The sequence below is a fragment of the Helianthus annuus genome, chromosome 10, assembly GCF_002127325.2.
Source record: "Helianthus annuus cultivar XRQ/B chromosome 10, HanXRQr2.0-SUNRISE, whole genome shotgun sequence".
Lineage (NCBI taxonomy): Eukaryota > Viridiplantae > Streptophyta > Magnoliopsida > Asterales > Asteraceae > Helianthus > Helianthus annuus.
Genome location: NC_035442.2, coordinates 80,123,868 through 80,195,956, shown reverse-complemented (window position 1 = coordinate 80,195,956; position 72,089 = coordinate 80,123,868). Strand labels below are relative to the sequence as shown.

The following is a 72,089-nucleotide window of genomic DNA, read 5'->3' as shown; positions in this document are numbered from 1 at the left end:
GGCCCAAACACGTAAAAGCAGTTAACACAGAAGCCCATCAGTCTGGCCCATTAACTAAGGCCCAAAAGTGTGGTCTCGAGTCGCAACCGGACTCGCAAGCATGGTCTCGAGTCATGCTGTGTGTTGATCATGGATGGTTGCGAGTCGCAACCGGTGTCGCAACCGTAGTCTCGGTTCATCATGCTAAGGTCTCGAGTCGCAACCGGACTCGTAACCTGTGGTTTCGGCTTGTCCTGATATGGTTGCGAGTCGCAACCGCGTGGTCTCGAGTCATCACGCTGTGGTTGCGAGTCGCAACGGGTGATTGCGAGTCGGTAAGCTGTCATTTTCACGTTCACGTGTTGATGCAGGTGTAATCAGCCAAATAGTACAATATAATCAGGCCCAAATCCGGAAATGACCAATAGAATTCCACTAACAGTTTTCCTAATCAGGTTACTAGTCAAAGATGGATCAAAATCACAAGGGTTTTCATATTCTTAACTATCATTCAAGGTGTTCTTCACATATTCAAACACATATTCATCAAGATCATAACATTTTCATTCAACCATACTATGCATTTTCGGACAATAGTTATAACACCACACTAGATATCAATATTCATCTTGCTAGCAACACATTTTTAACTAAGTTTTGCCATTATCATAAACTAGTCCGATTTCATGAATATCAACATAAATGGTTCAAACTTCTTTTAAACACAAAATATCACAACTCTACATGAAGATGTGTTAACCGATTATCATCATTGTACATACAATATCATCACTTGTTAACAAGTAGCAAATCATTTCTCATGTATAAACAATCTAACCTTCAAACCCTAGACATAACATGAACATACTAACATTCAACAAAGCATCAAGAACACTAACCGGTTATGGGTTTCGAGGGTGTGTGAAAAGCTTCCAACCGGGTGTATGTGTGAGCCGATCCAAGTCCAAATCCGAGAATGATGAAGTGTTTGTGTTCTAGAGTTTTTAGTGAGAGAGAGAAGTAGGAGAGTGTGTGGGTGTAATGTTCAACAAATGGCAAAAACTAACTAAGGTTGGTTTATATATAGGCTAGTTCCAAGTGTGCACCCTTCATGGGTTTCGAGTGGGTGTTTTCGGCCCAAAGGCCCAACCGGCCAAAGGCCCAAACCGGCCTAATGGTTACGGTTCACTCGAGACCACATGGTCTCGAGTCGGGTCCTTGTTGTTTCGTGTCGGGTTCTCGGTTCACATATAACACGTACACACATATATATATATATACAATACACGCGTAACAAAGCACTTATCACATAAAAAGATTCACGTTTATCATTAAGTTCAATCGGCCAACTAATCACATAACATACAAGCAAGTTACAACGAAGGGTTCTAGATTTCGAGTTGTCACATTATTTTTACATATGTTTCAGGTGGTATTGCTTGATGTTGATTGCTAGGAAGCAAGTTCACTTAGGATCTGGACAAGGCCTTAGTGACTTAAAAACAGTTATAAACAATATGTAGTTTAATTGTTTGGTTTAATGACAATGAACACTGCATAATATTTCAATAAAACAAAACTTTTAACTACCATGGTTGTGGAACAATAATTCTGTCGCCTCACTCCCCGGCGTTTCCGCCGCGGTTTGTTGTTTTAACGCGGCCGGGGTGTGACATTAGGTACCCACATTCCCTTTTTATGGAATCTCCAAATTCCATTTGTTCCTTGTTCTAATTCCTTAATCATTCCTTTTAATTTTTCAGTATCTTCCTTGATTACTGATTCTTGTGCTTTTCTAATCTGATCGTTTAAATCTACTTGTAGTTTTAATTTAACAGAACGTACCCTTTTTGGCTTTTCATGATACTTTCGACTTAAAGCATCAGCCACTACATTAGCTTTCCCTGCATGATACTGGATATCACAATCATAATCACTAAGCATTTCCATCCAGCGTCTTTGTCTCATATTTAACTCTTTTTGCCCAAAAACATACCTTAAACTCTTATGGTCGGTGAATATGGTAAATTTACTACCACAAAAATAATGTCTCCAAATCTTAAGGGCAAAAATTATGGCTCCTAATTCCAAATCATGGGTTGAATAATTTTTTTCATGAGTCTTAAGCTGTCTAGAGGCATAAGCTATAACCTTTGGACGTTGCATCAACACACATCCGTAACCTAACTTAGAAGCGTCACAATAGACTACAAAGTCTTCAGCTCCTTCTGGTAACGCTAATATGGGTGTGTGGGTCAATCTTTGCTTAAGGATTCTAAATGCTTCTTCTTGTTTTGGTCCCCATTTAAACTTAACAGATTTATAGGTTAACTTGGTTAAGGGAATGGCAATTCTAGAAAAATCTCGAATAAATCTTCTATAATAACTGGCTAATCCTAGGAAACTTCTAACCTCGGTTGGTGACTCAGGGATTTTCCATTTAGTAATTTCCTCGATCTTTGTCGGGTCTACATGAATTCCTTCATGATTAACTAAATGTCCAAGAAATTGTACCTGTTCTAACCAAAACTCGCACTTTGAAAACTTAGCGTACAACTTTTCCTTTCTTAATAAACTTAAAAGTAAGTGCAAGTGCTTTGCATGTTCTTCCTTACTCTTAGAGTAAATTAGAATATCATCTATGAAGACAATTATGAATTTATCCAAATATGGTTTACATATTCGGTTCATCATGTCCATAAATGCAGTTGGGGCATTGGTTAAACCAAATGACATGACAGTAAATTCATAATGACCATACCTTGTTCTGAAGGCGGTTTTAGAAATATCCTCTTCCTGTACCTTTAATTGATGATATCCTGATCTTAAATCGATTTTAGAGAAAAATCGAGCTCCTTGAAGTTGATCAAACAGATCATCGATCCTCGGTAATGGATACCGATTCTTAATCGTGACCTTGTTCAATTCACGGTAATCAATGCACATACGCATTGATCCGTCCTTCTTTTTGACGAACAATATCGGTGCTCCCCATGGTGATGAGCTTGGCTGTATGAATCCTTTCTCCAATAATTCGTCTAATTGTTTCTTCAATTCCTGCATTTCGGCAGGTGCCAAACGATAAGGTGCTTTGGCAATTGTTGTTGTCCCTGGTAGTAGGTGGATTCTGAATTTAACTTCCCTATCTGGCGGTAGCCCGGGCAATTCTTCTGGAAAGACATCTGAAAACTGGGACACTACGGGAATGTCTTTTAATTCTTTTTCTTTAGTGTTAGTGATTATAGAAATCAAATACACTATAGATCATTTTCTTATATAACTTGCAGTTTTCATCACAGAAATGAATTTAGTGGATCTAGATGACTTATCTCCTTTAATTGTGATCTTTTCACCCTTTGGTGATTTTATTTGAATTGACTTTTGATCACATAAAATATTGGCTTTATTGGCTATTAACCAATCCATTCCTAACACAACATCGAATCCTGCCAGATTCATTGGGTAAAGGTTTGCAGTAAACTTTTGATTAAAAATTTCTATTCTTGCTCCTTGCAAGATTTCAGAAATCCTAACGGTTTCTCCATTTGCTGTCTCTACTAGACATTCTTCTGGTAGTTTAGTTAATGATTGATTTAGGAGTTTGCAAAACGAAGTATTAATAAAACTTTGGTTTACACCAGAGTCAAATAATACTTTAGCAAAAATATCATTAACTAAAAACGTACCAGACGTCTGGAATTATTTTGGCTTCGTCTGCAGTTAGAACAAATGCTCTAGCATTTTTAGTGTTCTTGTTATTTTCAGCTGGAGCCAATTTCGGACAATTTGGCTTGATGTGACCTTCTTCTCCACAGTTGAAGCACAATCCATTTGTTGGTTTTCTTCTGCAGGTTTCCTCCTTATGTCCTGGTGTTTTGCAGAAATTGTAGTAAGTAGAGCATCTTCCTGAATGCTTCTTTCTGCAGGCTTTACAATATGGCGCAGAGGTAGAACCTACATTCCTACGGTTGGAATTCCCGGAACGGAATTCTTGAGTAAGCCTTTGGGATAGGTTTCTCCTCTGGTCTTCTTCTCTTGTTCGTACTAGTTCATCAGTCAAGGTATTGGCTAGTTCTACAGCTTCTTCTCTGGTCTGGGGTATAGCTGCCTTGACTACATGTCTAATCTCTCCAATTAATCCCCAGATATAACGGGAGATTAACACTGGTTCGAGTGATGCAAGGGTTGGTACTATTCTAGCATATTCAAAGAATGTGGTAGTGTAACCCTTACTATCTACCCCGGTCATTCTAAGATTCAGAAACTTATTTGCTATCTTCTCTTTTTCATTGGGAGGGCAGAATTTCCTTTCTACCATGTTTTTAAATTCCTCCCATTCCATGTTATAAACCCTATCACTTCCTCTTGACTGGAGGATAGTGTTCCACCATTCTAGGGCTGAGTTTTTAAACAAATTAGAAGCAAACATTATCTTATCTTCCTCAACACATTTGCTTATTTTCAGAACAGCCTCAGTCTTCTCTATCCAGCGTAGAGCTGCAATGGGTCCTTCATTGCCCGAGAATTCTATTTGTTTGCAGGACCAGAATTCTTTATAAGAACAACCATATGGCATGGTTCTTCTTCTTTTGGGAATGGGCGCTTGAAGTACGGGTCCATTGTTCACGCTGTTTTCAGGTTCAGTTGGTCGCTTACTGCTATGCTTACTTTTATTATTCGCTTCTTGAACCATTTGAATAATAAATGGCATTGCATCTATGATTCCTTGTGCCACTATTTGTTGAACGACACTATTATCCATTTGATTTCCATTGTTGTTCGGATTCTCATTATTCAGATTATTATTATTCGAGTGGTTGTCGTTCTGGATATTATCATTCTAGTTTTCTTGATTCACTTCGTTGTCCATCTGAATTTTAAACATTTACCAAATATTAATATCACAAATAATATTTGAATATAGCAAATCACATGACACGCACTTTTGGTCAAAAGCGTCGAGCATTGCGACTTTTACTCTATTCATATATTATGCATCTATTACATACCAGTACTGAAATAAAAATTACAATACCGACTAAAATGTAAAGCTACAATACTAGTAGTATGCATCCGTAGTGTTTTTTTTCTAACACATACACACATATATGATTATATTATATTATTATTATTATTACTACTGTTTTCACCATCACATTCATGGATATGGATTCATCCAAAAATCCATATTGCGTTCGTCGTATTTCCATACGAGTCGCTCTCCCACCTGTCGCATTCTCTCACTGCTTTCTAAAATTTCCTCACCTGTTGGTGCACTTCATCTGTTGACTTCGTTTTGGATCGAGTCATAGTATTAGAATGTTAGATCAGGGCACGTTGTACGAGAAAATAGGAGATTATATAGGATTTTAGGAGGAGGTTCGCTTTTAAGGACATTAGTGGTTCGCTTATGTGTCAAGTGGAGAGGTTCGCTTATGTGTCAAGAGACGGTCCGCTTGTACGGACATGGTCTCTTGGAGCGGACCTGTTACACTATATATAGTCCTTGGAGCGGTTCATTTGTAACGATTTGTCGAAACTCGTAGCGAGGTGCTGCCGGATCGAGATTGTATCAGAATCTGTTATATATCAATAGAAAAGATGTTTAAAGTGATATTAAAGTTGTTCCTGAGTCAAATACTTGTTTTCCGCACCTGTATTTGATAGAATTACCTCTGAACGACTCGTTCGGGTTGCAGAACGGTCCTACAAGTGGTATCAGAGCTCAGGAAGAAGAGTTCTTACCGTTTAGCTCGTTTTCGATCGAAAATTCTGATTTCTACACCTTCTTTTATTAGTTCAGGGAGTTTTAATGGTTGAAATTGGGTAAAAATTTCACATATTGTACATTATAGGACATAGACAAACCCTTGAAAGTTTCAGACTGAATACGGACTAAAAATGGGTCTAATCATGTTCGAAAAGAGATCCGCTCGTATGTACATTTGATAGGTCCGCTTTTCTGGTCATATTCTAGTTCGCTCATTTGCACAGAATTGAATTTGGTTCGCTTCAAATTGTTGTGTGGTTCGCTCATAAGTACATTTTGGTTCGCTCCAGAGTACACTCTAGGTCCGCTTATTTGATCATCTCAGTCCGCTCCAAATAATACTTTGTGGTTCGCTTGTGTGTTCATTTCTTGTTCGCTTATTTGAACACCAGTTGGTTCGCTTTTGTGAACCTGATTTGATTCACTTGTTTGATCATCACTGTTTCGCTTTTGTGGTCACTAAAGATTTGTCGGGATTATCGGTAAAATGACAATGAGGTTTGATGAGCAGGAAAACAATGATCTGAAAAGGTTGAATGATTGGTATCGAGGATATTTCGATAGTTCTTATCAGAAAATACCAAAAGAAATTTGGTATGAACGTTTCAAATGTTTTCTGAGTAAGAAAGATGAAAAATTGGATGATTTGGAGAAACGGTTTGATCGGTTGATTGATTATTTGAAGGAAAATCAAATAGTAGTAACAGAAGCTGATAAGACATCAAAGTTTGCTAATGGATTGTCAGCTGAATGGGATGCTTGCTTGAAAATTTTGAAAGAAAAATATAATTTTTCACAACTATCTCTGAATAAATTCATTAGAAAACTTAAAGATCATGATTATGAAAATTATGAAAAGAAAAGAGAGGTGTTGGAAAAGATAAAAATGAATTTGGAAGGTTTGAATTTAGATGTGTTAAAAGAAATAAACAAAAGAATCAATGTTTGTTTGACAGCAAAAAGAAAATTGATACATGATATGAAAAGAGGTTGTTATATTGATGATAATAGAAATCCTCTTGATCTTGTTACAATCTTTGGTGCAGGTACATATCAGATAGAGAAAGAACAAGTGCCGAAGGTTGAAGAATCTGTGAAGAATGAAACTTCAAGTTCTGAATCAGTGTGCTTCAAATGTGTCAACTTTAAGACTGAAAATGACAAACTCTTGGAGGATGCGGAAAGTTTGACATCGGAAGTCAAGAAGTTAGAAGATGGGAAGCAGGCTGATGATAAACAGATTCTTATGTTACAAGACAATTGTGAGAAATTGAAAATTGAAAATGACAAACTGTTGGGTAGACTGAACAGTTTGACATCAGAAAACAAAATTTTGAAAGAAAATGTAAAGGTTTTTGAAAGCAAACAGAAATCATCAGAAAATGAAGATTTCTGGATGAAGCTTGAGAACAAAGATCTGAAAGCTAACGAGACGAAATTTCAAGAACAGATAAAAGTTTTGGAAAATGAAAAGTCTGTTCTTGAAAACATGAAAATCGAGAATGAAAAAACAATCAAGTCTCATCTGGTTAGAATTTCTCAGCTTGAAAATGAAGCTAAGAGTTCCAGAAGCAAGATTGATGAACTTGAAAAGAAATTGATAGGTTTTGTGACTATATCAGACAGTTTAAAATTTCCCTATCCAAAACCAATCAATTCAGTTCCAATAAGTGACTGTGTCACAAACTTTGACAATGTCAAAGTTGAAGATTGCGATGTGAAATCTGATGTTGAAAATAAAAAATCTGAAAAACAAAAATTATTTTTAAAAACAAAAGAAAAGTTTCAGAAAACTGTTCTGCAATCAACTGAAAAGGGAGAATGCTCTAAGCAAAAACCTTTGAAGAAGAAAGTGGAATAGAAACAAAAAGATAATAAAAGTTCATCAGATCGATCATCCAATCAAAAGAAAAAATTACAAAAAGTAAAAAATGAAAATTCAAAAATTGTTGGTAATAAGTGGTGCAGGTCGGACCACAGTGCTTCAAAGCCAAATTCAGCAAATTTGAGAAAAGAATATCACCAAGCCAAACAATGCTTTGATCTGAGCGTTTGGACTCAAAATGGTGATTGGTACGATAACAGAGTGTGTTACAGCTGCGGATATCACGGACACATTGCTGTTAACTGCCAGTATTGAAGTTATGAGACCAGGAGGTGCTTTAACTGCAACATCAAAGGTCACGTTGCCCGAGATTGCCCAAGGAGATCGAATGAAAGATTGAGGGCTAATTCTCAGAAATCGGCAAAGATTCCAGTCAAAGTCAAGCCCCAGGAACAGAAGGTTCTGAAACCTAAAGTTCAAGAACGGTCAATTGAGGGAAAGAAAGTTAAACTTTCACAGGGGCAGAAAGACAGACTGAGGAAGAAGAGGAAGAAGGCAAGAGAGTATCTCGAAAGGATTTTGTCTTCGGGTTCATCCGTTGGGAAAAATAAGAGTTCTGATGAATCGACTCCTTTGATTGAAAAGTCTAGCAAGACGAATTCATCAGATACAAATCTGAGGACAGAACAGAAAGAGGAAAAGGGAAAGAAGAAAATGGTCGGCGATGAATCTGATGTGTCAAAGTCAGACAAGCCATTGGTTGAGGTAAAAAAGGAGAGTTCTAGTTTAACAAAGGATGATGCAAATTTTCCACCATTGTTGAATAAGAATTCGAAATCACCCAAGGCTGGTCAGGCTTGGGTGAATCTTTTCAAATGAAAAACCCTGACTTGCCGGAGCTCCCAGGTTTGTAAGCGTGGAGCATGAATCGGCATCTTTCTAAATCAGTGTTTGAGATTTTGCAGGAATTGCCGGAGATCTCAAGATGGTATCGTGGATCATGAATCGGCATCTTTCTCTAATTCTATTCGGTAATGTCAATCATACAAACGGTAAAAAGGTTTGTATGTGTTTCTCCTACAAGAGGTATTAGAAAAATCTATGTTTTTACAAGTGGTACAGAGGTTTCTGAATTGCAAATGGTAAATCAAAGACATTAACTTGTACTTGGATTTTCCTACTTATGGTTGAAAGACAAGATGATGAACCGTAACCCCGTATTAAAACAAACTTAAGTGTTTTGAAATCTAAATGGGAAAATAGTTTGTTGATAGGGGGAGTTCTGATTGTTTATGCCTAGTGAATGGCGATTTGAGGTGTTTTGATATCGGTTGTCATGTTTCTGTACAGTTTGTTTTCATATTTTCGTTAATGTGTTTGCATTTTAGGGGGAGTAAGAAAATTTCAGAAAATCCAAAAACATTAGAAAATTTGAAAAAACCAAAAACATGATAAAATCAAAAATGAGTTTTGTTGCGAACAAGAGGAAATGATAGTACATCAGTGGACTATCACAACATGCTAAAGAATTGGAAAGTTTAAATGTGATAAACGATCTTACTGCGGATGTGTCAGTAGATTTTCGCATATTTAGTAAATTGAAACGAGATATAAACCTAAATCAAACTTGCTTGATTCGTGGGTATCTATTCTTGAATATATGGGTAACCCCCGAAATCTTATTTGAAAGGTCCCATATTCTGAGATACTAGGTCTTTATACTCAGTGATATCTGGGGTATTATCCCGGGACTTCTGCTGTATGGAAGTACTGACCTAGTCCCCGGATAATGCTTTTCGCAAAATGCTTGAAATATAGCATCGCCCTCAGCAAGCTGATGAAACAATAAAATTGATAGTTGCTGCTGTTGTAATCAAAAGATCCTCTAAAGGGGACCCACCAAAAGTCGAGCCGTCATCTCTCTGCTGAACGGAAGTTCTGACCTGAGCTCTCACGGTTTCGCATCTACCCCTTTACAGATATCATCTGTGGTATACTCTCCTGTAAGACTGAATATTTGGGATCTGGATACAGGAGTATATTCAAGTGGAGTGATACACAATTAAGTTTAAGTCTCTAAAACATTAATATCGTATCTCGAATCAATTGAAGTCTGTGTGAAAATTTAAGTGGACAAACATACTGACAATCTAGGTAAATTGTTTAGAACTGAGAATGTTTAAAGCTTAACGGTGTTAGTGATATGTCTCAAAACTGATATGATCCTCTTGCACGAGCTCACAAAATTATTGTTTGTAAATAGTTTATTTCTGCATTTTCATTTTCTTTCAGAAAAATCCAAAAAGGCTTTTGATGTGCTTTAGCATAATTTTTGAAAACACAAATAGATTTTTGACAACTGATGTTGAAAAGCTGATTTTCAAAATTCAAAGTGCTAAACATGATGAGCAATATTTGAGGGGGAGTGTGTGTGTGAAATTAAAAATGTTTCCATAATCTAACCTTTTCAAGTGGTTCATCATACAGATAGAGAATTGAGATGGAGTTAAATGTTGGTGCAGATGAGAGATTCTGAGTTGGTGCATGTTTATATGCTTAAATGTTGTCATAAATTTTATGTTTGTGGTAGAGTTTATGCAGGAAAGTCAAAATCTGAGGGAGAATATGTAATACTTCAGGAGGAGTACAAGTTGGACTGAACAAACTCAAAAAATGTCAAAGTTTTGTGATGAGGAGTCTGTTGATGATAGAAGAGAAAGAGATGAAGATAGAGAAAAGCCCAGTGGCTGATCAAGACAGAAGATTGAAGACAGTGTGGTGACTCGATGGCACTCCGTCAACATCTGAGGGGGAGTCTGTTGGTGCACTTCATCTGTTGACTTCGTTTTGGATCGAGTCATAGTATTAGAATGTTAGCTCAGGGCACGTTGTACGAGAAAATAGGAGATTATATAGGATTTTAGGAGGAGGTTCGCTTTTAAGGACATTAGTGGTTCGCTTATGTGTCAAGTGGAGAGGTTCGCTTATGTGTCAAGAGATGGTCCGCTTATACGGACATGGTCTCTTGGAGCGGACCTGTTATACTATATATAGTCCTTGGAGCGGTTCATTTGTAACGATTTGTCGAAACTCGTACCGAGGTGCTGCCGGATCGAGATTGTATCAGAATCTGTTATATATCAATAGAAAAGGTGTTTAAAGTGATATTAAAGCTGTTCCTGAGTCAAATACTTGTTTTCCGCACCTGTATTTGATAGAATTACCTCTGAACGACTCGTTCGGGTCGCAGAACGATCTTACATCACCAAAAGTCCTAAGTTCTTGTACGTTTTCTGCACTCATTGGGGGTGCAGGTTCTAGGACTGGGTTTGGAATCTGGGGTGCTGGTTCCTGGTACGGGGCCTGGTATCGGTAGGGATTCTCTAAGATCTCCCTAATGTATTGTCACACCCCGTGTCACACCCCGACCGCGTGTAACATGCAACCGCGGCGGAAAACGTCGGGGAGTGTTGTGGACAGAATTAATTGTTATACAACCATGAATTAAAGTTACATTTTTATTTATCAAACACGGGTGTTGCATTGTCTTAAAAGGAAGTACAGAATTCAAAACATAGTTATACTAGTTCTATCTTCATTTTTAGTCTCTAAGGCACAGGTCCGCCCTAGTATCGTGATCAACATCTTATGGAACAGCTCCTGAAAACACATGTGAAAGTAGGTACGTCAGCATAAAAATGCCTGTGAGATACATAGGTTTTATGAAAATGGGATTCATGACTTGAGTTTAAAGAAATGTTTTAAAAACAGTCAGTCATGAACCTTGTAAATTGTCTTGCTTTGTAAACCCTTTGAAAAACGATAACATAAGATGATGTGTATAGATAAGTGTAAGGTTAAACGAGTAACCAAGTAAAGTGAGTTGAATAAGATAAGTTGTTTGTGAAAATAATGTCTTGTGAAGAATATGTTATTCGTGTAAAATGTAATGTGTCTAAACTGAAATGACTTAGATAACGCCACGATATGTAATATTATACAAACATTTATATATAGGAAGTACCAGCGGCGTATCCACCATGTTTGTATCATATTACATACGCCACGTTACTTAAATCATTTACCCAAACCAACCACCATGTAAATTGTTCATGTATAAACCAAATGTCAAGTGTTATTGTGTAAATCATGTCGAAATGTCTATGTTCAATGTAAACCACCAAATGCGTATGTCAATGTCAACGTGTTGAGTAAACATATGCAACAGAAATGTTCATGTAAATCAATATGTCCATATGCTGAGTAAACATATGCAACAAAAATGTAATGTAAATCAATGTGTCCATATGCTGAGTAAACATATGCAACAGAAATGTTCATGTAAATCAATGTGTCCATATGCTGAGTAAACATATGCAACAAAAATGTAATGTAAATCAATGTGTCCATATGCTGAGTAAACATATGCAACAGAAATGTAATGTAAATCAATGTACTAAGTACGCACACAATGGGCATACATAGCATGAAATGTAATGAAATCATGTACTATAATGTACTAACAACATAGCAGGCATATGATGTGAAAACATGGAAAGCATGAATGTAACAGATAGGCACATGTGTTTCACCCCAAAACAGTTTGGAAAACAGTAAAAGATGGGGTTCTATGTACTCACCTGAGATTTGCTTTGGAGTTCTTGTATAATAACCAGATAATGCTAGAGATCACGGAATATCAAACGGCACCTAATAGGTAGCTATATTAATATACCGGACCAAAATCGGAACGATCGGATAGTATGCGGGTTCGTAAACCAAACGAGTATGGAGACCCGTGTAATATGGTTTAACAAAGCCTACATACTAAAATGAAACCTAACCTAAGTGCTTGCGACCCATCACGACCCGTTTAGGTAGCTTATGCTACCTTAACGCGTCGTTCGCGTAGAACGCGTTTGGAACGCCTAACATCGTGACCACAAGGCATAACCTCGGAAGGTTATAGTTATGGTCACCTAATGTGTTTGGTCGGATCCTAATGATCGACCAAATGGGTCGGGTTCGAAAGTATAAGCGATGGTTTAGATCGCTTACCTTACGACCCTATATAAGCACTATACTAAAAGTGACGAGCTAAGCATGTTAGGACATGCTTATCTAAGTTTAGAAAACAGATTTGGCATCAAAACAAACGGCTTTGATGCTCACGAGTAGTTTGGTTACAAAATACGCAAGAATGCGCATTTTGGCCGAAACTACGACTCGTCACTGAGCCTAGATAACGTGGTAATCAGTAGGTATAGTCACTACGGACTATAACCATCGTGATCACGCTCACATTATGAAGTTCCAACGAACTTCGTGTTGACCATAAGCTGTTCAACGTAGAAAGTCAACAAAACGTTGACTTTCGGACTCGAAAAGCAAATAAAAGAACGAAAGAACACTTACGGAGGGTCCCCGAATGCTAATCTAGATCAAGGAGCTCAGGTATGAAGCAATGGCATCAACTTAGAGCATTTTGATCAGATTGTGTGAGTTTTTAGCAACAAGGGGGGGGGGGCTATTTATAGGAAAAGTAGAGCCGTTAGGATCGTTTCTTGATTTTCGTGCCACGATCCTAAGCGTCCACTTGTCAAAATGTTGTGGTTACTGAAAATGGCCCTTGGCTCTTGATTGGGTGAAAGGGCATTGCCCCTTGAACGAACGAAAGGCCAACTGCAAGTAGATTCAATGAATCTGCAGTACTGGGGACTACTTACGGACCGTATGGGTTTTGGCTTACGGTCGGTAAGCCCTTATTTTGGCAGATTTACAGTTTTGGTCCCTGCAGCTCCAAAACTTGGTATTTGTTGCATTTTTGACACGTTTAAGCCTCGTTAACCCCATTTCAAAGCTCTAAAATGATGTTAACGTATAGGGAACTTAAAATGTGCTTAAAAATATCCCGGATGTCGGTTCGTTTGGCCGTACGGTCGCGATGTTCGGTTAATTACGACGGAATGCGCATAAGCGCGAAAGACGATCCAAATTGTGCGACGAATGGATTTTTCTCATGCCAAACACTAAGGCATAATATAAGGATGCTTACATAAATTTTTGGATGTCCGGATGTATTCAGAACGTACGTTATGCGCGAAAGTGCAAACTTGTGCACTTTTTGATCCGTCTTAGGGCCGAGTGGCAGCCTCGACCCGAGTTTGTCAATTTTAGTCCCTGTAAGCGAATTAACTTGTTTTTGCCATACCAAAGCCTTCAAAACTTATTTCTAAGTTATGTAAAGGTTATTTAAGGTATGTTGAGTATATGTTGATGTTCCGGAGTATTTGTCGCATTAAACTGAGCACGTTTAAGCACCAGTTAGCGTATAACTATCCAGAAAGCGATGTAGAGTTTGAAATTGAACAAAAGTCAAAACATGAAAAATGTAAAACACAACCAAACAAACATTGGGATAAAATAACATTGTTTTATTGATAACTGAACTGTTCACAATGATTACAAGCACAAATGTTACAGTCTCCCCTACTTGTGGAAATTTCTTCCTGAAATTTATTTAGAGGAAACTCGTGAAAAAAGATGCGGATATTTTGCCTTCATTTGATCTTCACGTTCCCAAGTAAACTCGGGTCCACGTTTAGATTCCCATCGAACCTTGACCAAAGGAATGTGCTTGCGTTTAAGCCACTTGACTTCACGTTCCATGATTTCTACCGGTTTCTCAACAAATTTCAGTGTTGTATCAACACGAATTTCGTCAAGCGGTATGTGGAGGTTTTCATCAGCTAAACACCTCTTGAGATTGGACACGTGGAAGGTTGGATGAACATTTCCAAGTTCAGGAGGTAACTCAAGTCTGTAGGCTACCTTACCGATTCTTTCGACGATCTTGAATGGTCCAACATATCTAGGTGCAAGTTTTCCTTTCTTTCCAAATCTGATCACACCTTTCCAAGGTGAGACCTTAAGTAATACACGATCACCGACTTGGAAATCCAAGGGCTTGCGTTTTAGGTCCGCGTAACTCTTTGGACGGCTTCTAGCTGTCTGAAGGTTATCACGAACTTTCTTTACCTTATCTGTTGTCTCTAAAATGAGGGCAGGTCCAGTAAGTTGAGCCTCGCCAATCTCATTCCAGCAGACTGGTGAACGACATTTTCGACCATAGAGAGCCTCGAAAGGAGCCATGTTGATGCTGGAGTGATAACTGTTGTTGTAGGAGAATTCAATCAATGGAAGGTGTGAATCCCAACTACCACCAAAATCGATCACACAAGCTCTAAGAATATCCTCCAGTGTCTGGATTGTTCTCTCAGATTGACCTTCCGTTTGGGGATGATAAGCTGTGCTCAAATTAAGTTGGGACCCCATAGCAGATTGCATGGTTCTCCAAAAATGAGAAGTGAAACGAGCATCTCTGTCAGAAATGATGTTCAAAGGAACACCATGTCGAGCTACAATTTCATCTACGTAGATTTGAGCAAGTTTGTCAGCCGATAAATCCTCACGGATTGGCAAGAAATGTGCTGACTTGGTAAGACGATCAACGGCTACCCAGATGGCATCGTGACCTTTCTTTGTGCGCGGGAGTTTGGTAATGAGATCCATAGTAATGTTTTCCCATTTCCAAACTGGGATCTCTGGTTGCTCCAATAATCCGGAAGGACGCTGATGTTCAGCCTTAACCTTAAGACAAGTAAGGCATTTGGATACGTATAAGGCAATATCTTTCTTCATACCAGGCCACCAATACTGAATACGAAGATCCTTATACATCTTATCTGAGCCAGGATGAATAGAATAACGAGACTTATAGGCTTCATCCATAAGCAAGGTACGACGATTATCTTGGCTTGAGACCCACAAGCGGTCCATGAAATAATATGATCCATTGTCCTTCAGTTCTAGAGCAGGAGTTATGTGATAAGGAAATTCCTTATCCATCAAACCTTGTGAAACACAAGCTTGTTGAGCCTGAGAAATACGAGCTTGGATATCGGATTGAGCTTGAATAACAGATTGGACACAAACACAATGAAGCTTAGTTCGTTCCTTGCGACTCAAAGCATTGGCTACGACATTCGCCTTACCAGGATGGTAGCGAATCTCGCAGTCGTAGTCGTTTAGAAGTTCAACCCAACGTCGTTGTCTCATGTTGAGCTCTTTTTGATTGAAGATATGCTGAAGACTTTTGTGGTCAGTGAAAACCACACATTTTGTACCGTACAAGTAGTGTCTCCAAATCTTAAGAGCGAAGACAACTGCACCCAACTCAAGATCATGAGTGGTGTGGTTCTTCTCATGTATCTTCAACTGTCTCGATGTGTATGCTATGACTTTGTTTCTTTGCATCAGAACGCAGCCAAGACCTAATTTAGATGCGTCGCAATAAACGACGAAATCATCATTGCCCTCAGGCAATGTTAAGACAGGCGTGTCGCAAAGCTTTTTTTTCAAAGTCAGAAACGCTTCTTCTTGTTTGACTCCCCAATCAAAGGGCTTGTTCTTCTGAGTTAGAGCAGTTAGAGGAACTGCAATCTTTGAGAAATTCTCTATGAAGCGGCGGTAATAACCCGCCAGACCAAGAAAAGAACGAACTTCAGTAGGAGTAGTAGGCGTATCCCAATCCTTGATCGCACTGATCTTGGAGGGATCTACATGAATACCTTGTTCATTGACAATATGTCCCAAGAATTGAACCTCTTTAAGCCAGAATTCACACTTGGAGAATTTGACGAAAAGTTGCTCTTTCTTTAGGAGTTCTAACGTAAGACGTAGATGTTGCTCATGATCAGCTTGCGTCTTAGAATAAATCAAGATGTCATCAATGAAAACGATGATGAACTTATCCAAATAAGGCTTGCAGACCCTATTCATCAAGTCCATGAAAATAGCAGGAGCATTAGTCAAACCAAATGGCATGACTGTGAACTCATAATGTCCATAGCGAGTACGGAACGTTGTCTTGGGAATATCTTCTTCATGCACACGGAGTTGATGATATCCAGATCGCAGATCAATCTTTGAAAAATAAGAAGCGCCTTGCAATTGATCAAAGAGATCATCAATGCGAGGTAGGGGATATCGATTCTTGATGGTGAGCTTGTTAAGCTCACGATAATAGATACACATCCTGAAAGATCCATCCTTCTTCTTTACAAAAAGAACGGGAGCACCCCAAGGTGAAAAGCTAGGACGGATAAAACCTTTGTCGGAGAGCTCCTGAAGCTGTTTAGATAATTCTTGCATCTCAGACGGTGCAAGACGGTATGGAGCTCTGGCAATGGGATTTGCACCAAGTACGAGATCAATACGGAACTCGACTTGGCGTGCTAGAGGTAGACCAGGTAACTCTTCAGGGAAAACTTCAGAATAATCCCGAACGACAGGAATATCTGAAAGAGACTTACCTTTGCCTTTATCTGCTGTAACATGCGCTAAGAAAGCCACATATTTCTTCCGTAGATACTTCTGTGCTTTAAAACAAGACATCAGTTTGAGACCACCGGCAGGCTTCTCACCACGAACCTGTAGGATCTAGCCTGTCGACAGTGGCACACGAACAATCTTCTCAGAACAAACTATCTCTGCGCGATGCTTAGATAACCAATCCATTCCCACAATAACGTCGAAGCTTCCAAGTTGCATTGGCGTGAGGTCAATAGGAAAAATATGGTCGTTAAGGTTCAACTGGTAGTTGCGGAGAACAGAATCAAGAACAATGGGTTCACCACTGGCAACCTCTACTGTTAAAGGTTTACCTAGCTTCGTTCTAGACACGTGAAGCATTGTTGTCACACCCCCAAATCCCACACGCAGAGTACCACCGCTTGGAGGCGTGACGTGACCAGGATCAAGCCACCAATCATATCGAACATAGCATTTAATAATAAAAGTAGTTAATGCAATTCATCACGACATGATTGATGTTCAAAAACCAAACATTTGTTTAAGTAGCGGAAGCATAATAATGTAAACCCAAAATAGTTATAAGTTCAAATATCGTTCACAATCCGTATCCCACAACGACCTGCTCCTCCCTGTGCAAGCTCCATAATGTACCTAAGGTCCTGCAAGGCATGCAGCAGATAATCAACAACTAGTTGAGCGAGTTCACAGAAAATAAGTTCGTAACAGTAATGCGTAAGTTCATCTAATGGGGCTTCCCAAGCCTTGTATATATATATATTACTAGTGGGGGATTCCCACGTTTATCTTTACTAATGGGGACTTCCCATTATGGTACTTACTAGACTATTTGCAACCATGTGTTCTTCTTAAACCGAGAACAGGAATACGTACAAGGTCACACAGGATTTACGTGAGTGCCCTTCCCCGAGGACAGTGGTACGTGTGGGGTTTACGCAGGATTTACGTAAGTGTCCTTCCGACCCGGAAGACAGTAGTGGGTATTGGGTTACGCAGGATTTACGTAAGTGTCCTTCCGACCCGGAAGACAGTAGTGGGTATTGGGTTACGCAGGATTTACGTAAGTGTCCTCCCGACCCGGGAGACAATGGTAGATACTAGTTTACGCAGGTTTTACGTAAGTGTCCTGACTATCCTGAGGACGATGGTCTATAGTCTAGTGATTGCGTAAGTACGAGTAATTCATTCCATGTCAAACATTCCAACCCAATTCCCAACCCGGGAATCCCATGCCTTAGCTGTGTGAACTCACCTTGGTTTGCTCGGCAGATACACAAAGAGGTTCCTTGAACTAAAGTGGTTAATCTCGTCCTAACAGGGTTACCATACAAGTCAGGTTTTGACTTCAAATAATACACGCATTAAATCATGGCAACACGTATTGCACGTTAACAGTCAAGAGCATAACGTAATCATACTTGAGCGTTCTAAAATCTAAGCCCAATTGTACCCGGCCCAACATGTTGTGCGATCTAACACCCCGACCCATTCAACATACACAATCCAATATTCTTCTCGGCCCAAGAAGATTAAACAGTCCAATTAGCAGTCACACAAATTAGTCCATGTATCCGGCCCAAATCAATTGGGCTCGTAACAGTGAAAGGTCCAACAGCGTGCAAGTGTAGCTGGTCTCGAGTCATACTGATTACGGGGTCTCGAGTCGCAACAAGGGCGGTCTCGAGTTTCATGGTCCGGTCTCGAGTCGCAACGGGACTCGCAAACTCGGTCTCGGTTGGTGCTGCTGTGTGTGGGTGTGAGGTCTCGAGTCGCAACGGGACTCGCAACGCCGGTCTCGGGTTATCATGCTCAGGTCGAGATCACACGGTCTCGACTCGCAACCGTGTTGAGACTATCAAATTGTAACAGATTTCCTGATTTTATGCACATGATTTCCGTGATATCAGCTAACAAGTTTGGCAGTTTCATAATCCGATTAAACAACAATCAATTCAGAATCAAACATATTCAATCAGCCCTAATCATCATCTAATCAAGAACAATAACAGTTCAATAGCCTATGTAACAAATATTCGGATCATGTGATTAACGAATTCAGGAACTAGCATGCAATCCTAGTACCATGCCTATGAACAATGTCTATCAATTCATATGAACATGTAGCCGCGATTACCAACATACTCCGATTTACTTAGCACATAAACAAGTTACAATCTGAAGCATATAACATAACAACGGGTTACATCTAGCATGAACACAACCATAAACACACTAACCGATTTACATGAACATGAGCAATAATACATATAAATCATAACATCAATCGAGCATGAACACAACCATAAACACACTAACCGATTAATGGTAGTAAGAGGGTGATCCGAATAAGAGAATGATCCTCGGTTGCCTTGCCTTGTGCCGTCGAGTTTTAGCGAGAGAGAGAGAAAGGAAGCTAGGGTTTCTTGTGTGTGTGTTGATGGTTTGCCAAAAGTGTGGGAAAAATTACTAACACCCTAGTGTAATACATATAAGTTTAGTGGGCCGAAACCCCCTTAATGGGTTGTCCATGTTCCGGATACAAGAGGTGCGGCCCGAGTGGGCTTGTGCGACCGGGTGATCCTTGTGCGATCGGTTATGGTGTGCGGTTTGGGCTCGTTTACTATGCTAACATTTAATACACACATATCACATAAACATAACATTCAATCATTAGAGTTCACGTAATCACAACTAGTTCAATAGTTACACATAATGTAAGAGACGGTAAAGTACGAGTTGTCACAATTGTCTCAAAAGACAATGACACAAAACTCTTGTCGGCACCCGAATCAAAAAGAACAGATGCAGGCTGATTATTAATAAAGAACGTACCGTTCACCACTTCGTTGTCTGCTTGTGCCTCCTGTGCATTCATGTTGAAGACTCGACCTCGAGCCTGAGCCTGATTCTGGTTTGCAATCTGGTTCTGGTTGGCTAGCCTTGGACACCAATTTCTGTAGTGGGTCAGATCCCCACAGTTATAACAAGCACCTTGTGGGTATTGTGGTCATGCAGCTTGACCCTGTTGCTGCGCAAGAGGCTGAGCAAATTGTTGAGCAGGGTTCTGAACTGCGCGGTTTTGAGCAAACCGACAAACATCGGCAAGACGACCCGACTTCCCACAGTTAGTACAGAAACGGCACTGATATTGCGGCTGATGGTGACTGTTGCATTGATTGCACAAAGGTGCACTTCTTGAATAGGGCTTCTTTGCTGGAGGCTGGTTGGGAGCTGCCTGGTTCGCTTGGGCAGTGACAGCATAGTTTTGGGAAGCCTTACTCTTCCTTGACCTTTTCGATGAACCAGAATCCTTTCCATTCTTGTTTTGACCTTTCTTGCTATCTTCCTTGTCAGCCGACTGCTTCTTGCCCTTGTCACCCTTCCTGTGTAATTTACTCTTTCGAATTTGCGACTCAGTCAACGTCGCTGATAACTCGATCGCCTGACGGGGTGTGGTAGGGTTGCTACCAGTAAGGATGTCTTGTACCGAGTCAGGCAGGCCGTCGATGTACCTTTCGATAGCCTTATCGAGTGGGGTAACCATAGTCGGGCAAAGCAGACTCAACTCCTCAAACCTATCAGTATAAGCCCTGTGCTCGCCAATATCTTGCTTCAAAACATCAAATTCTTTCTCCAACGCTCGTTGTTCATGACGAGGACAAAACTCCCTCATCATAAGTGCTCTCAGTTCAGCCCATGTCTGAGCTAGAGCAACTTCCGCACCTTGATCTCTCATAACCCCGTTCCACCACGTAAGAGCCCTCTTCTGAAATACACTCGAAGAAAACTCGACCTTGCGATTGTCAGGACACTGCACATGATGGAAAATGTTCTCGATGCTCTCGAACCACTGAAGAAGCCTAGTTGCTCCCTCAGAACCACTAAACTTGAGTGGCTTAGCCGAGTTAAAATCCTTGTATTTGCATGTACCATTGTTGTTGTTGTTGGCCTGGTTCCATTGAGCAAAGAGATTTGGGAATTGAGCAGCCATCTGCTGCGCAATAATTTCTGCCAGCTCGGTAGTAGCTATCTGGTTGTCGCGTCGAGGAGGCATTCCAGAAGAGAAAAACATGAAATGAAACGAGTGAGATGATTGGATGAAGAGAATGAGATGAAGTAAAATCAACAAAAGCAAAGATGGCGGTTATGCATCGCAAAGCAAACAAGCGACATGAAATGTCTAGTCAAAGTAAATGGGTCAGAATTAGTGTATCGCGAAGACATGCTCGCCTATAAGTGAACACTCACCCCAAGAGTTCCCAGGTAAGAGTGACTGGTCCGATTATGTGGATTTGTACGAACACTCTAGCCTTAGACAGAAAACCCAGGGTACAGGCATTCACTCTTCCAGTTCGCACGTGTTCACACTATTAACCCAAAACTTTGACGGGATTTTTGAAATCCAAAGAGGTTCAAAACCATATAACAGAGGGTTCAAAACCTAGTAATCAATCATCCTCGAACAGATGATTTATTTTCAAAGCGGATTTAGAACCGAAGTTCTCGTTGTGGTTATCACCTAAGGATAGGTGATGTGCATGTTTTAAACTTTAAACACAAGATAACTTGTGTTAGGTTCCTAGAAAGTTATAGTCTACGTCAAAGCATTACTAATAACCTAATTCCCTATAACCATTGGCTCTGATACCAACTCTTCTGTCACACCCCGACCGCGTGTAACATGCAACCGCGGCGGAAAACGTCGGGGAGTGTTGTGGACAGAATTAATTGTTATACAACCATGAATTAAAGTTACATTTTTATTTATCAAACACGGGTGTTGCATTGTCTTAAAAGGAAGTACATAATTCAAAACATAGTTATACTAGTTCTATCTTCATTTTTAGTCTCTAAGGCACAGGTCCGCCCTAGTATCGTGATCAACATCTTATGGAACAGCTCCTGAAAACACATGTGAAAGTAGGTACGTCAGCATAAAAATGCCTGTGAGATACATAGGTTTTATGAAAATGGGATTCATGACTTGAGTTTAAAGAAATGTTTTAAAAACAGTCAGTCACGAACCTTGTAAATTGTCTTGCTTTGTAAACCATTTGAAAAACGATAACATAAGATGATGTGTATAGATAAGTGTAAGGTTAAACGAGTAACCAAGTAAAGTGAGTTGAATAAGATAAGTTGTTTGTGAAAATAATGTCTTGTGAAGAATATGTTATTCGTGTAAAATGTAATGTGTCTAAACTGAAATGACTTAGATAACGCCACGATATGTAATATTATACAAACATTTATATATAGGAAGTACCAGCGGCGTATCCACCATGTTTGTATCATATTACATACGCCACGTTACTCAAATCATTTACCCAAACCAACCACCATGTAAATTGTTCATGTATAAACCAAATGTCAAGTGTTATTGTGTAAATCATGTCGAAATGTCTATGTTCAATGTAAACCACCAAATGCGTATGTCAATGTCAACGTGTTTATTGCTCAATGAAAATCATGTAATGTGTATCCCAAAATGTATCATGTACGGTAAGCGAAATGTATGAACTTAAACCATATGTAAAATGCACAAAACAAGTCGTTGAAGTAAAACGTGGTTTAAATCAACGTTATGTTCTGTGGAAAAATGCATGCTCTATTGATATTAACATTTATGCGGTATTGTGAAATATGCATACATCCAAGCCTTGAGACTGTGGCGATAAACCCTTAAACAAATTAAAGGTTTATGTAAGTTATGTATATCGAATTCGGTCATTCCTTACAATCCTATCAAACCCAGGACTTCAGGAATGGGAGTTGTCAATTCCTATGGTACCACTACCTACTAACGAACGGCGTAGCTAATGTTAATGAATGTATTGTCCCATGTTTAAACAAACCAAATGTCATAACAAAATGAAGGCATGTGATGTAAACAATTGTACTAAGTATGCTAAGTAAACATACAAAGCAGAAATGTTCATGTAAATCAATGTGTCCATATGCTGAGTAAACATATGCAACAGAAATGTTCATGTAAATCAATTTGTCCATATGCTGAGTAAACATATGCAACAAAAATGTAATGTAAATCAATGTGTCCATATGCTGAGTAAACATATGCAACAGAAATGTTCATGTAAATCAATGTGTCCATATGCTGAGTAAACATATGCAACAAAAATGTAATGTAAATCAATGTGTCCATATGCTGAGTAAACATATGCAACAGAAATGTAATGTAAATCAATGTACTAAGTACGCACACAATGGGCATACATAGCATGAAATGTAATGAAATCATGTACTATAATGTACTAACAACATAGCAGGCATATGATGTGAAAACATGGAAAGCATTAATGTAACAGATAGGCACATGTGTTTCACCCCAAAACAGTTTGGAAAACAGTAAAAGATGGGGTTCTATGTACTCACCTGGGATTTGCTTTGGAGTTCTTGTATAATAACCAGATAATGCTAGAGATCACGGAATATCAAACGGCACCTAATAGGTAGCTATATTAATATACCGGACCGAAATCGGAAGGATCGGATAGTATGCGGGTTCGTAAACCAAACGAGTATGGAGACCCGTGTAATATTGTTTAACAAAGCCTACATACTAAAATGAAACCTAACCTAAGTGCTTGCGACCCATCACGACCCGTTTAGGTAGCTTATGCTACCTTAACGTGTCGTTCGCGTAGAACGCGTTTGGAACACCTAACATCGTGACCACAAGGCATAACCTCGGAAGGTTATAGTTATGGTCACCTAATGTGTTTGGTCGGATCCTAATGATCGACCAAATGGGTCGGGTTCGAAAGTATAAGCGATGGTTTAGATCGCTTACCTTACGACCCTATATAAGCACTATACTAAAAGTGACGAGCTAAGCATGTTAGAACATGCTTAACTAAGTTTAGAAAACAGATTTGGCATCAAAACAAACGGCTTTGATGCTCACGAGTAGTTTGGTTACAAAATACGCAAGAATGCGCATTTTGGCCGAAACTACGACTCGTCACTGAGCCTAGATAACGTGGTAATCAGTAGGTATAGTCACTACGGACTATAACCATCGTGATCACGCTCACGTTATGAAGTTCCAACGAACATCGTGTTGACCATAAGATGGTCAACGCAGAAAGTCAACAAAACGTTGACTTTCGGACTCGAAAAGCGAATAAAAGAACGAAAGAACACTTACGGAGGGTCCCCGAATGCTAATCTAGATCAAAGAGCTCAGGTATGAAGCAATGGCATCAACTTAGAGCATTTTGATCAGATTGTGTGAGTTTTTAGCAACACGGGGGGGTATTTATAGGAAAAGTAGAGCCGTTAGGATCGTTTCTTGATTTTCGTGCCACGATCCTAAGCGTCCACTTGTCAAAATGTTGTGGTTACTGAAAATGGCCCTTGGCTCTTGATTTGGTGAAAGGGCATTGCCCCTTGAATGAACGAAAGGCCAACTGCAAGTGGATTCAATGAATCTGCTATACTGGGGACTACTTACGGACCGTATGGGTTTTGGCTTACGGTCCGTAAGCCCTTAGTTTGGCAGATTTACAGTTTTGGTCCCTGCAGCTCCAAAACTTGGTATTTGTTGCATTTTTGACACGTTTAAGCCTCGTTAACCCCATTTCAAAGCTCTAAAATGATGTTAAAGTATAGGGAACTTAAAATGTGCTCAAAAATATCCCGGATGTCGGTTCGTTTGGCCGTACGGTCGCGATGTTCGGTTAATTACGACGGAATGCGCATAAGCGCGAAAGACGATCCAAATTGTGCGACGAATGGATTTTTCTCATGCCAAACACTAAGGCATGATATAAGAATGCTTACATAAATTTTTGGATGTCCGGATGTATTGAGAACGTAAGTTATGCGCGAAAGTGCAAACTTGTGCACTTTTTGACACTTTTAGCCCCTGAATGATCCAAAAGTTTGTTTTAGCATACCAAACCCCTCAAAGCCTACTTCTAAGCTATGTAAAGGATATTTATGGTATGTTTAACTTATGGACATGTTCCGGAATGTTCGTTATAGTTCGAATTGGCATACTTTCGCAGTTTGTCAATTTTAGTCCCTGTAAGCGAATTAACTTGTTTTTGCCATACCAAAGCCTTCAAAACTTATTTCTAAGTTATGTAAAGGTTATTTAAGGTATGTTGAGTATATGTTGATGTTCCGGAGTATTTGTCGCATTAAACTGAGCACGTTTAAGTACCAGTTAGCGTATAACTCTCCAGAAAGCGATGTAGAGTTTGAAATTGAACAAAAGTCAAAACATGAAAAATGTAAAACACAACCAAACAAACATTGGGATAAAATAACATTGTTTTATTGATAACTGAACTGTTCACAATGATTACAAGCACAAATGTTACACCCCGACCACGTAAAACAACAAAACGTGGCGGAATCGTCGGGGAGTGTTGTAACAAAATCATTGTTTCATAACACATGGAAAAATTGAAATGTTGTTTTATTGATTAAAAGAGTTACAATATCTTAACAAATAAAGAAGTATAACAAAATTAACTAGTCTTGCATCTTTTATTGTCACTAAGGCCCAAGTCCGCCTATGTGGATCTTGATCAATCCTATGCATCATCTCCTGAAACACATGTGAAAATAGGTACGTCAGCATAAAAATGTCGGCGAGTACATAGGTTTTATTGATTTAAGATTCATGACTTATAAGTTTAGAAAAAGTTATTTAACAAAAGTCAGTCATGATCCTTGTAAAATGTTTTGTTTTGTAAATCATTTAAAAAGCGACAATAGATATGTATATTTAAAAGAATAATGTAAGGTTAAATGAATAACCAAGTAAAAATGAATTTGTATAAAACAAACTGTTTTGTAAAACAATGTCTTGTGAAAAATATGTTATTTGTGTAAAAATATATAAATCCAAATTGAATGATTTAAATAACGCTACGACATGTAATATAATACAAGCACTTATATATAGGAATTACCAGCGGCGTATCCACCATGCTTGTATCACATTACACACGTCTCGTTACTTAAATCACTTACCCAAACAAACCACCAATGTAAATTGCCCATGTCTAAACCAATTGTCAAATGTCATTGTGAAAACCATGTCAAAATGTTTATGTCAAGTGTCAATCATGTAATGTGTAAACAAAATGTCATGTATGGCAAGTGAAATATGTATCAACTAAACCATAGGTGAAAATGCACAAAACAAAGTATTGAAGTAAAACTCAGTTTAAATCAATGTTATGTTTTGTGGAAATGCATGCTATACTGATACAAACATCTATGCGGTGTTGTGAAAATTCCATACATTCAAGCCTTGAAACAGCAGGATAACCTTAAAAGTTATCAAAAAGAAATGTTTTCGGATTCGGTCATTCCATCCATCCAAACAAACCTAGGATTTTAGGAACGGGATTTGTCAAGTCCTATGGTACCACTACCTACTACCAAGCGGCGTGATCAATGTTAATGAATGTACATTGTCCCATTTAAACAAACCAAATGTCATACCAAAATGTAAGCATGTGATGTGATGTGAATGTACTAAGTATGAAAAAATGAACATACATAGCATGTGATGTGATGTAAAGCAATGTACTAGTATGATGAACATACATAGCATGAAAAGGTAATGTAAATCAAATGTACTAAGTATGCAACAAAGGACATACATAGCAAAAACATAATGAAATCATGTACTAATAGTGTACTAGTGAACATAGCAAGTATATGATATGAAAACATGAAAAGCATGAAAGTAACAAGTAGGCACATGTGTTTCACCCCAAAATGTTTGGAAAACAGCAAAAGAGGGGACTATGTACTCACTTGAGGGTGCTTAGAAGTCTTGAACAACAACCAAGCAAAGCTAGAGGGATCACGGAATCAAACGGCACCCTATATAGATAACTACACAAATAACCGGACCTAAATCGGGGGATTGGATAGTATGAGGTTTCGTAAACCAAATGAGTATTGCAACTCATATGATATGGTTAATCAAAGCCCACATACTAAAATGAAACCTAACCTAAGTGCTTTCGACCCATTACGACCCGTTTAGGTAGCTTACGCTACTTTAACGTGTCGTTTGTGTAAAACGCGTTCGGAATGCCTAACTAGTCCTATGACAAGCAAGATATGCCTTAACATGTTTAATATTGTTGCCAAAACAGTTTATATGTCAAAAGTTATGTTATATAGGCTTAAAATGAATTTTAGCACAAAAAGGGCATTTTGGTAATTTACCTAAGGCATAAGAACTACTTATCATACAACTACTTTAAACGACGTGACCATAAGGTATAATCTCGGAAGGTTATTCCCTATACAACTATGGTCACCTAAAGTGTTTGGTCGGATCCTAATGATCGACCAAATGGGTCGGGTTTGAAAGTATAAGCGATTGATTAGATCGCTTACCTTTACGACCCTAAACAAGCACAAATCTAAAAGCGACGAGCTAAACATTGTGACAACTGGCAAAAATAATGGTAATTCCGTACAACTTAAGCACTTGATTTAACGTTTAATTACGTTCATTACGATTTAATTATTGCATGATTAGGTCGTACAAAGTCTAAAAATCATACGACATGGTTAAATATGCTAAACCATATTGAAACATTCACTGCGTCGCGAGAAAACTGCAAACTATGTCCTAATATGTTGGCAAAATGCTGAAAACACTATTCACCTGAACACATTATTCATGCCAGCAAGTTCCAAAAACTGTTTGAACGAGCGACGAAGGGCATGAATGCACTTATAGACGAAATACAAATAAAAATCCCTAATTAGGGACACTAAATACCAAAACATATTAAACTTTCCGAAAAAAAAAAAACACCTAAACATAAAGTGTCCGATCCGCGCCTAACTATAACAAAAAAAAAATAAATAAATAAATTGTCCGCAACACTAAAATACATCATTTTAGTGTCCGTAGAACTTGGAAATAATATTTTACACCTTAAATAGGCTTGGAGATATCCGAAACACAAGCTACTGGCACCACGTCGCTATTTGCACAACTTGTCCGCTTTTGATTCAACGGACTAGTAAACGATATTTTTATCACCCTAACACCTAAACGAAGCATCTAGCGAACTAGTTAACAACATTTTGGCATCGTAAACGCGTTGAATAAACACCCTAGCATCAATGGTAAATTAAAACCATAGCTCCCGGTATTATACTACAACTTTCGTATATCACCCGATATTGAACCGGGGAGCGAGCTAGTGGCATTTTTACAATCCAAAATTTATACCCACTAAACTAGTGAACTAGTTATGACTAGTTAACATCCTAAATCATGTTTAACAACCTAATTAATCTAATTAACCTAATGACTAAAATATCTACTCAATTAACATTATATGTGCACATGTTTAAATAAAAAAATAATAAAATAATAATGGCCATATCTTAAGACCATACATCACGACCATACTCCTCAAATCATGCTAGATTTTGATGATGCATGAGTATGGTAAGGAAGATTATTTGTTGACCACAAATTTCAAGAGTTTTGGAAGTTATAACACACTATCACTTCATCTCTCCTTACCTACACATCAAAAAAAAAAAAAAAACAATTACAAACACTTTCCTTGCTCTCTCTCTAGTCACGGCTAACATACTCACACACACTACACAAGTTTTCATTTCATAAACACCCATTTTCTAGACTATTTCAAGCCTTTTCTAGATGAATTAAGGAACGACCTAGCATGGAGTTGCACTAGGAGTTGTTCTTGGCACTTTGAAACTTCAACATCATCATCTTCTCCATTTTTTTGGTGCTTCTTTAACACTGTGCAAAGTTGTAAGACACTCCTTGCCATTTTCAAATTACTTATAATATCTAGATTATGTACAAAATGTTTATCTTGAACCCTACACCAAAAACAAACTTAAAAACTCTAACCTCACATAAAAAGTCTACTAATGTGATATATTATGTGTAGATTATGTTGTTTTGTGCTAGATGATACTTATGTTTATGTTGATTATGTTAAAGTAGGTTATTTACATGAATGATCTTGCATGTTTAAGAACAAAAATAAAGATTTAAACAATTTTATGTTTAAATCTAACCAAGATCATCAATCCTATGATCCATGAACTTTACTACAATCTAAAAACAAGTTACAACATATATGTTATTTTTGTAGAAATTAAAGACCATGATTTTTACTAAGAATATGCTAAAAAGGGTGGTCTTAACAAGTTGTTTAAAAGAAAGAACAACATGGAAATTTTCTTAAGAAATAATATGTCTTTTTTTTAGGATCTTCTTAATATAATCTAAAAATGACACTATAAATTTTTAAAAGTGTGTTTAAAAATATACAAAAAGTTCATGGAAATAAGGATATTATTAGTAGGATTCTTCATGCAAAGTTGATGGAATGAAACTTGGTTTGGATGGATCATGATTAAGGGTGCTAAACATGCTTAAAAACGCGTTTTAAAACGTGGGGAAAACGCCATAGTTTAGGGGAAACTATGGCGAAATTTTTCTAAAATATTAATTGCGTTTAAAAAGAGATTAACGGGGTGATTAACATGGTTAATCGCGATTAGTAAACTTAATTGTTATTAACGACCCTAATCATGATTATACAAACCCTAATGACGATGGTTAAGTCTTAACCATCCAAGAGTTTATATAAACTCAAAAAGATATTTTTATAACATAAAAGAAGTAAAATTATAAGTATAACAAATAAATATAATTTTTTTAGAAAATTATATGTATAAACTTCAAATACTTTATTTGGTGCATAAAGTGTGTATATTACGTGTATGTACTAGCTTTAGGAATACATACAAAAATGTTACATATAATGCACATGAAAAATATACACTTACACCACGACGAAAACCTCACGAATATTCGCGAATATAACAACGGTTGCGAACCTTCTCGCTTACTAATAGTATACACTTGTGTGATACCAAAACTCAAGGCGCAAACATAGGACGATGAATCTCGAACGGCGGACATCGGACGACACCTTATGCTTTATCGACGAAACGGACGTGGCGACACCTCGAAAGGTTACTACGACGCTCGACAACTTCGACAGAAAAACTATATATATTAACCGGTCGTTATGACAAGTCTAAAAATAAAATAATTTAGACACTTCATATATATATAAACGACAATGAAAGATCGGAAAGCTCAATAACAAAAATAACACTAAGTGTGATTATTATAGTTTACTAGTATGTTACTCAATGCTTAATGAAATATTACAAAAATTCAACAACAATAAAAATTGGGCCAACTTACAAATATTGGGCTAAAACATGAAATATTGGGCTAGGCCCAACATCCTAATTAAATGGGCAAATGCCCATTTCAATAAACAAATACATAAGCCCAATTAAAACATATAACATGGGCTAGGACCAAATACAATAATAACATGAGCTAGGCCCAATGACAAAATGTGTGAACTAAGCCCAATAACACAAAAGTGGGCTAGGCCCAATGTAAAATACATGTATATTTTTAGTAAAAATATATTGTGAAAATACACTACAAATACGGTATACTTACACGTATAAATACAGTATACCAGACGTATAAATACGGTATACCTACATGTATAAATATGGTATACCACATGTATTAATACGGTATACCACACATATAAATACGGTATACTACACGTATAAATACGGCATACGTATACATACAAAATACGTAAATACATAACGATGTACTCATATACACTTGTTAAAGTGTACACTCACAATAAATACCGTACATGTACATTAACATATACACGATGTTAAAAATAAATATTTTTAACAACTATATCTTAAAAAGATATACATATACATATATATTTGTGAAACAAATATATACCTAAAACAAACCGATCATACGTATACATGTGAACGACGTTCACTGAACTTAAAATATGTATTTTTGAGGAATATATATTTCATACAACAAACATGCGTCGTGCACGGCACAAAGACGCTATTGGACTCGGTCCACTTATACTTGTACGACACAAGGACTTATACATGCTATACCCATAAATACTCGTGCGAAGCACGGATACATACAAAGGGCGATGCCTGTTCTAACACATTATGAACTCAAGAAGTGTATATATATATATAATAAAACGAACATACGAAACAAATGTCAACATATTTAAAATACATAAGGGTTCCATATACAATAATGTTCAAGATGAGCAACGTGTACATAAATTAACATAAACCCAAGTGTCTAATGAGTTAGAGCACTTGTAGGTTATTACGCGCTAATTGGATACCCGAACTGCTAGCATACATACGGACACAAACTTGTGAGTTCATGTCCCCCTTTTCTTTTAAACGTTTTTGGTTTTACAACTCTCGGGGGGAAATACATGTTACTATGGTATGGTTAAGCAACAAAATGAATTAGTAGATCACGTGCGAATAGGCTGATACTTAAAGCACCATTAATCTTGTTTAAGACCACGGAACAAAGGGGGTAGATCTATCGGGTACAGGGCGAGCCCCACTCATGGGTCCTTGTGTGGCCACATGGAGTTTCCTTTGTTACCCTCGCCGGGTGGACCGGTACTAAATCGCTTACGGGTTGGTGGCTTCCTATGTCGGCACACATATTAATATCCTAGCTACACACTAATGATCAACATGTTCATTTACGCTTTACATACCAGATTTCGATACTTGAACTTTCAAATGTTTTACAGATTCATTTGATGATTACGAACTTAAAACACATGAACTCGCTCAACTTTTGTTGATGTTTTCAAACTTACATGTATTTCAGGTAACTAAGTGGATCTTGGTGCAACGAATTATGAAGTTTCAAGTTTACTATGAAGACGATGTCATCCGTATTTTGGAGGGTTTGATCCATATATTCCGTCTTCGAACGGGACATAGGATGCAAAACCTCGTTATTTCAAAAACTTTATTTTGAACAAGTCTTGTTTGTAAAACTTATAAACTTATGTCGTCTTTTGCTACAAAACAACTTATGACTTGTATCTTTACATTATGGAATGGATGAACATCGTGTATGTTTTATATCATATAGTTTGTTTACTTACATCGTATGCTGTGGAAACCGATCAAGTCACACTACGCGCTTCCGCCTTTGACACGGGTGTGACAGGTTGGTATCAGAGCTTCGATTGTAGTGAACCAGGATTCCTTCTCGAGTCTAGTCTACAATCACTAGGATCCTCTCATGAAAACGGATTTACAAAATGCATGGTTTTCATTGCATACACAAAGCACAAGATCCACTACCCAAAACGTATTTCAAAAATAAATAAATAGATAATGTCCTCGCATTGTTTAGGCGACATTAATTGGGGCTTAGTCTATGTGGGATAGACTTGATAAACTAGATCGACTCACACAACTTACGTGGTTATATTTGACAAACATATAATTGTACATACATATATATATATAATAAATAATGAGATTATTTATTGATATATACATACATGTTGTACGGATTATTTTTGCCTGGGTACTATAGCTTCATCTGCTAGTATTGGTGGTTACACCCTGACTTTATGGATACCTCTTTGGACTAGTTCATGCACTTTGCGGAAGACGTCCCTGTGGAGGACGATGTTTTAGCCGCACCACCCCGTTTCACGACATCGTCATTATTGGCCATCCCAATGGCGAGCATCTCGTGGCGATCTTATCCATTGTTGTGATCCCCTTAACGGTTGATCCCGTTATTATGGAGTTATTTAATGACGAGGAAGAGATCCCCACCTTGCAGCTATTGGTTGAGACTCTCTGTAGATGGAGCGTCATGCTGACGCAATGCCATCATCACCACTAGCCTACCCTCCACCATCTATTCCACTACCACCATCATCACCACCACACCATACCTCACCTGTTGACCTTGACATCTTCATTAGAGCACACGTCTTAGCGCTCTAACAGCAGACGAGTGCCCTTTCTTGCAGTATTTGTTTTTAAGCTTGGGGAGGAGCGTACCTATCTTCGTAGTCTAATCTTCCCTACCCCTCTCCCATCCCCCTACCCTTAAGGTATTTATTTGCAAACACTTATGCTTGGGACTAGAAGACTCACTCTTGTGGGATATATGAAGACTATGTACTAGCTACGACACTTGAAGACCTTGAAGAACAATGTGGAGAAAAATATTTTGCCACTTTTATATATATATATAAACTTGCACGACCGGGGTAATGTAGCCTCGTGCCCTTTTGTTTTCTTCACAAAACAATGTATCAAGTTGTCGATATATATATATAAAAGTTCAGTATTATATTTTCTTTATTTGCACATTGTGCTTTATTCTATGCGTGATTGATTGGTTGTGGATTATTGTTGGGTTGGATGGTGTGATGATTAGTATTTATTTATTTATTTAATTTTTTTTTTAGCCGACAATATTTATCATTATTAAATATTTGTCTAACTCGTTCGTTACTTGTGTGTGGAAGACTATGGCACCGAAACGGAGGAACCTTAGGCGCGACACCTCAGACCCTATGCCTACTACACAGGCAGAACTGAATCAGCTCCTTGAAGAGCGAATCTCGCAAGCAATCGCCCAATATGAGGCCAACCGCAATGAACACAGTGGCGGATCTGGTGGAACTGGCGGCCAAGGTCAGGGAGGCACATCTGGTGGCAACACCACAAATGGTAACAAAAAGTTGTTTTTATAACAACTTAAATGTTACATCTCCTATTCTAATCGTGCATTCTCATGTTTGTCGTTTATATAATATGTCTGTTCAACGTTTCAGGGTGCACGTACAAACAATTTCTCGACTGCAAGCCTCTCAATTATGATGGTACTGGAGGTGCAGTGGCATTTGTACGATGGACAGAGAAAACTGAGTCCACTATTCGCATGAGCCGATGCACTCCTGAACAGACAGTGGTTTACGCTACAGGGCTATTTGTGGACGAAGCTCTAACTTGGTGGAACCTTCAGGTTCAAACTCTAGGAGACGTTGCAGCCTATGGGCTAACTTGGGAAGAATTAAAGGAACGAATGAGAGAAAAATATTGTTCTAGAGCTGAGCTGCAAAAGCTGGAGACAGAATTTTGGCACCTTGAAATGGTAGGTGCTGACGTTTCAGGATACACCCAGAGATTTCATGACTTATCACGAGTGATTCCGTATATGGTCACTCCGGAATTCAAAAGAGTCGAACGATACATATGGGGTCTTCACCCTAAGATCAGGAGTCTAGTCAGCTCGGCACAACCTACCACCATAACTCAAGCTGTTACCTTAGCAGTGAGCCTCACTGAGGAGGCAGTGAGAATGAAGAAGATTCCTGCAAAGGGTTCGGAAAAGAAGGAGACTCACGTAGAGTCTACTAGTGGTGGAAAGCGAAAATTTTCACACTCTAACAAGGGTATGCGTGTGAACAACAACGACGGCACCAATATTAACAAACGAAGGGAAGTAAACCCACCAAGAGGTGGCAAGGCTTTCACAGCAACCAACGAAAGTAGGGGTAAAGGCTATTTAGGCACCCTGCCTAAATGCGACAAGTGTAAGTATCATCATGAGGGCCGTTGTGCAAAGTGTGATAAATGCGGTAGAATAGGCCACTATAAGGAAACATGCTGGGTAGGAAGGGGAAAAGGAAACACAAAGTGTGGAGGAAATGGTAACAACAATCAAGGTAGAAATGACAACGGGAATGGAACTGGAAACAGAAATGGAAACAACAATGGCAACGGAAATGGAGCTGGAAAGGGGCAAGGATGCTACAACTGTGGTGACAATGGGCATTATAGGAAGGATTGCCCTAAGGAAAACCAGGCTCGTGGGAGAGCTTTTGTGATCGGAGCCCGAGATGCACGACAGGACCCGAACATTGTTACGGGTACGTTCCCTATAAACCAACACTTTGCATCCGTTCTATTTGATACTGGCGCAGATTTTAGTTTCATATCTATAGAATTTAAGAATATACTTGGCCTAGATTCGAGTAAGCTAGATGTCCCGTATTCTATAGAATTGGCGAACGGAAAATTAGTCGAAGCGGATGAGGTTATTAAGGGTTGTACACTCGAGCTTGGGGAGCGAAAATTTTCTATCGACCTTTTACCCGTTGGGTTGGGTAGTTTTGACGTAGTTGTCGGAATGGATTGGTTGTCCGACAACCGGGCGGAAGTAGTTTGTCATGAGAAAACTATCCGCATCCCACTGCCAAATGAAGAAACGCTTGTAATTCATGGGGAGAAGCTTGAGACACCCCTACGAATCATTACGTGTTTGAAGGCGCAAAAGTGTCTCCGAAAAGGCTGTATAGCTTTCCTCGCCCACGTAGTCGACAAGGAAACCAAAGAGCCGAAGCTAGAAGACATCCCTGTCGTGAAAGAATTTCCAGAAGTCTTTCCAGAAGACTTACCTGGACTGCCTCCACAGCGCCAAGTGGAGTTTCGAATTGATTTGTTGCCAGGAGCGGCACCAGTGGCGAAATCACCATATCGGTTAGCTCCGTCAGAAATGCAGGAGTTATCTACTCAACTGCAAGAGTTACTAGATAAAGGATTCATTAGACCGAGTTTCTCACCTTGGGGAGCTCCGGTACTATTTGTTAAAAAGAAAGATGGTAGCTTTCGCATGTGTATAGATTATCGGGAATTGAACAAACTTACTATTAAGAACGGATACCCACTACCGAGAATCGACGACTTGTTCGATCAACTACAAGGCTCAAGTTATTACTCCAAGATTGACTTGAGATCGGGATACCATCAGTTGAGAATACAAGAAGAAAGCATCCCCAAGACGGCTTTCAGAACTCGTTACGGACATTACGAGTTTCTCGTTATGCCATTTGGCTTAACAAATGCGCCAGCGGTGTTCATGGACCTCATGAACCGCGTGTGTAAGCCGTATTTGGACAAGTTCGTGATCGTATTTATTGACGATATCCTAATATATTCACGGTCAAAGGAGGAACACGAACAATGTGACAACCCGAACTTTCAAGGTTAGTGTCGTCTAACCTCGTAACTTTTAAATTTTGTATTACTTCTTTTACATTGTGTTTTATTACACGTTGCGGTGAATGTTTGCTAGTTGTTACTTGTTAAAGCTACAAGTAGACGATAATCGTTGTTCGCATGCTCGGGCCGCACTTGTTTGTTCACCAATCCGGGCCACACGCATACATCAAGTATTCTATGCTGATGTTGCACGAGTCCAATTTCTAAACTAAAGCCCAATCCGGACTCACCCGATGATTTGAATATACAATTGGGCTTAGTAGAACTCAAAGTGGGCATCGATTTAGGGGCCGGTCATTGACTTGACTATTAATTACCCATAGGTTACGTTTATTGATTAGCACTATCATATCCAAAACCCTACTTGTTCCATATTCCCTCAAAATAGTGACGGCAGTAAACCCCTTTCCCCATCGAAGCTTTTCTCCTTTCAAGGCACCATCTCTTGTGTCCTTGCATTTATTCGGTATGTGAGTTAGTAATTTTGAATGATTGTTGATTGTTAAATGTAATATGTAAACGGTGGCCATCAAACCTTGTGAAAAAAAATAATAATAATAATAATATATGTCGGCCATAATGATGATGTTTGTTACCGACTTGATAATTTATATGATTGCATATTTTGTTCTAATCACAGACAACATGTTCATATTTATCATTCTCTGGTATATTTCTTGATATTATGCCCTCACATGAATTGTCAGTCTATGTATGATTAAAATGGTGAATGAATGTCGGTTGAATGGTTGTGTACCATTGACTCAATCATCGGCTGGAATAATGTTTTGGTTCAATCAAAATTGCCGCCCAACATGCTAGTGCATATGAATTGATTGTTATAGATAGTTGGTAGTATACGATTGGGGGAAAATGGCGGCCAGGTCAAGGGTGTTCCAATCGAGTATAAACATGTTGCACACTCCAATACATCCAAGGTTTAATGGGAGATGCATGTGTTGCTGTGTTAATGTCGGCCACTTTATGTACACCTTTTCTTGAATATTATTTGATGTTATATATGTGCCATGGATGATTGAAATTGTTTAAATAAATATTCATGTTCATAATTTGGTCCAATGAGAGGAAAGTTAGATGGCTGATAAAGTTATAATCTTGCATATCCAAATGACGGCCATGTGCAGCTATTTAATATTGTCTCTAATAAGTAATAGTAACATGCTAGACTTAGGATGAAGATAATGAGATTAATTGCTATTGGACCTCAAATGCTGTTGCTTTTATGTGATGACTTGTCTGAGTTTAAATAAAAACATGTCCGAGCTTGTTTAATGCTCATATGCCCGAGTTTATTAGGCAGCCCTAGGCCGAGTTTCCTTTATATGTTGATGTCAATGTGTATACATCAAGGTCCGAGTTTCATAAAACACACATGGCCCGACCTTTTAAACCCCATACCCCCTAGTCCGAACTTCTTTAAATAAGTAGCAAGGATCCAATTATTTTGTTTAAACTGATATGGTCCGAATATCTGTGGATGTTATGCTTACTTGGTCCGACTTTCACTTGTATAAGTGCTAGGTCCGACTTATTTTTATCACTCATGGTTATAGCCCGACTTTTATACGTAATATGCATAATCCGACCTTTGTAGATCAAGTGATATCTAATATGATAACTCGGTTAAACAGGTGAACTCCGGTTAAGTTGGTAAACTAGTAACCTTATTGCTTGTGAACTTTATTAGATAATCAACACTATTAGAAGTATTCCAGTATGTATGTTGATTTCTGTTAAGTTGTAAACTTTGTTGAACCCGTTAACTCTGTCAAGCATGCAATTGATTAACCATGATTAGAACTGACTGTGAAAGATACTAATGCGAAGCGTGAATTGTATGAATGGGTAAACTGTTACGTGATACATGATTGATACATGATATTAGCTACCAAGCACTATGTGACATTAGATTGCATGCGGGATTGTTACGAACGTGAACTGATTGAATATACGTGCATACGATAGGTCGCGATTGATTAACTGTGAGCGTGTGTATTCTTTAGCATACCGAGCAAACCAAGGTGAGTTCACACAGCCAAGGCATGGGGTTCCCAGGGTGGGAATGGGATTGGATTACTTTATTGTACGTACTCAGCTGATAGAACCTAATGATACGGATACAACTAGACTAGTAACACTTATTGAACTGATCTTCGCACACCTGCCAAGGGTTGGCCGCGATATTATGACTGACTTCGCACACCTGCCTTTGGAAGGCCGCGAACTGTAACTTACTAATCTTCGCACACCTGCCTGGTAGGCCGCGATACAGATAAACCTAGTCTAGAATACTCGGGATGAACAATCCCCTAATATCTTCGCATACCTGCCTGGGAGGCCGCGATGGAAACTAATACGATACACGACATAACGAACGAACATACTACTACTCACACTATACTATTACTGAACTGTAAACTGTGAACTCGCTCAACTAGTTGTTGATCATCTGTTACATGCCTTGCAGGTCGTTAGATGCTTATGGAGCTTGCACAGGGAGGAGCAGGTCGTTGTGGAGCATGGATTATGATTTGAAACTTATTGAACTTATGTTACACATTTGGGTTTTCGTACTTATGCTTCCGCTATACTTATAAACTATGATTGTGTTTTGAACACCTATCGTATTGAATGATTGGTTTACATTTATTATAATTGTTATTAATTACATGTTCGATATGATTGGTGGCTTGATCCTGGTCAGTCACGCTCCCAAGCGGTGATACTCCGCTGGTGGATTTTGGGGGTGTGACAGATTGGTATCAGAGCTTTCGTGTTAGGACGAGGCAACAATGGCAACGAGGCAACAACAACAGGGGAAACAACAACAACAATGGCAACGAGGCAAGAGGTCAAGCTTTCGTGTTAGGACGAGGAGACGCAATGAACGATATTTGAACTTATAACTTATTTTGGGTTTTCATTATTATGTTTCCGCTACTCAAACAAAGTTTGGTTTGAACATCAATTGTATTGGGTTTTACGAATTATTTTGATTACTATACTTTATGTTTGATATGATGGATGGTTTGATATTATTGAGCGCATCTGCCATGTGGTGAACAGGGATGGGATGCATGTTGATCCATCCAAGGTAGATTCGATCAGGAACTGGCCTGCACCGCGTACACCGACGGAAATACGCCAATTCTTGGGTTTGGCGGGGTATTACAGACGATTCATTAAAGACTTTTCGAAGATCGCACAGCCGCTTACGCTACTGACACAGAAAGGTGTCACCTACCGTCGGGGAGATTCCCAGGAAACCGCTTTTCAGTACTTAAAGGATAGGCTTTGCAGCGCACCTATTCTCTCATTGCCAGATGGCACAGACGATTTTGTGGTCTATTGCGACGCATCGATACAGGGGCTTGGTTGCGTATTGATGCAACGGGATAAATTTATTGCTTACGCTTCTCGTCAACTCAAGGTTCATGAACGGAACTACACGACGCATGATTTAGAGCTGGGAGCTGTTGTTTTCGCGCTTAAGATATGGCGACACTACCTGTACGGTACCAGGTGCACGATTTACACCGATCACAGGAGTCTCGAGCATATTCTTAAGCAAAAGGATTTGAACATGCGTCAACGGAGATGGGTTGAACTACTGAACGACTACGAATGCGCCATCAAGTATCATCCAGGCAAGGCCAATGTTGTGGCCGACGCCCTCAGCCGAAAGGACACCCTACCCAAGCGCGTGCGAGCGCTACAGCTTACTATTCAGACCAGTCTTCCTGCACAGATACGAGCTGCTCAGACAGAAGCATTGAAAACCCGAAAACGTCATGGCTGAAGCCTTACGCGGTTCAAGGCAACGAATGGAACAAAAGGAAGACGGCGCCTACTATGTAACGGGGCGTATTTGGGTCCCACTTTATGGCGGTTTATGAGAGCTTGTGATGGACGAAGCACACAAGTCTCGCTACTCGGTACATCCAGGGTCGGACAAAATGTACCACGACATCAGAACTACTTATTGGTGGCCTAGCATGAAGGCCCACATCGCCACCTATGTTGGCAAGTGCTTGACCTGTGCAAGAGTCAAGGTTGAATATCAGAAACCCGCAGGCCTACTTCAGCAACCCAGAATACAAAAGTGGAAATGGGAAGAGATTTCCATGGATTTTGTTATAGGCCTACCCAGATCCCAGCGTGGGAATGATACTATATGGGTGATCGTGGATCGACTCACCAAGTCTGCACACTTCCTGGCTATAAAGGAAACGGATAAGTTCTCCACTCTTGCAGACATCTATCTTAAGTAAATTGTTTCGAGGCACGGGGTGCCCACCTCCATCATTTCGGATCGGGACGCACGATTCACGTCAGAGCTATGGCAAGCGATGCACAAATCTTTTGGCTCACGTTTAGACATGAGCACAGCATATCATCCTCAGACGGATGGGCAGTCTGAGCGAACGATTCAAACTCTAGAAGACATGCTTCGGGCGTGTGATATTGATTTCGGCAACGGCTGGGAAAAGCATCTCCCTTTGGTGGAGTTTTCTTACAATAATAGTTATCACACCAGCATACAAGCCGCTCCATTCGAGGCATTGTACGGACATAAATGCCGGTCACCTCTCTGTTGGGCAGAGGTGGGGGATAGTCAGATTACGGGTCCAGAAATTGTAGTGGACGCCACAGAGAAGATTGCACAAATACGACAACGCATGGCGGCAGCACGCGACCGTCAGAAAGCCTACGCGGATAAGCGTAAGAAGCCATTGGAATTTCAGGTCGGGGACCGGGTATTACTTAAAGTCTCACCCTGGAAGGGTGTGGTTCGTTTTGGCAAACGAGGCAAACTCAATCTGCGGTATGTTGGACCATTTGAGATTATAGAATGAATAGGCTCAGTAGCCTACAGATTGAACCTACCAGCTGAACTCGGTGCAGTTCACAACGTATTTCACGTGTCGAATCTGAAGAAGTGCCTGTCAGATGAGACCCTCATCATTCCTTTTAAGGAACTCACTATCGACGAGCGGTTGCAGTTCGTCGAGGAACCAGTTGAAATCACGGACCGGGATGTTAAGGTCCTCAAACACAAGAGAATCCCTCTTGTTCGAGTTCGTTGGAACTCCCGACGTGGCCCAGAGTACACCTGGGAACGCGAAGACCAAATGAAAGAAAAGTACCCCCAGTTATTCGAAACCAATGCATCCACTACTGGGGCTGAAGCTACTACTACTGAATTTCGGGACGAAATTCCAAATCAACGGGGGGATGATGTGACACCCCAGGAAAACCAGTGAACGATATAACTTACCTAGCTTCCTCAGTGAGTGCGTACCAAATTTCGGGACGAAATTTCTTTTAAGTCGGGGATAATGTGACAACCCGAACTTTCAAGGTTAGTGTCGTCTAACCTCGTAACTTTTAAATTTTGTATTACTTCTTTTACATTGTGTTTTATTACACGTTGCGGTGAATGTTTGCTAGTTGTTACTTGTTAAAGCTACAAGTAGACGATAATCGTTGTTCGCATGCTCGGGCCGCACTTGTTTGTTCACCAATCCGGGCCACACACACACATCAAGTATTCTATGCTGATGTTGCACGAGTCCAATTTCTAAACTAAAGCCCAATCCGGACTCACCCGATGATTTGAATATACAATTGGGCTTAGTAGAACTCAAAGTGGGCATCGATTTAGGGGCCGGTCATTGACTTGACTATTAATTACCCATAGGTTACGTTTATTGATTAGCACTATCATATCCAAAACCCTACTTGTTCCATATTCCCTCAAAATAGTGACGGCAGTAAACCCCTTTCCCCATCGAAGCTTTTCTCCTTTCAAGGCACCATCTCTTGTGTCCTTGCATTTATTCGGTATGTGAGTTAGTAATTTTGAATGATTGTTGATTGTTAAATGTAATATGTAAACGGTGGCCATCAAACCTTGTGAAAAAAAAAAATAATAATAATAATAATATATGTCGGCCATAATGATGATGTTTGTTACCGACTTGATAATTTATATGATTGCATATTTTGTTCTAATCACAGACAACATGTTCATATTTATCATTCTCTGCGATATTTCTTGATATTATGCCCTCACATGAATTGTCAGTCTATGTATGATTAAAATGGTGAATGAATGTCGGTTGAATGGTTGTGTACCATTGACTCAATCATCGGCTGGAACAATGTTTTGGTTCAATCAAAATTGCCGCCCAACATGCTAGTGCATATGAATTGATTGTTATAGATAGTTGGTAGTATACGATTGGGGGAAAATGGCGGCCAGGTCAAGGGTGTTCCAATCGAGTATAAACATGTTGCACACTCCAATACATCCAAGGTTTAATGGGAGATGCATGTGTTGCTGTGTTAATGTCGGCCACTTTATGTACACCTTTTCTTGAATATTATTTGATGTTATATATGTGCCATGGATGATTGAAATTGTTTAAATAAATATTCATGTTCATAATTTGGTCCAATGAGAGGAAAGTTAGATGGCTGATAAAGTTATAATCTTGCATATCCAAATGACGGCCATGTGCAGCTATTTAATATTGTCTCTAATAAGTAATAGTAACATGCTAGACTTAGGATGAAGATAATGAGATTAATTGCTATTGGACCTCAAATGCTGTTGCTTTTATGTGATGACTTGTCTGAGTTTAAATAAAAACATGTCCGAGCTTGTTTAATGCTCATATGCCCGAGTTTATTAGGCAGCCCTAGGCCGAGTTTCCTTTATATGTTGATGTCAATGTGTATACATCAAGGTCCGAGTTTCATAAAACACACATGGCCCGACCTTTTAAACCCCATACCCCCTAGTCCGAACTTCTTTAAATAAGTAGCAAGGATCCAATTATTTTGTTTAAACTGATATGGTCCGAATATCTGTGGATGTTATGCTTACTTGGTCCGACTTTCACTTGTATAAGTGCTAGGTCCGACTTATTTTTATCACTCATGGTTATAGCCCGACTTTTATACGTAATATGCATAATCCGACCTTTGTAGATCAAGTGATATCTAATATGATAACTCGGTTAAACAGGTGAACTCCGGTTAAGTTGGTAAACTAGTAACCTTATTGCTTGTGAACTTTATTAGATAATCAACACTATTAGATGTATTCCAGTATGTATGTTGATTTCTGTTAAGTTGTAAACTTTGTTGAACCCGTTAACTCTGTCAAGCATGCAATTGATTAACCATGATTAGAACTGACTGTGAAAGATACTAATGCGAAGCGTGAATTGTATGAATGGGTAAACTGTTACGTGATACATGATTGATACATGATATTAGCTACCAAGCACTATGTGACATTAGATTGCATGCGAGATTGTTACGAACGTGAACTGATTGAATATACGTGCATACGATAGGTCGCGATTGACTAACTGTGAGCGTGTGTATTCTTTAGCATACCGAGCAAACCAAGGTGAGTTCACACAGCCAAGGCATGGGGTTCCCAGGGTGGGAATGGGATTGGATTACTTTATTGTACGTACTCAGCTGATAGAACCTAATGATACGGATACAACTAGACTAGTAACACTTATTGAACTGATCTTCGCACACCTGCCAAGGGTTGGCCGCGATATTATGACTGACTTCGCACACCTGCCTTTGGAAGGCCGCGAACTGTAACTTACTAATCTTCGCACACCTGCCTGGTAGGCCGCGATACAGATAAACCTAGTCTAGAATACTCGGGATGAACAATCCCCTAATATCTTCGCATACCTGCCTGGGAGGCCGCGATGGAAACTAATACGATACACGACATAACGAACGAACATACTACTACTCACACTATACTATTACTGAACTGTAAACTGTGAACTCGCTCAACTAGTTGTTGATCATCTGTTACATGCCTTGCAGGTCGTTAGATGCTTATGGAGCTTGCACAGGGAGGAGCAGGTCGTTGTGGAGCATGGATTATGATTTGAAACTTATTGAACTTATGTTACACATTTGGGTTTTCGTACTTATGCTTCCGCTATACTTATAAACTATGATTGTGTTTTGAACACCTATCGTATTGAATGATTGGTTTACATTTATTATAATTGTTATTAATTACATGTTCGATATGATTGGTGGCTTGATCCTGGTCAGTCACGCTCCCAAGCGGTGATACTCCGCTGGTGGATTTTGGGGGTGTGACAAACAACATCTAAGAGCTATATTGGAGCTTTTAAAGAAGGAACAATTGTACGCGAAGTTTTCTAAATGCGAATTTTGGATTCGCGAGGTGCAATTTCTCGGACACGTGGTGAACGAGAAAGGAATTCATGTCGATCCGGCTAAGATCGAGGCGATAAAGAACTGGGAAGCGCCTAAGACCCCCACCGAAGTACGACAATTCTTGGGATTAGCAGGCTACTACCGAAGATTTATAGAGAATTTCTCAAAAATTGCTCAACCGCTAACGTCCCTAACGCAAAAGGATAAGAAATTTGACTGGGGCGAGAAACAAGAGGCGGCTTTTCAGATACTGAAAGATAAACTTTGTGACGCACCTATTTTATCCTTACCTGACGGTACCGATGACTTCATGGTCTATTGTGATGCATCGCATCAAGGTCTCGGTTGTGTGTTGATGCAACGGGACAAAGTCATCGCGTACGCGTCTCGCCAATTGAAGGTGCATGAGAAAAATTATACCACGCATGATCTTGAGTTAGGTGCGGTGGTATTCGCGTTAAAGATCTGGCGTCACTACTTATATGGTACTCATTGTACAATCTTTACAGATCACAAGAGCTTACAACATATATTTGATCAGAAGGACTTGAATATGCGGCAACGACGATGGGTCGAATTATTGAACGATTATGACTGTGAGATAAAGTATCACCCAGGCAAGGCGAACGTCGTGGCGGACGCCTTGAGCCGCAAGGAACGTGCAAAACTTCTGAGGGTGCGGGCCTTAGAGATGACCATACAAACCGATCTCACCTCTCGGATTCACAATGCTCAACAAGAAGCGCTTAAACCAGAAAATATACGAGCCGAATTTTTACGAGGAATGGAGGCACAATTGGTGCCAAAGGAGGATGGAACACTGTACTTTATGGGACGAATTTGGGTTCCATTATTCGGCGACCTACGGGCGATTATTTTGGATGAGGCTCATAAGTCAAGGTACTCTATACATCCGGGATCGGATAGAATGTACCAAGACTTAAAAGGATTTTATTGGTGGCCTAAGCTTAAAAGTGACATTGCTACCTATGTTGGAAAATGCCTTACATGCGCCAAGGTTAAGGCGGAATATCAAAAGCCTTCAGGATTACTGCAACAACCTGAAATTCCCGAATGGAAATGGGAACAAATCTCGATGGACTTCATTACTAAGTTACCCCGAACCTCAAGAGGTCACGACATGATTTGGGTAATTGTTGATCGACTTACAAAGTCCGCACATTTTCTACCGATCAGTGAGAAGGATAGCACTAAGAAACTGGCTGAAATATACCTCAAAGAGATCGTGGCACGACATGGAGTGCCTGTTTCTATTATATCGGACCGAGATGGTCGGTTCGTGTCAAGGATATGGCAATCATTTCAAAAGGCCTTTGGATCACAACTGAATCTTAGTACGGCGTTTCACCCTCAAACGGACGGCCAAAGTGAACGAACGATACAGACTTTGGAGGACATGTTACGCGCTTGTGTGATGGATTTGGGTGGAAATTGGGATACCCACTTGCCCTTAGTGGAGTTCTCATACAATAATAGTTATCACACTAGCATTCAGGCCGCCTCGTTTGAAGCTTTGTATGGACGAAAGTGTCGATCCCCGCTATGTTGGGCGGAGACCGGGGATAAACAACTCATTGGTCCGGACTTAGTTCAGGAGACCACAGACAAGATCATTCAAATACGAGACCGTATCAAGGCGGCTCGCGATAGACAAAAGAGCTACGCAGACAAGGGGCGCAAACCATTAGCTTTCGAGGTCGGAGACATGGTATTGTTGAAAGTCTCGCCTTGGAAGGGCGTAGTAAGGTTTGGTAAACGTGGAAAGCTGAACCCACACTACATTGGACCTTTCGAAATACTGGAAAAGATCGGAACAGTTGCTTACAAATTGAAACTACCAGAAGAGCTTAGTAGTGTACACGACACGTTTCACGTGTCTAATCTCAAGAAAAGTCCTACTCAAGAAACGGTCGTCATCCCAGCGGACGAGATACACGTTAACGACAAACTCCAATTTACAGAGGAACCTGTTGAGGTTACAGACTGGAAAGTGCACAAGACACGGAGGAGTCGTAGGAAGTTGGTTAAAGTTCGCTGGAACTCGCGTCACGGACCCGAGTATACGTGGGAACGTGAGGATCAAATAAAATCCAAGTACCCTCACCTGTTTCAAGACTCCCCTGCAACCAGTAACACGACTTGAATTTCGGGACGAAATTCTTCTAACGGGGGGAGAATGTGACAACTGGCAAAAATAATGGTAATTCCGTACAACTTAAGCACTTGATTTAACGTTTAATTACGTTCATTACGATTTAATTATTGCATGATTAGGTCGTACAAAGTCTAAAAATCATACGACATGGTTAAATATGCTAAACCATATTGAAACATTCACTGCGTCGCGAGAAAACTGCAAACTATGTCCTAATATGTTGGCAAAATGCTGAAAACACTATTCACCTGAACACATTATTCATGCCAGCAAGTTCCAAAAACTGTTTGAACGAGCGACGAAGGGCATGAACGCACTTATAGACGAAATACAAATAAAAATCCCTAATTAGGGACACTAAATACCAAAACATATTAAACTTTCCGAAAAAAAAAACACCTAAACATAAAGTGTCCGATCCGCGCCTAACTATAACAAAAAAAATAAATAAATAAATTGTCCGCAACACTAAAATACATCATTTTAGTGTCCGTAGAACTTGGAAATAATATTTTACACCTTAAATAGGCTTGGAGATATCCGAAACACAAGCTACTGGCACCACGTCGCTATTTGCACAACTTGTCCGCTTTTGATTCAACGGACTAGTAAACGATATTTTTATCACCCTAACACCTAAACGAAGCATCTAGCGAACTAGTTAACAACATTTTGGCATCGTAAACGCGTTGAATAAACACCCTAGCATCAATGGTAAATTAAAACCATAGCTCCCGGTATTATACTACAACTTTCGTATATCACCCGATATTGAACCGGGGAGCGAGCTAGTGGCATTTTTACAATCCAAAATTTATACCCACTAAACTAGTGAACTAGTTATGACTAGTTAACATCCTAAATCATGTTTAACAACCTAATTAATCTAATTAACCTAATGACTAAAATATCTACTCAATTAACATTATATGTGCACATGTTTAAATAAAAAAATAATAAAATAATAATGGCCATATCTTAAGACCATACATCACGACCATACTCCTCAAATCATGCTAGATTTTGATGATGCATGAGTATGGTAAGGAAGATTATTTGTTGACCACAAATTTCAAGAGTTTTGGAAGTTATAACACACTATCACTTCATCTCTCCTTACCCACACATCAAAAAAAAAAAAAAAAACAATTACAAACACTTTCCTTGCTCTCTCTCTAGTCACGGCTAACATACTCACACACACTACACAAGTTTTCATTTCATAAACACCCATTTTCTAGACTATTTCAAGCCTTTTCTAGATGAATTAAGGAACGACCTAGCATGGAGTTGCACTAGGAGTTGTTCTTGGAACTTTGAAACTTCAACATCATCATCTTCTCCATTTTTTTGGTGCTTCTTTAACACTGTGCAAAGTTGTAAGACACTCCTTGCCATTTTCAAATTACTTATAATATCTAGATTATGTACAAAATGTTTATCTTGAACCCTACACCAAAAACAAACTTAAAAACTCTAACCTCACATAAAAAGTCTACTAATGTGATATATTATGTGTAGATTATGTTGTTTTGTGCTAGATGATACTTATGTTTATGTTGATTATGTTAAAGTAGGTTATTTACATGAATGATCTTGCATGTTTAAGAACAAAAATAAAGATTTAAACATTTTGATGTTTAAATCTAACCAAGATCATCAATCCTATGATCCATGAACTTTACTACAATCTAAAAACAAGTTACAACATATATGTGATTTTTGTAGAAATTAAAGACCATGATTTTTACTAAGAATATGCTAAAAAGGGTGGTCTTAACAAGTTGTTTAAAAGAAAGAACAACATGGAAATTTTCTTAAGAAATAATATGTCTTTTTTTTAGGATCTTCTTAATATAATCTAAAAATGACACTATAAATTTTTAAAAGTGTGTTTAAAAATATACAAAAAGTTCATGAAATAAGGATATTATTAGTAGGATTCTTCATGCAAAGTTGATGGAATGAAACTTGGTTCGGATGGATCATGATTAAGGGTGCTAAACATGCTTAAAAACGCGTTTTAAAACGTGGGGAAAACGCCATAGTTTAGGGGAAACTATGGCGAAATTTTTCTAAAATATTAATTGCGTTTAAAAAGAGATTAACGGGGTGATTAACATGGTTAATCGCGATTAGTAAACTTAATTGTGATTAACGACCCTAATCATGATTATACAAACCCTAATGACGATGGTTAAGTCTTAACCATCCAAGAGTTTATATAAACTCAAAAAGATATTTTTATAACATAAAAGAAGTAAAATTATAAGTATAACAAATAAATATAATTTTTTTAGAAAATTATATGTATAAACTTCAAATACTTTATTTGGTGCATAAAGTGTGTATATTACGTGTATGTACTAGCTTTAGGAATACATACAAAAATGTTACATATAATGCACATGAAAAATATACACTTACACCACGACGAAAACCTCACGAATATTCGCGAATATAACAACGGTTGCGAACCTTCTCGCTTACTAATAGTATACACTTGTGTGATACCAAAACTCAAGGCGCAAACATAGGACGATGAATCTCGAACGGCGGACATCGGACGACACCTTATGCTTTATCGACGAAACGGACGTGGCGACACCTCGAAAGGTTACTACGACGCTCGACAACTTCGACAGAAAAACTATATATATTAACCGGTCGTTATGACAAGTCTAAAAATAAAATAATTTAGACACTTCATATATATATAAACGACAATGAAAGATCGGAAAGCTTAATAACAAAAATAACACTAAGTGTGATTATTATAGTTTACTAGTATGTTACTCAATGCTTAATGAAATATTACAAAAATTCAACAACAATAAAAATTGGGCCAACTTACAAATATTGGGCTAAAACATGAAATATTGGGCTAGGCCCAACATCCTAATTAAATGGGCAAATGCCCATTTCAATAAACAAATACATAAGCCCAATTAAAACATATAACATGGGCTAGGACCAAATACAATAATAACATGAGCTAGGCCCAATGACAAAATGTGTGAACTAAGCCCAATAACACAAAAGTGGGCTAGGCCCAATGTAAAATACATGTATATTTTTAGTAAAAATATATTGTGAAAATACACTACAAATACGGTATACTTACACGTATAAATACAGTATACCAGACGTATAAATACGGTATACCTACATGTATAAATATGGTATACCACATGTATTAATACGGTATACCACACATATAAATACGGTATACTACACGTATAAATACGGCATACGTATACATACAAAATACGTAAATACATAACGATGTACTCATATACACTTGTTAAAGTGTACACTCACAATAAATACCGTACATGTACATTAACATATACACGATGTTAAAAATAAATATTTTTAACAACTATATCTTAAAAAGATATACATATACATATATATTTGTGAAACAAATATATACCTAAAACAAACCGATCATACGTATACATGTGAACGACGTTCACTGAACTTAAAATATGTATTTTTGAGGAATATATATTTCATACAACAAACATGCGTCGTGCACGGCACAAAGACGCTATTGGACTCGATCCACTTATACTTGTACGACACAAGGACTTATACATGCTATACCCATTAAATACTCGTGCGAAGCACGGATACATACAAAGGGCGATGCCTGTTCTAACACATTATGAACTCAAGAAGTGTATATATATATATAATAAAACGAACATACGAAACAAATGTCAACATATTTAAAATACACAAGGGTTCCATATACAATAATGTTCAAGATGAGCAACGTGTACATAAATTAACATAAACCCAAGTGTCTAATGAGTTAGAGCACTTGTAGGTTATTACGCGCTAATTGGATACCTGAACTGCTAGCATACATACGGACGCAAACTTGTGAGTTCATGTCCCCCTTTTCTTTTAAACGTTTTTGGTTTTACAACTCTCGGGGGGAAATACATGTTACTATGGTATGGATAAGCAACAAAATGAATTAGTAGATCACGTGCGAATAGGCTGATACTTAAAGCACCATTAATCTTGTTTAAGACCACGGAACAAAGGGGGTAGATCTATCGGGTACAGGGCGAGCCCCACTCATGGGTCCTTGTGTGGCCACATGGAGTTTCCTTTGTTACCCTCGCCGGGTGGACCGGTACTAAATCGCTTACGGGTTGGTGGCTTCCTATGTCGGCACACATATTAATGTCCTAGCTACACATTAATGATCAACATGTTCATTTACGCTTTACATACCAGATTTCGATACTTGAACTTTCAAATGTTTTACAGATTCATTTGATGATTACGAACTTAAAACACATGAACTCGCTCAACTTTTGTTGATGTTTTCAAACTTACATGTATTTCTGGTAACTAAGTGGATCTTGGTGCAACGAATTATGAAGTTTCAAGTTTACTTTGAAGACGATGTCATCCGTATTTTGGAGGGTTTGATCCATATATTCCGTCTTCGAACGGGACATAGGATGCAAAACCTCGTTATTTCAAAAACTTTATTTTGAACAAGTCTTGTTTGTAAAACTTATAAACTTATGTCGTCTTTTGCTACAAAACAACTTATGACTTGTATCTTTACATTATGGAATGGATGAACAACGTGTATGTTTTATATCATATAGTTTGTTTACTTACATCGTATGCTGTGGAAACCGATCAAGTCACACTACGCGCTTCCGCCTTTGACACGGGTGTGACAAACATGCTAGAACATGTTTAGTAAAGTTAGAAAACAGGTTTGGTATCAAAACAAACGGTTTTAATACCCTAGAGTAGTTTGGTTACAAAATACGCGAGAAAACGCATTTTGGCCAAAACTACGACTCGTCACTGAGCCTAGATAACGTGGTAATCAGTAGGTTTAGTCACTAGGGACTATGACCATCGTGATTACCCTCACGTTATGAAGTTCAAACGAACTTCGCGTTGACCATAAACTGGTCAATGCAGAAAGTCAAACAAAGTTTGACTTTAACGCTAAAACGAACAATAGAATGAAAGAATACTTACAACGGGTCCAAGAACGGAAGCTTTGATCCGAATATTCTCAGGTATGAAGTGATAAACACATCAACTTAGAGAACCAATTCAGATTCAAAGTGTGGGTTTGAGATTGAAGATGGAGGTGGGTATTTATAGGAAAACCAAGACCGTTAGGATCGTTCCTCGATAAACGAGCATTAATCTGGACCGTCCAAGTGGGCACAAGGTTTTGGAAAACTAGCGGTGCCTCAAAACCATCAAATGGTATTTGAAAATGTTACAAAATAGCCCCTAAACTTCAAGTTAAGTGCTGAAAAAGGACCTGCAAGTGCAAAAATGGAGTTTCTGCCCAGATCAGTTGCTCGCGTAGCGCCACAAGGTAGGCAGGAGTTGCTCACGCTACGCTAGCATGTGCCAGATACAGCAAAGTTTCAAAAATGACAGTTTTGGTCCCTTCACGTGTTTAAGGCCTTTTTCGATGCGTTTAAACCCCGTTAACCTCATTTCAAGGCTCTAAAATGAAGTTAAAGTATAGGGAACTCAAAACATGCTAAAAAATATGTCGGATGTCGGTTCGTTTGGTCGTATGATCGCGTTATTCGCTTAATTACGACGGAAGTCGTAACGAACGCAAAAAAAAAAAAAAAACGATCCAAATTAAGCGACGAATGGAATTTTCTTATGCCAAACACTAAAACAAAATATTTTAATGCTTACATAAATTTTTGGATGTCCGGATGTATTCAGAATGTATGTTATGTGCGAAAATGCAAACTTATGCACTTTTTGACGCTTTTAGTCCCTGAATGACCAGAAAGTTTATTTTAGCACACCGAACACCTCAAAGCCTATTTCTAATCTATGTAAAGGATATTTATGGTATGTTTAACTTGTGGTCAAGTTCCGGAATGTCCGTTACAGTACAAATTAACATACTTTCGTAGTTTGTCGAATTTAGTCCCTATAAGCGAATAAACTTGATTTCGGCATACCAAACCTTCCGAAACTTATTTCCAAGTTATGTAAAGGTTATTTAAGGTATGTTAAGCTTATGTCACTATTCCGGAGTGTTTGTTGCATTAAACTGCTTATATTTACGCATGAGTGCGCGTATAACCTTCCAGAAAGCGATTTAGAGCCCGAAATCGAACAAGAATTGATATATGCAAATGATACACATTTTTATACAAATCCCAAGTATGAAACACAATATTTCATTGGTTTGGTACCTGTTTGATGGTTGAAGTGACACATGTGTCACATGTATGCATCACTAACATTATAGGGATCTTGAGGATCTAACCCTGGGTAGGCTCCTAAGTTGGGTATTGGCACATTTTCCTGTATCGGGTTTTGTTGCACATAGTTCCTAACATTGTCCCACCAGGGGTCGAAATCGTTTGGGTCTAGGGGATTTGGTGCAGGTACCCTAGGTATCTCCTCCGGGTTGAAATCATGCATTTCTACTTGATTTCCAAGGTTTTCTATTTCCATGGGTTGATCAGGAATCGGTGGTTGTGGTTGGGGTGCGAGCATTTGCTCCAGGTTTGGGTCAACAGCAGTGGTTGCTAAAATGTGAATATTAGCTATACCCCTATTAAGCATATCCTGGGCATAGGCATCAGTTTCTCTTTTAGCTGCGGCTAACACTCGCTGTTCCTGCAATTTTTTCATATGTTTCCTACGCTCGTGTGCTCCCCTACTGAACCACCCCCTCTTTTTCTAAGGAAATGGCTCTTCCGATTGAGCCTTAAACACAAAGATTCCTTCTTCCGTATCAGCACAGCCCCCGATCCCTAATCCCCAAGAACGGGCGGCCGCGAGCCAGTTTCGGTGGTATCACGTTATTAACCAATTTGGCAGCGGAAATTTTCATCAGGACCGTAGTTAGGAAATAGTAAATCAGAGTAAACCACCACATTTTATAATATTAAATACATGGGTAAAACCCAAGTTTTTATTACAAACCGATTTACAGGGTTAAATCCCACTTTATTGAAATAAACACTTTCTTTTATTTAGGTAACTTTTATAGCCACTTTTCCAAGCCTTCAGTGCTGTCCAGTTGGCTTCTAATTGGCTTTCACATTTTGTTACCTGAAACACGTTTTAAAAACATTTTGTCAGTGGGAAATACTGGTGAGTGAATCCCAGTTGAATCAAGTTTAAATAAAAAGTCGCATTGAACAGTATTGAGGGCGCATCCGCAATTACATTTGTTTCCAAGTTATATCAATTACCACCACACGGTAATGTCGTTCCGACTTATGGTCATGTTACTCCTTTACTAGGTGGTAACAAATTTTGTATACAAAACCCCAAATTTACCGACTGTAATTATATTCTTACAAATACTCAATAACCGTTATTCGCATGGAAAAGTATTCACGGTTTTGTAAAAACAGTTAACAAAAAGTTGATCAACTCACATTGTTGTTTTAGGGTTTTCAGTAAGGATTTCCTGGGAATAATCTATAAATTACACAAATGCACGTGTGTTAGTATAATAACCCATTTTAACATTAGTAATACCCTCCCCGAGACGGCATTCCAACGACTACGTCAGGCAGAACCACGAGAGCCGTTACGGAACCCTAGATCAATCGGGCAGAGTATCTAATACGTCTCCAGGGGTTATAATACTTACATCGTAGCAGAAAATCTCTATTTTAGGTGGTATTAGACTCGGGTATAATGCCCACTATTTAGAATTCAGAGAGGGATTTGAAAGAAATGAACAAAACAGACTGAAGGCCCGTTGCCCTCTTATATAGGGCTGTAATCGAGGTTTCTCGTGGCCCGCGTAAGATAAGGCAAGGCCTTACGCGGCCCGCGTCAATGTTAGTCAACGCGTAGCTTGTCCGAGTCATTAGGTAGGGTTGCCGAGTGTTGGGCCACGTGGCCGCACCGGGCTGTGCCACAATCTCGATCTCACGCGGCCCGTGTAAGGGTAAGCTTAAGCTTACGCGGCCCGTCTAAACTTAAAACTTAATGAACTCAGGCCTAAGCCTTGATACTGCCCGCGTAAATGGTTGTGGTGGGTCTACGCGGCCCGCCTCAACTTCCTATTTCTTGTTTTTAATTTATTTTTTATGTTGTGTTATATTTCGGGCTCGGTTTTTCACATACGGGGTATATTTAAAGACATTTTAAATATTTTTAGGGTGTCGGAAAAATTATGAGGGTGTCGGTTTATATTAGGGCTGTTATAAGGGGCACTTGAAAATGAGTTCCATGACCTGAAACAAGACAGTGGTGAACCCCGGGCTTACATAGATAAATATGAGGAGTTAAGCTTGCTCTGTCCGACAATGGTCATGCCTTTGGATAAGGCTATTGAGAAATATATAGACGGTTTGCCAGATCCTGTTCAGGATATTGTCACTGGCAGCAACCCCACTACCATCCGACAGGCCATTGAACTAGCTGCAACCCTTACTGACTCGCAAGTCAAAAAGGGCAAACTCCACAGGAAAGGTGACAAGAAGCAGAAACAGTCTGATAGCACCAAGGAACAAAAAGGCAAGAAATCTGAGTCCTCAAAGAAATCAAGGAAATGTAAGGCTTCCAAAAATTTCACCGTTACTGCTCAGGCAAACCAGGCAGCACAGAATCAGCCTGCACAACCTGCCGCCAAGAGGCAGTATGCTGGTAACGCACCTCTGTGCAACAAATGTAATAGCCGACATCAACCACAAGTGCAATGCCGCATCTGCAGAAACTGTGGCAAGTCTGGTCATCTTGCAAATACTTGCCTGGTTCATGTTTCAACTGTGGGGATTTGACCCACTACAGGAACAACTGCCCGAGGTTGGCAAATGCGAATCAAGCACAGGTTCGTGGTCGAGCTTTTAATCTGAATGCAAATGAGGCACGCGCGGATAACGAAGTGGTGAACTGTATGTTCTTTGTTAACAACCAACCTGCTTCTGTTCTATTTGATTCGGGTGCCGATAAGAGTTTTGTGTCCTTAGCTTTTGAGCCTTTGCTTTTGATGACTAGAACAAAACTAGGAAAGCCCTTGACAGTAGAAGTAGCTAGTGGTGAACCTGTTGTACTCGATTTCGTTCTTCAAAATTGCCAGTTGAACCTTAATAACCATCTTTTTCCTATTGACCTCACACCGATGCAACTCGGGAGCTTTGATGTTATAGTAGGAATGGATTGGTTAGCCAAAAACCATGCTGGGGTGGTCTGTTTTGAGAAGATTGTCCGTATATCGCTTTCGACTGGTGAAATCTTAGAAGTTCGTGGGGAGAAACCCGTTAGTAGACTTAAACTCATGACTTGTACCCAAGCCCAAAAATACATACGAAAGAACTATGTCGCCTTCTTGGCACATGTCATGGAGGAGAAAGGCAAGGGTAAGTCTATTCAAGATATCCCTGTTGTTCAAGATTATCATGAGGTATTTCCTGAAGAATTACCTGGTTTACCCCCTGTACGCCAAGTTGAGATTCGCATTGATCTTGTACCTAGTGCAAATCCTTTTGCTAAGTCACCTTACTGTCTTGCACCGTCTGAGATGCAAGAGTTATCTAAACAGCTTCAGGAGCTTTCTGACAAAGGATTCATTCGTCCGAGCTTTTCACCTTGGGGCGCTCCTGTCCTATTTGTGAAAAAGAAGGATGGATCTTTCAGTATGTGTATCGATTACCGTGAGCTCAACAAGCTTACCATCAAGAATCGATATCCCCTACCTCACATTGATGATCTCTTTGATCAGCTACAGGGTGCTACTTGCTTTTCAAAGATTGATCTGCGTTCTGGGTATCATCAACTTTGAGTGATTAAAAAAGATATTCCCAAGACTGCATTTCTTACACGATATAGTCACTATGAGTTTACTGTTATGCCTTTCGGTTTAACTAATGCTCCTTCTATTTTCATGGATTTGATGAATAGAGTTTGTAAGTTTTAATTGGACAAGTTTATCATCGTTTTCATTGATGACATTCTGATCTATTCTAAGACATGAGCTGATCATGAGCAACATCTCCGTCTTACAATGGAACTCCCAAAGAAAGAACAGCTTTTCGCCAAGTTCTCCAAGTGCGAATTCTGGCTTAAGGAAGTTCAATTTTTTGGGGCACATCGTCAACGAACAAGGTATACATGTAGATCCCGCCAAAATCAGTGCGATTAAGGATTGGGATACACCTACTACTCCTACCGAGGTTCGTTCATTTCTTGGTCTAGTAGGTTATTACCGCCGTCTCATTGAAAACTTCTCCAAGATTGTAGTTCCTCTCACTGCTTTAACTCAGAAGAATAAACCTTTTGAGTGGGGATCCAAACAGGAAGAAGCCTTTCAGACCTTGAAACAAAAACTCTGCGATGCGCCTATTCTATCTTTACCTGAGGGCAACGATGATTTTGTCGTGTATTGTGATGCATCCAATTTAGGCCTTGGCTGCATTCTTATGCAAAGAAACAAAGTCATAGCTTATGCATCAAGACAGTTAAAGGTACATGAGAAAAACTACACGACTCATGATCTTGAGTTGGGTGCAGTAGTCTTTGCTCTCAAAATCTGGAGACATTACCTTTAAGGTACAAAGTGTGTAGTGTTTACTAACCACAAAAGTCTCCAGCATATTTTCAATCAGAAAGAACTTAACATGAGGGAACGACATTGGGTTGAACTCCTAAATGATTATGATTGTGAAATTCGCTACCATCCTGGTAAGGAGAATGTCGTGGCTAATGCATTAAGTCGTAAGGAGCGTGTCAAGCTTTGCTGTGTTCAAGTTCGATCTGATATTCAAACCCACATTTCTCAAGCTCAACATATGTCACACCCCCAAAATACCACCTGCGGAAACACCACGGGGCGTGTGACGTACTAGGATCTAGCCACCAATCACATTGAACTCATAAATATTTTTAAATAAAACTTTCATTCATTAACATAAAGTGTTACAAAACGTTACAAATAATTCATAGTATACAGCGGAAGCATAACTCATTTGTTAAGTGTTTTATAAACCACATGTAAAAACCCATTAGACTTGCATTGCGATTCCATGCATCTCGACCCATGACCACTCCAGCCTTCCAGACAGCAAGTTCCCAATGCTATAACCCTATAGTCCTGCAAGCATGCCGAAAAGTGTGTCAGACGACGCTGGTGAGTTCAAAGTTTTGTTAACGCGTTTAGTTACCATATATGAGTATAAAACATTTCAGAGATTGATGTTGTTATTAACTCGATTACCGCAGATGGCTCCAGATTTATTTGCCCAAACCCCAATGCTATATCACACATTGGTCAAGTGGTTAAGGTAATTAGTTCACGACCGTCCTCCCAGGTACGGTGTGAGGGTGCCAAACCTAATAGCGCTATCAACTAATAACCCCGTTGCCTCCCCGGCAACCAATCGGTATATGTAAGGGGACTTAATGAAAGAAATGAGTGTAATAACCAACATCCCAATAACCCGACGTTCCTCCCCGGAACGATTACCAGATGTCCCTCCCTGGGACGGATGCTTGGAAAAAGAGCAGTGAACTCACCTTGGTTTGCTCGGCATGATTAGTTACCTGTTCACACATAATCAGTCAAAGCCTATGATGTTCATGTACACGAAATCAGTTTACATTTACGTTGTTCACGTATGCTCATAGTGTGTATTCGTGGCAAGGATCATCGCATAATAGATAACGATCATTCATATCACACGTAACGGATAAGTTCACTATTCACATGCATGTTTCACAATAATACTTAATAGTTAAGTGAACTATTCATCATAAGCAAGTAATGTTTCCTCAATAATGATCATTCAAGTTTCATACACATGATAAACCACAGTCTGTTGATGAGGTTCCATCCTAACGACAAAACTCTAGAGCGACGAAACGTTAAGGTTTTTCGTCGGCAGGTGTGTGACCAAACATCCAGATACTTCGTCAACAGGTGTGTGACGAAACACCCAGGTGTTTCATCGATATGGTGTTTCGTGGGGAAGAGATCATCGTCACTATACCACAGCCGTTTCACCATTATCATTCAAGACACAATCAAGTTTATTCACTGATTACTATAGTTACTTTACATGGATTCTAAACACCTTGTAAATATTAACAGGGGTAAACACATAATCCGTCATTTTAAATCGAACCACAGTATGATTATAACAACAAACCCTACCTGTTTCTAGATTGCAAAGTACAGATCATAGATACTTTTAACACACATCTACACGTGTTCTTATGATTCACAGAAATCGTATCGACCAGTAAATCACACCAGTACAGAATCGTGGTTCTAGTTATCACACAAAAATTAGATCCACATAACATGACAAGATTCGTAATACTATTATCATGCAGTCATAGCCAAGACCCTAATATTCATACAAGCCAAAATCATCAATTCATAGCTTGAGTAATTCACATATTACACAGATTAGTTTAGAGTTCACAAAACCACTGAACCTCTAGTTGGTGATCATCAATTCAAAACAACACATATTAAGAGAATACGAATCAAATAAGATTGCCACACTAGCCACAAGGTGCAGATGATTGGAGATGTTAAGATCGATGAAAAGGAGACCTTCACAGGAGATGAAGTTGCCGTCCAAGCTACAGAGGATTAGGGTTTTCAGATCGAGCTGTTATGTGACGTAGTACAACCCTACCAGGTAATATATGCGAGTAAATGTATTGGGCCCTTACTGGGCTTCGAGGGATTCTGGGCTCGATGAAAGACCCCACTGACGACGAAACATTAATGATGAAAGACCGCTGGCGACGAAACTGTGACAACCCGAACTTTCAAGGTTAGTAACGTTTAATTTTGTGATCTTAACTCCTCGTTATTCCTCCTTGATGTGTTACACGCTTCGTGCTATTATAGTCCTGTTAAACCAAACGTACATTATAATCCCGTTAAGCTATATGTTTCATATTTGGGCCCGTGTATGCTACACTACAAGTATAACTGGGCCGCACCCTAATGCTTCTCCAATTGAAAGGTTATCTTAAGTGGGCCGCACCCCCCTTTGTTGCCCTAACTATTGCAGCCAAACCCTTGAAGCTAAAGCAAACATAATTGGATTAAAGCCCAACCGATTAAATAAATGCTATATATGTGCATGTGGTTTGCCATATGCTGCGTAGCACACAAGAAAGAAACCCTAAACACCCCTTGAAGTCGACGAAACCCCCCTCCTCGACTGAAATCATCTTCTTGGGCTGGCACTTCCTTTTTACATCTTGATACGGGTTAGTATGATCACTACGGTTTTTGCAATATTTCAGTCGAGTTACATGTGTATATATGTGAACTATTAGTGCTACAAATCATATGAGAAACAATTTTATTTGTTGGAGAATGATATATGTAACATGATGGTTATGATTAGTTGTTGTCCGTAGGTATTTATGTTGTATATACATGTGAGTTTTAATCCATAGGGTCTTGATCATGTGCTTGAACATTAGGGTTGGATAGTAAATTCTAGTCTCATTGATGATGGTTATGCTTGCAACCGTAACATATCAAAATCGCTGTGATGATGCTGAAATTAGTATATGTTATATATTATATGCTGATAGTTTGTTGATTGTTATTCCCCTTGGCTGATTATGTGACAAGATGAGTAATAGGTTGTTTTCTTTAATGTTGCCAGTGAATAATTGATGAAGCAATTTAACTATATGGTATTACATGATTGATTCAATTTCCTGATCTTATGTTAAAGGATAGTAACATATAGGATGGTAATGATATTCACATAATAATAGGTTGTTTGAGATTATAGATGGTTACATAAGTATGGAGAATTGGGTCGTGTAGTGAGTTGGGCCACCTTCAGGTTGGGCCGCACATGATCAGGGTTGAGCTGGGCCGGGCTATATCTTAAGGACCGTATTAAGTAATGTGTAATGATGTTGTTTTGAGTTGGGCCGCAATGAATAACTGGGCTGCATAAAACAGAAATCATCATGTCATAAGGGGCCACATTGGTTTCGGGTAAGGGGGATGCTGCAACCGCATATAAGTGTTGGGCTGGGCTCAGGACGAGCAGCCCAGAACCTACTCAGTGTTGTCGGGCCTGTAACAGTTGGGTCACAAGTTAGTTTAGGTTACACAAGTCATTGTTGATTCACACTTCGGTGCGAATCACGCAAACAAACCGGGCTGCGTATTTCGCTTGGGCCGGTAGTATTGTTTTATGTTTTATTGAGCCATACATGTTCAGTGAATTGGTTACACAACATGCTTAACTGACTACACTAGTTTACGAGATGATGACTGCCACTACTTGTATTATGTGCACTATCTGATGAATGAATGTGGAATGATACGTTTTGGGCTTGTATGCAAACTGACTGTTATGTGCAACTATCATAGGGCTTGGTTGATCACTTTTGTTAAGTGAGTAATTAATTCAACCGAGCAAGTCAAAGGTGAGTTCATCTCTTGAGCATGCGTCCCGGTGGTTGGGACAATCTTCGGGTATCCGTGAGAGGGATGGGTTTTGGGTAAATGAAATGGGTATTCCTGAGAGGAATACGTCTTGTGAGTTAAACTGGAATGTTAGATAATACACTCTTTCATATCATTTAAGTCCTATCTTATACCGAATAGTTACCTGAGAGGTAACGGGGTGTTAGTTGATAGCGCTATTAGGCTTGGCAACCTCACACCGTACCTGAGAGGACGCCCGTGAACTAATGACCTTAAATCATGACCATTGCTTAGATAGGGGGCAGTGGGGATGGGCAAAACAATCTGGTAGCCATCTTGTTCGGTACTCGAGTTATTATCTACATTACATTCAATGAACTGAACTAAACCCTTGGTAACAAACGTTTTCGTAAAGCTATGAATTCACCTGCGTTGTCTGATACACTTGTTGCATGCTCGCAGGTCGTTAGATGTCTTGGATTTTGGAACTTGCTGTCTGGTGTAGCAGGAGTGGTCATGGGTCGAACTGGATGGATACATGTGTTGGAATTATTGATATGCCATGTTGGTTTTGAAACAGTTAAACTATGATTTCTTTTATTTGCTTCCGCTGAACATGTTGGTTTTCATTTAAACTTATTGATGGTACTTTTCATTAATAATTGATGGTTTTTATTTAGAAACTTGTGATTGGTTCAACTTGATTAGTGGCTCGTTATTGGTATGTCACACGCCTAGCGGGGTATTCCCTTGGTGGTAATTTGGTGGTGTGACAATTTGTTATCAGAGCCACTGGTTATAGTGAACTTGGTTTTAAAACGTTTTTGTAAAACCAGACTATAACCGAACAGATCCGAAATCGACCATGACACTCAGCTCCAGATTGCAAGGTTCGTCTTCTGTTTACTTTATGCATTACTTGTGTAGTAGTCACACACTCACAGCTTGCATGAAACGATATACTAGATACTATGGTGATTTGATAGTGTGACACTACTCTTCGACTTTATGATTCGTAATCCTGTGATACCTTTCGTTTGCTATTTGAATGTGGGGGAAACCTTTAGCGCAAGTTAAGAGGCACTGAGATGAGCATGCAAGTTGCCTTATTATTACGGGTGCACACATAATAATAACGTGAGGTGCATGTGAGTCCCAGTGAGGCTTAACGAGTGCGAGAAGGGTTCTGCCCTATTGTTTGGTGTAAACTATGTAGTTTGTAGATGTCAATGTGATATTTGACTCCTGCCTTAGCTCGATCCTTAAACTTGTTCCCTCAATTTATATAGAATTATGAGTGGACGAGGCCATGGACTTGGACACATTGCTATGACTCAGTCTGAGTTGACAAATTTGATCAACACTCGTGTGGCTGAAGCCCCAGCGGCTTACCATGTTGGTACGATATGTGCTAAATACTCTTTATCCTTGTGTCGTATACTCGAATCTTAATTTGTGTGTTGTACGTTCTTTCGTTTTAGGTCAACCTGCGAATCAAAACAATCCGCCTGCTTGCACGTTTTAGACATTTATGGATTGTAAGTCACAGACCTTCAGTGGGACTGAAGGGGCTGTGGGGCTACTTCGATGGTTTGAGAAAGCTGAGTCAGTGTTCGCTATGTGTAATTGTCCCGTTGGGCACCGTGCAAAGTATTCTACAGGCACTTTGGAGGATGGTGCCTTAACTTGGTGGAATGCCCAGGTGCAGATGTTGGGCATCGAGATGGCTAATGCAACGACTTGGGATGATTTAAGGAGTTGATGCGAGAAGAGTACTGTCCTCGTGATGAGATTCAGAAGCTTGAGAATGAGTACTACGATTTGCAGATGGAAGGATCCGAGATTGAGGCTTACATGAAACGATCTCATGAACTAGCAATTTTGTGCCCTAACCTGTCTCGACCTCCACATCGAGGAATTGAGTTGTGTCTCAAGGGCCTAGTGTTGGTGCACTGAATGTCTGTTTACTACGTCTATATCGAGTCTTAGGTCTAGATAGGTTGTACGGAGTCGAAAAATAGGTTTTGTATGTTTAGAGTGAGATTTCGCTCCAGATGACACTTGTGTCATTCTGAGCGAAATCATATAGTTGTAATTTCGCTCCTGTATGCTTGTGATGTAATTTCGCTCATAGATGTAGCTTAGGGGTTTCGCCCGAAATTAACACATGGGGTTTCGCTCCTGGGTGGTTGGAGCGAAATCAGGCTTACTATATATACCCCATTGTGTGATCGCATTTAGTACGGGTTGGAGCGAAATCTAAGCTGAGGTGCTGTCGGATTTTTGTCAGAATACGTTGTAAAAGCTTGGATTTCTGTAATATAAGAGGAAATTAAGAGGAAAAGCTGTTGTTACTTTGTCTACACTGATTCCGCCTTTGTACACAAAGATGAACTGCCTTAACTGACTATTTAGGGTCATACAACGGTCCAACAAGTGGTATCAGAGCTCAGGACGAGGAGTTCATACTACTACAGCTTGATTATACCAGATTTTCTTACTTCTACCCACTTCTTCTCATACTTTTTTGATTTGAACTGGTTCCTACGGTTGAAATGGCCTGAATTTCGAGTATAACGTGTAAAACATAGAATTAACAAACCCTAGAAAGTATCAGGTTAAAATTCAGCTTAAAATGGTAAAAACAACCTAACAACCTAATTTCGCTCCTACGGTCATCCAAGGGTTTCGCTTGTAGTTGTTTGATTTCGCTCGAAAACATACTGGTCATTTGGAGCGAAATACCTAATTTCGCTCGTAGACTCATACATCTCTAATTTCGCTCGTGGAGATATTTGCTGATTTCGCTCAAAATCAATCAAAAACTGATTTCGCTCGAACTATAGTGCTAATTTCGCTCGTAATCAGATAGTTATCTGATTTCGCTCGACATTGCTTGTTGATTTCGCTCGAAATAGCTAATTTCGCTCGAACTCACTATTTTTCAAAATCTCAAAAATTTTTCTAAGTGTTTGCTGATTTTGCTGGTATGCTCAAGATTAGCGACATGTATGCTTTTACTGGAAATTCGGGAGATGATACATCTACAAGCAACAACAATGAGAACCCGCCAAATGCCAAGAAGAAATTATCAGAAGCTTTGGAGGTTGAGAGTGCTTTCGGAACTTACAACAAACCACCTAAGTTGATGGCTATTGAGGATTATAGTCGGTGGGCAAAGAAGTTCGAAGATTGGTTGATGGCTTTTGCATTCCCTAGCTGGAAGAGTCTCAAAAATGGCTACGATAATGGAGGCAAAAAGGGTGAAACGTTATCATCAGCCGAGGAGATAGAATCGTTTGTGGCTGAGCAGAAATGTGTTGCATTGTTATTCCAATCTATTCGAGAAGACATAATCTCTTTGATCGATTATTCTAGTTCAAAAGATCTCTGGAGAAAGCTAGAAACAAAATGTGACAACTCGAACTTTTGACTTTCATTTTGTATTTAATGCACGTTGACCTTGACCGTTAACTTTGACTGTGTAGTTGTTTGACTGATTGACTGGTAATCATACATGCTATGTTTTATTGAAACGTGTTATGATTGTACACATATGTGGCTTATTGTTATAAGAATAACATGGATTATTGTAAAACACTTAGAGCGTTTCACCAACAAACATCTCAACGAATCAGAATTTTGATTCGCCAAGAACCATTCGACGAAACAGGAAACCTGTTTCGCCAATCCTGTTTCGCCAGCCCACTCTTAACGAAACAGCCTATTTCGCCGGCCCATATGATTCGTCAAGCCCATTAAGGTCCCAGGACCATTAAAACACGTATATGTTAGACGGAACAACCACTTTCACCACACTTTAGCAAAACAGAAACCCTAGAGCTCCTGTGTGTCACACCCCCAAAATCCACCTGCGGAGTATCACCGCTTGGGAGCGTGACTGACCAGGATCAAGCCACCAATTATATTGAACATGCATATAGTATTAAGTAAGATAAAAGAAAACCATCCGTTCAATACAAAAGGTGTTCAAAACATGTTATTGTTTTAAAGTGTAGCGGAAGCATAGTAATAATCCAACAATAGTAAATAGTTCAAATGTTATAATGGTTCAGCATAGAAACCACGAATCCTTGTCCACAACGACCCGCTTCTCCAGTGCAAGCTCCAAGTACCTAACGATCTGCAAGGCATGTAACAGAATGGTCAACAAACTAGTTGAGCGAGTTCACATAAAGGAAATGCGTAATAGTAAGTTCATTTGTAATAGGTGGCTCTACTGGGCCGTTTGTATATTTTACTGTGGTGGTGTTCCACGTTTTCCTGTGGTGGTGTTCCACGTTTTCCTGTGGTGGTGTTCCACGTTTTCCTGTGGTGGTGTTCCACGTTTTCCTGTGGTGGTGTTCCACGTTTTCCTGTGGTGGTGTTCCACGTTTTCCTGTGGTGGTGTTCCACGTTTTCCTGTGGTGGTGTTCCACGTTTTCCTGTGGTGGTGTTCCACGTTTTCCTAACCACTAGACTACTCGTAGCTATAGGTATCCTTCACAACCGAGGATAGTGATGTGGTAGTCTAGTCATAGTGTCAATAGAGTATCTAATCAACCTTTCAATCCCATTCCCAACACCCCGGGAACCCCATGCCTTGGTAAGAGTGTGAACTCACCTTGGTTTGCTCGGTATGCTAAATAAGTGCTCACAGTTAATTAATCACGTCCTATGTATACACGTATAGCAAATCAGTTCATGCTCGAAATGTTACGCATGCAATTAATTGGTTCACATAGCAGTCAGTTTGCATATCAGTACAACACGTAGTATTACACGAATATGTTCATTACCAAGCATGGCATGTAAATTAATTCAACATATGTTCCACTGTTCAAAGCGTTATCAAAACCCTAATATCTTTCGATTCATTAGTCATCTTTCGACCAACAGTTTTGTCACGTTTCGAAGCATGCTATCCTTCGATCAAATCTATCCTTCGGTCAAATTATGGTTCGGTCAAACTATCTTTCGGTCACTACTATTATCTTTCGGCATATACATTATCTTTCGATAATATCAGTTACGTTTTATTCAAGTTTCCAATTTATCCGTGAAAATCAACCAACACGATTTCAATCATTTCTGTTTCCTAAAAATTGATCAAACAGGGATTATTTTCATAAACATTATGAACCCTAAATTCACCCACATGAACCATAACAGTATTTAATCCTATACGATCCGATTTCAAGAGCAACGAATCAATAACACAAATCGAATTGTACAATATCACAACCAACCCACAAACCTTATCATTATACATTATCACAACGGATTCGATTTGTTAGCCGATTAATAACAATATCATAACAATCATGGCAGTTTAATACAAATATCCTAGCTAACCCATCGTAACATTCATACCGTACAAATCCGATCATAAAAACACATATTGCAAAACGATTAGGCAGTTATAACATTCATATCCCATTAACATTCGTAACCGGTTAGCATACAAACCACGTACAGCAAATAATTGATAAACCATGACATCATGTACACCTTGAACACTAACCGGAATTTGTAAACAAGGGGATCGATCAGCAAGGAGTCTCCGTAAGTCTGTGATTGCCGTCACAAGGATGCTCTAGGGTTTTTAGAATAATAATTACCGATACATGTATTTTCAGTTATAAACGTATCATCGGAATGGGCCAAGCCCATTAAATGACTGGGCCGAAGGATGTCGAAGGATTCCTTCATGGCCCGAATGATATGTTTCGAGACTTATCAATCCGAAGGATGATCTTCCGGATCGAAGGATGTGTTTCGTCATCCTTCGATTCATGCACCATGTTTCGTGGACATCCTTCGAAGGTTGTTTGTGTAATGTAATGTGTTTCATGCTAACTAGTTTACAAGTTTCACAATGTAGCAAACAACTATGCACGATCAAATAATCAAAACGTATATATATATATTTTCATTAACACACAACTCGTATAATTCAAGTCCACAATCCAACAACTAAACAGTCAAAGTCAAAGTCAACGCGCATTTAATGCGAAAGTGAAAGTCAGAAACTCGAGTTGTCACATTATCCCCAACTTAAAAGAAATTTCGTCCCGAAATTTGGTACGCACTCACTGAGGAAGCTAGGTAAGTTACATTGTTCACTGGTTTTCCTGGGGTGTCACATCATCCCCCCGTTGATTTGGAATTTCGTCCCGAAATTCAGTAGTAGTAGCTTCAGCCTCAGAAGTGGATGCATTGGTTTCGAATAACTGGGGATACTTTTCTTTTATCTGGTCTTCGCGTTCCCAGGTATACTCTGGACCACGCTGGGAGTTCCAACGAACTCGAACAAGAGGGATTCTCTTGTGTTTGAGGACCTTAACATCCCGGTCCGTGATTTCAACTGGTTCCTCGACGAACTGCAACCGCTCGTCGATAGTGAGTTCCTTAAAAGGAATGATGAGGTTTTCATCTGATAGGCACTTCTTTAAGTTCGATATGTGAAAGACATTGTGAACTGCTCCGAGTTCAGCTGGTAGGTTCAACTTGTAGGCTACCTTGCCAATCTTTTCTGTAATTTCGAATGGTCCGACGTACCGCGGATTTAGTTTGCCTCGTTTGCCAAAACGTACCACACCCTTCCAGGGTGAAACTTTCAATAAAACCCGGTCCCCGACCTCAAATTCCAATGGTTTTCTACGCTTGTCCGCGTAGGCTTTCTGACGGTCGCGTGCTGCCGCCATGCGTTGTCGTATCTGTGCTATCTTTTCTGTGGCGTCCACTACAATCTCTGGACCCGTAATTTGACTATCCCCCACCTCTGCCCAACAGAGAGGTGACCGGCATTTACGTCCGTACAATGCCTCAAATGGAGCGGCTTGGATGCTGGTATGGTAACTGTTATTGTACGAGAACTCCACCAAAGGGAGATGCTTTTCCCAGCCGTTGCCGAAATCAATGACACATGCCCGAAGCATGTCTTCAAGGGTTTGGATAGTTCGCTCAGACTGCCCATCCGTCTGAGGATGATATGCTGTGCTCATGTCTAATCGTGAGCCGAAAGATTTGTGCATCGCTTGCCAAAGCTCTGACGTGAATCGTGCATCGCGATCCGAAATAATAGAGGTGGGCACTCCGTGCCTCGAAACAACTTCTTTCATGTAGATGTCTGCTAGGGTAGAAAACTTATCCGTTTCTTTGATAGCCAAGAAGTGAGCAGACTTTGTGAGCCGATCAACGATCACCCAAATAGTGTCATTCCCACGCTGGGATCTAGGTAAGCCCGTAACGAAATCCATGGAAATTTCTTCCCATTTCCATTGCGGTATCTTAGGCTGCTGAAGCAGGCCTGATGGTTTCTGGTACTCGATTTTAACCCTTGCACAAGTTAAACACTTGCCGACGTAAGTTGCGATAAGAGCTTTCATGTTTGGCCACCAATAAGTTGTTCTGATATCGTGGTACATCTTATCCGACCCTGGATGTACCGAGTAGCGAGACTTGTGCGCTTCATCCATCACAAGTTCGCGTAAGCCGCCATAAAGTGGGATCCAAATACGCCCCGTTACATAGTAGGCGCCGTCTTCCTTTTGTTCCATTTGTTGCCTTGAACCGCGCAAGGCTTCAGCCTTGACGTTTTCGGGCTTTAGTGCTTCTATCTGAGCAGCTCGTATCTGTGCAGGAAGACTGGACTGAATAGTAAGCTGTAGCGCTCGCACGCGCTTAGGTATAGTGTCTTTCCGACTGAGGGCATCAGCCACAACATTGGCCTTGCCTGAATGATACTTGATGGCGCATTCATAGTCGTTTAGAAGTTCAACCCATCTGCGTTGACGCATATTCAAATCCTTTTGCTTAAGGATATGCTCGAGACTCCTGTGATCGGTGTAAATCGTGCACCTGGTACCGTACAGGTAGTGTCGCCATATCTTAAGCGCGAAAACAACAGCTCCCAGCTCTAAATCGTGCGACGTGTAGTTGCGCTTGTGAACCTTGAGTTGACGAGAGGCGTAAGCGATAACCTTGTCGCGCTGCATTAACACACATCCCAGTCCCCGAATGGATGCATCACAATAAACCACGAAGTCGTCTGTGCCCTCTGGCAATGAGAGGATAGGTGCACTGCAAAGTCTATCCTTTAGGTGCTGAAAAGCAGTCTCCTGGGGCTCTCCCCAGCGATAGGTAACACCCTTCTGTGTCAGTAGCGTAAGTGGTTGCGTGATCTTTGAAAAGTCTCTAATAAACCGTCTGTAGTAACCTGCCAGACCCAAGAATTGACGTATTTCTGTCGGTGTACGCGGTGCAGGCCAGTTTCTGATCGAATCTACCTTGGATGGATCGTCATGTATCCCATCCTTGTTCACTACGTGGCCTAAGAAGTGGACTTCACGAAGCCAGAAGTCGCATTTAGAAAGCTTGGCGTACAACTGTTCCTTCCGAAGGAGTTCCAAAATAAGACGAAGATGCTGCTCGTGCTCCTCCTGACTCTTGGAGTAGATCAGAATGTCGTTGATGGAGTCAAGAACATTTTGTCTAGGTAGGGTTTGCACACTCTGTTCGTAATGTCCATAAATACGGCGGGTGTGTTCAATAATATCAAACCATTTATCACATCAATCATAAAATATAGTAGTTGAAATAATTCATAAAACCCAAAACATTTGATGTTCAAACCAAACTTTGTTCGAATAGCGGAAACATAATAATGAAAAACCCCAAAAAGAAGTCATAAGTTCAATTAGCGTTCATTGCGTCTCCTCCTCCTAACATGAAAACTCGACCTCTTGCCTCGTTGCCATTGTTATTGTTGTTTCCCCCGTTGTTGTCGTTGTTCCCGTTGCCCTGGTTATTGTTGTGGTTCTGATTCTGGTTCAACTGAGGACAATCGCGTTTGTAGTGTCCTTCTGCCCCACACTGGAAACATCCCCGGTTTCCACGCTGTGGTTGCTGCTGCTGGTTCTGTGGAGCTGGCGGTGGGAGTTGCTGGTTCTGATTTGCAGGCCGTGGACTCCTACAGTCTTTGGCCTCATGACCCATCTTGAGGCATCTTTGACAACGAACCTTATTGCACTGGCCACTGTGATGTTTGTTGCAGGTGTTACACTTTGGAAGGTTTCCTCGATACCCTCCTTGTTTATGACTGCTAGAGGAGTGCTGACTTGGACTCTGGTAGCTGTCCGTCTTTCGCTGCTGAGACTGCGACTGTACCGATGCTGATCCCTTGCTAGAATCCCCCTCCCATTTTCTCTTACTATCGCTGGGAGTGGCAAGTGTAGTAGTAGCAGTAGCGGTAGCGGTAGCACTGATACGCTTCGGCAGTTTATTCTGATCCACTGCCTGATCGGTGATGCGATGAGCGAGACGCTGTATTTCCTGGATATTGTTGAGGTTAGCCGAGGTAACGTGGCTCTGTATTTCTGGCACCAAACCTTTGAGATACAACTCAATACGCTTGTAAGGAGGGTCCACCATAGTTGGACATAACACAGCCAACTCATTCGACCGTTTAGTATACGCTTCAATTTCCGATCCGACCATCTTCAGATTATAAAGCTCATCCTCCAACTTATGAATATCTTCACGCGTGCAGTACTCATGCTTGATGAGTTCCTTAAAGTCGTTCCATGGGGTGGCGTTAGCAGCTGCCAACCCTAAAATCTGCACTTGTGCGTTCCACCAAGTGAGCGCAATCCCTTCAAGTGTGCCAGTGGCGAACTTCACCCTGCGAGCCTCAGGGCATTCACACATTTCGAAAACCGACTCGAGCTTTTCAAACCAGTGGAGGAGTCCAACTGCCCCCTCCGTGCCACTGAACGAGCTAGGACGACAGTCCATGAAATTCTTGAATGTGCACCCAGGTTGTTGCTGAGCGGGTTGACCTATTGTGTACGAATAGGGCAAAGTTAGGTACGAGAATTAATGTAGGATCTAGAGATCCTAGTGTCTATACTGCAGGGTATACTACCTGCTTGGGCGGCTGCAACTGCCGCAGCAACGAGAGCCTCTAGCTGGGCTTGAGTCATGGTAATTCGTGCGGCCATTGATCTTCACATCAAAGGCAACATAAGTGAGAAAGGTTCGCGAATAGTGCGATGACAGAAGAGTGTAAGCACATAAGTATTCTCATGCAATGTCAAGTTGTGAGCAAGGTAATGTAAGCATACTACGAGCAAAGTTCTATGCAAATTCTAGCAAGCAGGTAATAAACATAAACCTTATTACCTAGGATGTCGAGTCTTGCACGTGGAGCGAAGCGTCGTTGTGGATCGTTGAGAGCACTGTTCTGGTTATAGTCTGGTTTTAATAAAAACGTTTTTCCATATTAAAACCAAGTTCTCTATAACCAATGGCTCTGATACCAATCTGTCACACCCCCAAAATCCACCTGCGGAGTATCACCGCTTGGGAGCGTGACTGACCAGGATCAAGCCACCAATTATATTGAACATGCATATAGTATTAAGTAAGATAAAAGAAAACCATCCGTTCAATACAAAAGGTGTTCAAAACATGTTATTGTTTTAAAGTGTAGCGGAAGCATAGTAATAATCCAACAATAGTAAATAGTTCAAATGTTATAATGGTTCAGCATAGAAACCACGAATCCTTGTCCACAACGACCCGCTTCTCCAGTGCAAGCTCCAAGTACCTAACGATCTGCAAGGCATGTAACAGAATGGTCAACAAACTAGTTGAGCGAGTTCACATAAAGGAAATGCGTAATAGTAAGTTCATTTGTAATAGGTGGCTCTACTGGGCCGTTTGTATATTTTACTGTGGTGGTGTTCCACGTTTTCCTGTGGTGGTGTTCCACGTTTTCCTGTGGTGGTGTTCCACGTTTTCCTGTGGTGGTGTTCCACGTTTTCCTGTGGTGGTGTTCCACGTTTTCCTGTGGTGGTGTTCCACGTTTTCCTGTGGTGGTGTTCCACGTTTTCCTGTGGTGGTGTTCCACGTTTTCCTGTGGTGGTGTTCCACGTTTTCCTAACCACTAGACTACTCGTAGCTATAGGTATCCTTCACAACCGAGGATAGTGATGTGGTAGTCTAGTCATAGTGTCAATAGAGTATCTAATCAACCTTTCAATCCCATTCCCAACACCCCGGGAACCCCATGCCTTGGTAAGAGTGTGAACTCACCTTGGTTTGCTCGGTATGCTAAATAAGTGCTCACAGTTAATTAATCACGTCCTATGTATACACGTATAGCAAATCAGTTCATGCTCGAAATGTTACGCATGCAATTAATTGGTTCACATAGCAGTCAGTTTGCATATCAGTACAACACGTAGTATTACACGAATAT

General features: G+C 39.8%; 1 protein-coding gene across 1 annotated transcript; it reads left to right on the top strand.

Moving 5' to 3' along the window:
* The first annotated feature begins 33,436 nt into the window (after window positions 1–33,436).
* Window positions 33,437–36,078, top strand: LOC110881752. Its single transcript, XM_022129915.1, has 4 exons — window positions 33,437–33,638; window positions 33,743–34,840; window positions 34,940–35,184; window positions 36,046–36,078. Exons 1-4 carry the CDS (start codon window positions 33,437–33,439, stop codon window positions 36,076–36,078), a joined length of 1,578 nt encoding a protein of 525 aa, XP_021985607.1.
* Window positions 36,079–72,089: the final 36,011 nt, after the last annotated feature.

What these genes read in the sequence shown, in the direction of transcription:
- LOC110881752 (XM_022129915.1), top strand. Translation starts at nt 33,437, where the DNA reads ATGGCACCGAAACGGAGGAACCTTAGGCGCGACACCTCAGACCCTATG. An exon ending in TGGTGGCAACACCACAAATG is followed by an intron (nt 33,639 to 33,742) that starts GTAACAAAAAGT and finishes TCAACGTTTCAG; the next exon opens with GGTGCACGTACAAACAATTT. An exon ending in TGCCAAATGAAGAAACGCTT is followed by an intron (nt 35,185 to 36,045) that starts GTAATTCATGGG and finishes AATGTTTGCTAG; the next exon opens with TTGTTACTTGTTAAAGCTAC.